Raw genomic sequence first — 72,089 nt, 5'->3', positions numbered from 1 at the left:
TTTTCTCAAAAACTACGAAAAGTTGAAACAAACCAGCAAATCACTCTTAGCTCCTCACTCACACGCCATCACTCACAGAGAGAGAGAGAGAGAGAGAGAGAGAGAGAGAGAGAGAGAGGGAGAGAGAGAGAGAGAGAGAGGGAGAGAGATATTTGTGTTTGTATGTGTTATGAATATAAGGATCAATTTGTTAAATCTAAACATTGTGGTCTTCATTATTTCATAAAACTGTGTCACATGTGAACCTTTAGGAACAGACTTTTTGGGGCAGTATTAAAGAGGTAAAATTAATAATATGAGAAAAAAAAGTCCTAGGTCAATAAAGCAAAAAAAAAAAAACCCAAACAAACACAAAAGTGATAATGTTATGAGAAAAACGCCATATTATGACAATTAAGAGCGAACATTTCCAGAATAGTCAGTTTGCAGAATTATTTCACTCCTGGAGTAATAGGGCCAGGTTGGAATATTTTAAATATTTTTATTCTTTAGGAGAATAAATTCAGGAGAATGAAGCTAAAGGGATACGAAAATAAACTTGTAATATTACAAAAACAAAAATACTACGAATACAAAGTATATTGAGAGATTAAAGTCCCTCTGATACTGTTTAAGTGACTGAGTAACTGCAGATTTGCCACATTTAAGACGGCGGACGCCCTGACGCATCGCAGCATAGGCAGAACCCGACCAATGACGCGTCTACTCTTTTACATTATGTCTATGGAGAAAACCGTTAGCAACTGGTAGGCATGGTTCTAGGTCGTCATGGTAACGGTTCCTTAGTAGTCGTTAAATTCAAAGTAGAGAATGCGAAGCCCCTCTGGCGGGCGGTTACGGTACAAAAACTTTTCCAGGCGATATTAAGTCACTTCGAGCTCCACTAAACTTCAGCGCATTAAAACAGCGTCGAAACAAACCTGACGCCTCGTTGTAGTATACGTTGATCCGGTCCAGCTGCAGGTCACTGTCTCCATGGTATGTCCCGGTTGGGTCAATGCCGTGTTCGTCACTGATCACCTCCCAGAACTAAAAACGCAGAAAGAAAGAAAAAAAGCCGATTAGAATAATAATTTGAGCTGCCAGACTTACCAAATGTAACATAAACCAACGGCTATCGTTAACTCTTTAGTTAACGGCTACATTAGCTTTTTCTGTTTAGCTAGCTAACGGTAGTTTAACAGCCCGCACAAACTAAATATAACTTTTCACACGGCGTCCCAACGAATTTAACCTTCACTTTTACACATAAGTATTTTCAAACCTTCGCTCCAATCTGGTTGCCGCATTGGCCAGCCTGCAGGTGAACTATTTCTCTCATTTTTATCCAAGTAAAGGGTCGTTCCACGAACTGTCGATGTTGCGCTTTCTCTGCTACCAGGTCTCCCGCAAACGGACAGGGCGGGGACGTTGACCAACGGTTGACATATGGTACTCGCAACGCGATTGGATAAACAGGATTTCAGTCAACCCAGAAACGGCTTCTGATTGGTCAGTGTAACTTGGCTTCAAAACATTGATTGGAACGCGGGCTAAGGGGGAGGGGGGGGGGGGGGGGGGAGGATTACCCGGTCACCTTGGTAACCAAAATTATACATTTACCAACCTCCGTGTTTTTTCTTGAGTAGTTTCCAGCAAAACGTGTTTAAAAACCAATTTCAATGGTGATTATTTGTTTGTTTTTTTTAAAAATGTGATATAGTGCTTGAATATTTAAAAAATCTGTAAACAATTTCTGTGTATTTGCATGTTTTTGATTCTTTGTTATTCCCATAATACGTTCATATATTATTTTATCCATCCATCCATCCATCAATTTTCCAAACCGCTTTATCCCTCATGGGGTCGCGGGGGTTGCTGGTGCCTATCTCCAGCGTTCACTGGGCGAGAGGCGGGGTACATCCTGGACAGGTCGCCAGTCTGTCGCAGGGCAACACAAAGACAAACAGGACAAACAACCATTCTCGCACACACTCACACCTAAGGACAATTTGGAGAAGCCAATTAACCTAACAGTCATGTTTTTGGTCTGAAGCCGGAGTACCCGGAGAGAACCCACGCATGCACAGGGAGAACATGCAAACTCCATGCAGAAAGACCCAGGGCAGGGGCACTCGAACCCAGGACCTTCTTGCTGCAAGTCAACAGCTCATTTGCGCATGCGTGAACATAACAACTTTCGAGAAGGCAATATTTCGTCTTTCTGACGTTTGTATTCTTTGGGGGGGTTTTCGGGGCGGGGTTTCTTTTTGTATATCTTTGTATTTTCGTAAATATTGCATATTCTAAAAGTGAAAAAACAGAAATACGTAAAAAAAATAGCAATGATATTTCTTTTCTTTATTTAATGGCAAAAGTGTTTCCCAGTTGTGGTTAGGCAAATAAATAACTAACACATTTTTTTAAGTACATAGAAAAAAACAGCTATAAACACATGTAGGAGTATAGAAATGTATTTGATTTCGAATATTCTTCAGTTTTTCAATCATTTATTTGATTTGCATATGTATTTGTGTATTTTGCACTTAATAAATGTATTGTAATAGTATATGCCTTGCCTTTGTTATGTGGTCTGTGTTCTATTCCTGTTTGTTTTTCTGTTACCCTCATCTTCTGATTCCTGTACATTTTCCACAGTCAACTTAAAGTTCCTGATAGCCGTCAGCTTGGGTGGCTTTCTTTGAGGGGTGTCCGCGAGGTCTCCGCCTGCTCCCCTCCCTCGAGCCTTTCCCTTACTTCTGCCCGAGGTTTCAACATTGTGCCCCCTGCTGTTGGGGCCGCAGCAATCGCAGGCCTTAGGCGTCCTTTTCCTGCCTGACCGACGGCCGTTGAGTTGGTCCTGAGTGGAGGTTGGTGCCGGTGTGTGGGGCCTGCTGGGTGCGGAGCTCGATTTAGCGCCGGATCCTTTTGCAACATGGCGAGGGGCGTCAGCAGGAGTCTGAGAAGGAGTCTGCGTGGACTCGGAATGGGAAGTCGGGTCTGCGGAGGTCCGGTTTAGGTCCTGTTCCGCAGCACCTCTGGGACACGACACCAAAAGAGGTGCTTTAGAACAAACAGTCCGGTGAAGCGAGGTAGATGGTGTTGTCATTGGGGAGTTAGAGTTGCTGTGAACCATGACGTCCGCCTTTGGCTCTTTAACCCCATCCCCAATGCCCCCGCTCTCTCTCAGCACTGCTGTCCTCGCCTCCCTTTGCCGCTTGCTGGTTTACAGATAGTTGGCTTCTCCTTTTACATCTTACGCTGTCCTCCGCGTGTCATCCGTCAAAATAATTTAGATAGGAGAGAGGCGCGGGGCAGGAGGAAACGGCTGCTCGGGTTCACAGCATGACCGAGGTGTCCTAGGCAGAGAGAAAAAGCAGAAGAGAACTCATTAAGCAAATTTACACAGTTTGCAGTTTAACTCTCCATTTGGCAGATAAACACAGATAAATAATGACTGTATACATTTAAGATGGCATTGTGCTCAAACTGATCAGAGCTTCGTATCAGATTAATTTAAATACAACTTTTATCCTTTATAACATCTTAGTGATCCTGAAAAAAAAAGAACCAAAATCCACCATCTTTCCAAAAGGGGGTTTATACAATTAGCTTTTATCATTATTATATTTCCACTTGTACAGCACGTTATAAAGATGATTTAAAAAGTACGGGTTTATTACATTCTTTCACTCTTTTGTGCTTTAGTATGAATAACAAAAAAAACTCTCCAACCATCAGCTATGCTACAAGTTATAGCTCTATGCCATAATTTGTAGCCATAGTTTTCCATAAACTATTAAATTATGGCTCTTTATCACGTGAATGCTACAAAGCTCTCCCCATTTGGCTAAACAATCTTTATCACAGTACCTTATAGAATGTATGTATTGAAAATGTTTTTTTTTTTTTTGGGGGGGGGGGGGGGGTTCTCTATTTGTCATGTGCAATATACTAGCTTCATGAAAAACTTAATTTGGGGATTTTATTAGCTGTGAAGAAATAATGATCTGTTTTTTTTTTAAACAAGTTTGAAGCATGTCTCATTATGCTTACTGAACGACGTCAAGTTTCACTGTTTGAACTGAATCACTGAACTAAATGAACTGTTGGGTTAATTTCTAATTCACAGAGATTCACGTGTGTCTCTAGTTGCTATGGTGACGTTTTGTCAAAAAAATAAAAAAATTAAAATATAAACACGATGGAAATGACAACTGACCGACAAAACGATCAATAAAAACAACACATTAGCAAAACGCTGGCAACATAGCAGCGAAACGTTACCATCCGAGGATGATGTTGTTGTTGTCGGTTTCCTCTCAAGCCCACTCGCTAGTGCCTAGCATCCCAATCAGTGACGGCAGAAACTAACAATTGCTGTAAAGACAGTAATTAACACTACCACCGTAATCAAGATTAGCACACACGGCGCGTCGGACGAACGAAGCAGGTCCGCGTCTATTGCGCCCTAGAAATCACGGGCGAACTAATACTTGAACTGTGGTGTCACATTTCACAAAGTTTTGCACAAGTTTCCCCCGTTTCCCTGCAGCTAGCCGAGTGGGCTAGCCGCAGACAAAACACAAAGCGCCAATTTCCGACATTTTCAGAGGGAAGTAAGAGAGCGTATGGACGAGAAGGGGCCGCGACTCCGGATTCAGGGAAACAAACGTTTGCAACAAGCGCGAAAAAGCAGAGCACGAGTTCAAAATAGACGTCGTTAAACGCCACCTTGCCTGTAAAAAAAATATCAACCTGGGTTCCGTCTGGCCACGATTTGAAGAAACAATCCGAGCACTCGTCGCCCCTTCATTGCGTCATGACGTTGCCGTCTTCTTCTTCTCAACTCCCGCGACGATAGAAAGAGTAGACCCCGCATAACCGCTTTCGCCTATGTGCGCTGACGAGATTTGGGGGCGCCATCTTGGGGCGGCCGACAGCTCTACTCAGTGTAAAGTGTTGACAAGGCGCAGAATCAATTTTAATCAAATATAAATCGCTAAATATTTAACTAATTTTCAGTTGTTTTTTTTTTTTTTTTTTTTTTTTGCTGAAAACTTTAAAACTTTAGCTATTATAACAAATTGTTAGGTGCATAATTATATTCTTAGTGGGGTTAAAAGTAATATTCCGATAGGATGTATGCTTTGGGAACCCCTGAGTTAGAACATAGTTTGTGGAGTTAGAATTGTCCCTGCATAAAAATAAAAAAATAAAATACTTGTCTTGTGCCTCTAGGTAAATGTATCAAGACTTGAGCTTTCATCTTTTTTTGAAGGGATGTTTGTAAGAAATAGTCTGTAATAATAAGTAGTTTGTAATAAGTGGTTGTGTTGAATTTGCTGTCCATGTAAAGAACACTATCAGGCTTTGCTGGAAATAATTTACTTTTAATTAAATCTAGGTCTTGTAACCCAACTCAAAATGTCTAACATTTTCTCAGATTGAATTTTCTAAAACTACCATGATATAAGACCTCACTATAAATGTTAAAATCTAGAGGAACATGGATGGATACATGGCTGCAAACAAATCTGTTCAGTCTGAGCCAAGTTCCTTTTCCTATAAAGTTAATTTGGAGTATCTGGATAAATTACCTTCAAATGCTTCCAGAGGAATGCCCTGACAAACTAGCAGGTCCCTCATCTAAAAAAGGAGCCTTTAAGCCAATCAGAAACTGATCTTATTATCTTGTCACAGACTGGACATCATGTTATTAAATTTAAGTATTGGGTCAATAAAAAGTAGATGGCGTTAGAACCCTTGAGATTGAATTGTAACAACAAACCTGTGACTGGCGGGAACAATAATCCAGCATAGCAGCAAGTTAGAAATCTTTATTTAATACTTATAAACAAACCAGAAAAAGCAGTAACTGTTAAAAAGGGTTAGCACTTTACTGCTAGTCAGTGTAACCCATAAAACCATCTGGACTGTCTGAGACAGAAACTTACAAGATGGACCAACTTGTCACAGTAAAAGAAAAAAGTGACCACGGTAGTAGCTTTAAAGGAAGAGAACGGTCAATGTAAGCCCGACTGGAGTTACAACTTTTAGAACTTTTTTTTTTAAATCTTCTTTTTCCCAGTCCCACTAAAAAATTAAGAAACTATAATAATATAAACACAAAAGGACTTGAACAAAGCAATGACTTGTGGAAGCAGCCTCAACTACAAGGATCATTTTAAAATGATGTAGGAACCAAAGAAAAACCTCGCAGGTAAAAACTCCTATAAAGCAAAACATTCAAGCTGCTCCAAGTGCCAGTTTTAATATTTAACATGTTTTCAACAAAGCCTGAGAAAAACCTTTCAAAACCAGTAGAACTGTCGCTATCCATTACACTTGTCAGTGTTTTGAAACTTGGATTAAAGCAAGAAAAGCCGACATCTGCTTATTGGCTACGCCTAAACAAAGACGCTGCTTAGGCCATGTCTTCGTCACCCTCTTCTTCAAACTCTCCCTCTTCTTCTGCGGTGGCCTCCTGATACTGCTGGTACTCGGACACCAGGTCGTTCATGTTGCTCTCAGCCTCGGTGAACTCCATCTCGTCCATGCCCTCGCCGGTGTACCTGTGACAACACAACTTTAGGATCTACACAACGCCCCGGCACACCAACGTGGCTCGCTGTGCTCTACTCACCAGTGGAGAAAAGCTTTGCGGCGGAACATGGCGGTGAACTGCTCAGAGATGCGCTTGAACAGCTCCTGAATGGCTGTGCTGTTTCCAATGAAAGTGGCAGCCATCTTGAGGCCACGCGGTGGGATGTCACAGACTGCTGTCTTCACGTTGTTTGGGATCCACTCGACGAAGTAGCTGCTGTTCTTGTTCTGCACGTTCAGCATCTGCTCATCCACTTCTTTCATTGACATCCGGCCTCGGAAGATAGCAGCTACTGTGAGGTAGCGCCCGTGGCGTGGATCACAAGCTGCCATCATGTTTTTGGCATCAAACATCTGCATGGTGAGTTCAGGAACTGTCAGAGCCCTTGAAAAGACAGACATTCAGATGAAATTAGGATTTTTTTCAGCACGTGTTAACAAGATCAAAAAGGTGGATTTGAGAGCCGCCTCTACCTGTACTGCTGGCTGCCTCGGCTCGTCAGCGGGGCAAAGCCTGGCATGAAGAAGTGCAATCTGGGGAACGGCACCATGTTGACGGCCAGTTTCCTCAGATCGGCGTTGAGCTGACCAGGGAAGCGCAAACAGGTGGTTACGCCGCTCATGGTGGCTGAGACCAGGTGGTTTAGATCACCGTAGGTGGGTGTGGTCAGCTTTAATGTACGGAAGCAGATGTCGTACAGAGCCTCGTTGTCAATGCAGAAGGTCTCGTCAGTGTTCTCGACCAGCTGGTGGACAGACAGGGTGGCATTATAGGGCTCCACCACAGTGTCCGACACCTGTTAGGGGGAAACAAAGGAAAACAAAGGAAACCATGACTATGGAACCTACTTTAACATTAGGAGGAAGCAGCTATTAGGCCCAGCATTATATCTGAACATATTTGAATGCATGATATAAACCTTAGGTGAAGGCACGACGCTAAAAGTGTTCATGATGCGGTCTGGGTACTCCTCTCGGATCTTGCTGATTAGGAGCGTGCCCATGCCGGAGCCTGTGCCTCCTCCGAGGGAATGGGTGAGCTGGAATCCCTGCAGACAGTCGCAGCTCTCAGCCTCCTTTCTCACCACATCCAGAACCGAGTCCACTAGCTCAGCTCCTTCGGTGTAGTGGCCTTTAGCCCAGTTGTTACCAGCACCACTCTGGCCTGTTACACAAAATACCAAAAAGAAAAGTCAGCTTACTTTACAACAAATCAGAAAGAGTTCATTGAGAAGACGGTTTAAAGGGCTTCCATGAATAGTAGTTTTAGTTAATCACATCTATTACAGATTTGCATCAGTTTTCCACATTTCGTAATTTGGGATATATTCTTTCAAACAAATGTAATGGTTATAGTAGCCCTTAGTTGCGGTCTACTGGTGGGTTTTATGTGTAAATCAACAGCATGTCTTCGCGTTAATGTAAAGGTTTTATCCAGCATGGCCTATCAGCCTAACTGGTTGAAACTTTTTTATGTAGGAAAAGTTGAGGAATTCATAGTTGCATTAATGTTTCAGTTTTGTGTAGCCACCCTATATTGTGATTCAAAATAAAATGCTTACAGTAATATACTCACCAAAAACAAAATTGTCAGGTCTAAACACCTGCCCAAACGGACCAGACCTCACAGAGTCCATAGTGCCTGGCTCCAAGTCCACCAGCACAGCACGGGGGACATACTTTCCACCTAGGATTAGTGGAGGAGTACACAACATAAAAATGGCCTTGTCTTTTTGACAAGAGAGTTGGACAGGAGTGTTTATTTTAAAAAATAAAAAAGTCTAGAAAGTTTCTGGGGGTACAAAGAAAAATATGAAATTAAAATCTATGCAGATATTAATTCTAAATGGTTTGCGGGACAAGAATCACGTACCATTTTCCCCATCAACTGTAATTGCAAAAAAGCCAACCAAGTCAACATTGAGGAGAAAACCAGACATATATACGTAGACGCGTCATAAGGCGCAGGTTCCCACGTCAACGTCACCGCCATATTGTATGTGGCAGAAAAAAGTTGAGTTCTGTTATTGTGAACGTGAATCAGAGAAGATGCCTAAATCCTATGCTGCATGGAAATGTATTCTGGCTGATTTCACTACTTGTATCTGCCTTCCATAAACTAAGGCTGCACCATTCTGCAAAACAGGACACACTAAAGCTGCAGCGTGGTAACACAGGCTATATATATATATATATATATATATATATATATATATATATATATATATATATATATATATATAGAGAGAGAGAGAGAGAGAGAGAGAGAGAGAGAGAGAGAGAGAGAGAGAGAGAGAGAGAGAGAGAGAGAGGGAGAGAGATATTTGTGTTTGTATGTGTTATGAATATAAGGATCAATTTGTTAAATCTAAACATTGTGGTCTTCATTATTTCATAAAACTGTGTCACATGTGAACCTTTAGGAACAGACTTTTTGGGGGAGTATTAAAGAGGTAAAATTAATAATATGAGAAAAAAAAGTCCTAGGTCAATAAAGCAAAAAAAAAAAAAAACCCAAACAAACACAAAAGTGATAATGTTATGAGAAAAACGCCATATTATGACAATTAAGAGCGAACATTTCCAGAATAGTCAGTTTGCAGAATTATTTCACTCCTGGAGTAATAGGGCCAGGTTGGAATATTTTAAATATTTTTATTCTTTAGGAGAATAAATTCAGGAGAATGAAGCTAAAGGGATACGAAAATAAACTTGTAATATTACAAAAACAAAAATACTACGAATACAAAGTATATTGAGAGATTAAAGTCCCTCTGATACTGTTTAAGTGACTGAGTAACTGCAGATTTGCCACATTTAAGACGGCGGACGCCTGACGCATCGCAGCATAGGCAGAACCCGACCAATGACGCGTCTACTCTTTTACATTATGTCTATGGAGAAAACCGTTAGCAACTGGTAGGCATGGTTCTAGGTCGTCATGGTAACGGTTCCTTAGTAGTCGTTAAATTCAAAGTAGAGAATGCGAAGCCCCTCTGGCGGGCGGTTACGGTACAAAAACTTTTCCAGGCGATATTAAGTCACTTCGAGCTCCACTAAACTTCAGCGCATTAAAACAGCGTCGAAACAAACCTGACGCCTCGTTGTAGTATACGTTGATCCGGTCCAGCTGCAGGTCACTGTCTCCATGGTATGTCCCGGTTGGGTCAATGCCGTGTTCGTCACTGATCACCTCCCAGAACTAAAAACGCAGAAAGAAAGAAAAAAGCCGATTAGAATAATAATTTGAGCTGCCAGACTTACCAAATGTAACATAAACCAACGGCTATCGTTAACTCTTTAGTTAACGGCTACATTAGCTTTTTCTGTTTAGCTAGCTAACGGTAGTTTAACAGCCCGCACAAACTAAATATAACTTTTCACACGGCGTCCCAACGAATTTAACCTTCACTTTTACACATAAGTATTTTCAAACCTTCGCTCCAATCTGGTTGCCGCATTGGCCAGCCTGCAGGTGAACTATTTCTCTCATTTTTATCCAAGTAAAGGGTCGTTCCACGAACTGTCGATGTTGCGCTTTCTCTGCTACCAGGTCTCCCGCAAACGGACAGGGCGGGGACGTTGACCAACGGTTGACATATGGTACTCGCAACGCGATTGGATAAACAGGATTTCAGTCAACCCAGAAACGGCTTCTGATTGGTCAGTGTAACTTGGCTTCAAAACATTGATTGGAACGCGGGCTAAGGGGGAGGGGGGGGGGGGGGGAGTGGGACGATTACCCGGTCACCTTGGTAACCAAAATTATACATTTACCAACCTCCTTCGTGTTTTTTCTTGAGTAGTTTCCAGCAAAACGTGTTTAAAAACCAATTTCAATGGTGATTATTTGTTTTTTTTTTGAAAAAATGTGATATAGTGCTTGAATATTTAAAAAATCTGTAAACAATTTCTGTGTATTTGCATGTTTTTGATTCTTTGTTATTCCCATAATACGTTCATATATTATTTTATCCATCCATCCATCCATCAATTTTCCAAACCGCTTTATCCCTCATGGGGTCGCGGGGGTTGCTGGTGCCTATCTCCAGCGTTCACTGGGCGAGAGGCGGGGTACATCCTGGACAGGTCGCCAGTCTGTCGCAGGGCAACACAAAGACAAACAGGACAAACAACCATTCTCGCACACACTCACACCTAAGGACAATTTGGAGAAGCCAATTAACCTAACAGTCATGTTTTTGGTCTGAAGCCGGAGTACCCGGAGAGAACCCACGCATGCACAGGGAGAACATGCAAACTCCATGCAGAAAGACCCAGGACAGGGGCACTCGAACCCAGGACCTTCTTGCTGCAAGTCAACAGCTCATTTGCGCATGCGTGAACATAACAACTTTCGAGAAGGCAATATTTCGTCTTTCTGACGTTTGTATTCTTTGGGGGGGGGTTTTCGGGGCGGGGTTTCTTTTTGTATATCTTTGTATTTTCGTAAATATTGCATATTCTAAAAGTGAAAAAACAGAAATACGTAAGAAAAAATAGCAATGATATTTCTTTTCTTTATTTAATGGCAAAAGTGTTTCCCAGTTGTGGTTAGGCAAATAAATAACTAACACATTTTTTTAAGTACATAGAAAAAACAGCTATAAACACATGTAGGAGTATAGAAATGTATTTGATTTCGAATATTCTTCAGTTTTTCAATCATTTATTTGATTTGCATATGTATTTGTGTATTTTGCACTTAATAAATGTATTGTAATAGTATATGCCTTGCCTTTGTTATGTGGTCTGTGTTCTATTCCTGTTTGCTTTTCTGTAAAAAAAAAAAAACAATGTGGCTACTATAATGACGAGGTATTCTCTTGGTTATGATTTGTCCACCAGAAGGCGCTAAAATCTAAATTGATAATCTTAATCTAATAAAACAAATTTTTAGCACAAGATTATTTGTGTTCAAGTTAACTATATAATTATATAGTAATATATATATATATATATATAGTAATATATATATATATATATATATAGTAATATATATATATATATATATATATATATATATATATAGTAATATATATATATATATTATTTGAACAAATAACAAAACTGATGGAGTGCATTCAGACACTACAGTTAAATGTTATGCAATAATATATTCCCGGACTGCTCTAAGCATGTCCAATGAGGACATCAAGCAATACAATAGAGAGAATGTAAAACACATCCATTTCTTACAGAAAAGTCTTCAGTATTTTCTATACGATGTAGTTTAGCATTCCTTAATGATTTAAGGATAGAAATAAGTATTTTCAGTACCGTATTTACATTATTTGTTATTCCGTTAGCACATGCGCAAATGAGCTGATAGAACTGTTCGTGCTACCTGTACAAATCGGGTAGTGACACAGGTGTTGTGTAGACACAAAGCCCCCTTCCTCATAACCTGAACTGCAGCCTCGTTTCATGAGATTTGGTGGTTCTATGGAGCAGTTACAGGGGTTGGACAAAAAAACTGAAACACCTGGTTTTAGACCACAATAATTTATTAGTATGGTGTAGGGCCTCCTTCTGCGGCCAATACAGCGTCAATTCGTCTTGGGAATGACATATACAAGTCCTGCACAGTGGTCAAAGGAATTTTAAGCCATTCTTCTTGCAGGATAGTGGCCAGGTCACAACGTGATGCTGGTGGAGGAAAATGTTTCCTGACTCGCTCCTCCAAAACACCCCAAAGTGGCTCAAGAATATTTAGATCTGGTGACTGTGCAGGCCATGGGAGATGTTCAACTTCACTTTCATGTTCATCAAACCAATCTTTCACCAGTCTTGCTGTGTGTATTGGTGCATTGTCATCCTGATACACGGCACCTCCTTCAGGATATAATGTTTGAACCTTTGGATGCACATGGTCCTCCAGAATGGTTCTGTAGTCCTTGGCAGTGACGCGCCCATCTAGCACAAGTACGAGGCCAAGGGAATGCCATGATATGGCAGCCCAAACCATCACTGATCCACCCCCACGCTTCACCCTGGGCATGCAACAGTCTGGGTGGTACGCTTCTTTGGGGCTTCTCCACACCGTAACTCTCCCGGATATGGGGAAAACAGTAAAGGTGGACTCATCAGAGAACAATACATGTTTCAAATTGTCCACAGCCCAAGATTTGCTCTCCTTGCACCATTGAAACCGACGTTTGGCATTGGCACGAGTGACCAAAGGTTTGGCTATAGCAGCCCGGCCGTGGATATTGACCTTGTGGAGCTCCCGACGGACAGTTTTGGTGGTAACAGGAGAGTTGAGGTGCACATTTAATTCTGCCGTGATTTGAGGAGCCATGGTTTTATGTTTTTTGAATACAATCCGGGTTAGCTCCCGAACATCCCTTTCAGACAGCTTCCTCTTGCGTCCACACTTAATCCTGTTGGATGTGGTTCTTCCTTCTTGGTGGTATGCTGACATTACCCTGGACACCGTGGCTCTTGATACATCACAAAGACTTGCTGTCGTTGTCACAGATGCGCCAGCAAGACGTGCACCAACGATTTGTCCTCTTTTGAACTCTGTTATGTCACCCATAATGTTGTGTGCATTGCAATATTTTGAGCAAAACTGTGCTCTTACCCTGCTAATTGGACCTTCACACTCTGCTCTTGTTGGTTCAATGTGCATGTAACAAACAGCCGTTTGTTACATCTAAGAATGAACACTTAACCTTGTATTTAAGCACTTTATTTAGCACTTTAGATGGCATACAGCACTTTAAAGATGCATATTTGCACATTTAAGAAATAATTGCACACAGTTACTTGTGTAAGTGTTTATTGAATGCATTTCCTTTTTCCTGGTTTTAGATCCAGTGGCACTGCAGCACTTTATAGTAGAGTGGTTGGGCCCTGGAGAAGAAGGGTGACAAAATTAGAATGTCAACATGTGTGCAACATCTATTTTATCCTTAGTGTTTTATGTGTAAGTGAAATCTTTGGTTTGTACTCACCTTGTCCTTGTGTCCAGGTCCGCCCCCTAAAAGAGGCCGGGGCTGAAACGACTGCCTTAAGAAGGTTCCGGGCTGGACCAAGGCAGGGAAATGTATAGGGGAGCCAAGTTTAGCTTTGTATATGGTTATGAGGTTTCTATTTATCTTTGGTGTTTGGTTTAGGATTTTATGTAGATAGCTTGGGGTTTTACATGGTTTATGGTTGTTGTTATGGTTTATAGAGGGTTTTAGATAGTTTTAGGAAGTCATCTTTAAATGTACACCCTGGGAGAGTTTTATGGTTTTAACCAGTTAGTCAGACAGTATTCAAAGGCGCCTGTTTCATCACTTACTGTGCTGCTGCTGGAGAAGACACATTGCTCCCTCAACCTCCTTTGCACTTTGTAAATAGGTATTAGAAAAAACAAAAAATTAAAAAATTGTGGACCACGACATCTCTGCATCAATCCTTCCACACCCCATGTACTCCAACCGCTTAAGGCCAGCCACGTGACAGTGCAATTAATGAAGATTGGCCACCAGGCTGGTTCAATTTAGCCATGAAACCTCCCACTAGTGATGGTGAGATGAAGCCTCATGAGGCATTGAACCACTTGAACCAACTGGTTCGAGAAAGGGTTCATTTCTTGATGCTTCATGCGCACACGAAACCACCTACTGGCCAGGTGTATAATCACAGCCAGCTGGATCTTAACACGTGTGATGCATTGAATTTTTGTCTATTATGACTCTTGGGAATGACTTCACAAAAGGTATAGGACGAAATAATTTGTCTACATAAATTTTGTATACACATGTGTATAATAAAACATTGTTTGAATGTATTGTCTGTGTGTAATTATTCCCAAAATAGTAGTGACATGATATGGCATGTTGTGTAATAATGTTTTTCTGTGACTCTAGAAAAATGGCATGGGCTTAATCAGGCAGAGGACAATGAAATTGTTGTGGAACTAGGCAGGGGGTAGTGAATAGGCTAATGCTTGTGTAACTTGGATGATTTCATGCATTTTTATTAAGAAACAACAATTTCTCCACAGTTTTTGGTTTCAAATGATATCTCTTTTTTGATACTACTTCTCCAACCTTTGAAAAGACACGCTCACATGGCACAGATGATGCCGGGGTGCATAAATAAATAACTGCAAGTATGTACAGATTGGGGTACTGTGACCGATGATTAGCCCAGTACTATACGGTCCCACAGTTTCCCATCAGCAGCAACACTGAAGCACACAGAGGTTCCCGCTGCGTCTTTACGCACGATCCAGCTGCTGATGTCTCCTCTCTTTTCAGCTCAATGCAATTCTAGACAGTAACAGTTTATAACCTATATCACCTTTCACAGCAACAGGTTTCTCATCTCAGTCGACCAGACAAATCTCTATTGCTCTCCTCAGTGCGCTCTGGGCGGTGAGGTGGGAGGATTTTACCCGATGGTGCGCTGCGTGCGAGGGATAAACGGGGGAAATGCATAAATAAAAACTGTAAATGGCTCCTATACAGTGATCATAGGAGCTGACCGGTCTGAGATCAGCCTCCTGATGTTACAAGTTCTTTAAAATGAAAGCGCGCACCCAAATTACAAGTAACGTAATTTTGCGCACCTGAAAAAAGCGCACGGCAGCAGCGCACCGAAGCGCTGAGGCAGAGAAATACGGTGCATGTAGTTAAAAAATGCAGAATTAATGAAAACAACTTATAACCAGACGTAGCGTTTTAAACTGCATCTGGTGAGCAGAACTGTTTTATGATCCAGAGTGCAGCCATCACTGGTTCTGAATGAAGGCAATATCTGGCAGCACCTCTCCCCCCGCCCCCTCCCCTCCTCCTGCGTACGTAGTACAGGACCGTACCGGCTTACTTTCACCACTGTTAAGACTAAAATTATTCATAACTCTGATCGCTCCTCCTGCTGCTCTGTTAACATGAACTGCAGCAGGAATGATGGCCACAAGCCGTCAAAGAAGCTGAAACATCTCAGCAGAAGGCGGAGTTTTTATCGTCCGCTGCCCAGATGGGCGTTGGGATTTTTATGCGTGAAAAATGCCATGTTTGCGTGTGACCGTGTGAAGTCAGTGACGGTCAATGCGTGATAGTTGAGAGCACTGATCTATCTATCTATCTATCTATCTATCTATCTATCTATCTATCTATCTATCTATCTATCTATCTATCTATCTATCTATCTATCTATCTATCTATCTATCTATCTATCTATCTATCTATCTATCTATCTATCTATCTATCTATCTATCTATCTCTCTCCTAAACTCTCCAAACACCAAACTAACTGTCTCAAACTAAATAACCACTATCCAAACTCTGCTATCCAAACTATCAAAACTCTATCCACTCTCTCAACTGACCGCAACTCGCCTACAACAACCCACATTTTGAATGGAGCCTGTCGGGTTTCTAAAAGCTGTCGAAGCCGCGCCAACATCTGAACCACTTCCCGAAGCAGTCACGTGGTACAGCCGGCCAGCGAGGCTTCGGACGTCATCGTTTTCGGCTCCTCCCCTAAATGAAGCAAGCCTCGATACGCGCTTCACGGAAACGCCCCCTCCATTACTCGACACACGCCTCGAAGCCTCGGCACATAACGTAACATCACTACCTCCCACACTAAAATGAGAGGTGTTTCAGTTTCATTGTCCAACCCCTGTATAATATACACACTAAAATAATACATGCTTGATCTGAATGCATGAAATACTCTTATTAAATACTTTGTTCTTTACATAGCTGAATGTGCTGACAACAAAAATTATCAATGGAAATCACATTTGTTAACCCATGGAGTTGTGAATTTTGAGCCACACTCAAAATTAAAATGGAAAAACACTACAGGCGGATCCACCTTTAATGTAATGTACTTAAAACAAGTCAAGATGAGGCTCGGGAGCGTGTGTGGCCTCCACCTGCCTGTATGACCTCCCTACAACAGCTGGGCATGCTCCTGATGAGGTGCTGGATGGTCTCCTGAGGGATCTCCTCCCAGACCTGGACTAACACATCCGCCAGCTCCTGGACGGTCTGTGGTGCAACGTGGCATTGGTGGATGGAGCGAGACATGATGGTCCAGATGTGCTCAGCTGGATTCAGGTCTGGGGAACGGGCGGGCCGGTCTATAGCATCAATGCCTTCGTCTTGCAGGAACTGCTGACACACTCCAGACACATGAGGTCTAGCATTAGGACGAACCCAGGGCCAACCGCACCAGCATATGGTCTCACTATGGGTCTGAGGATCTCATCTCTGTACCCAATGGCAGTCAGACCACCTCTGGCGAGCACATGGAGGGCTGTGCGGCCCCCCCCAAAGAAATGCCACCCCACACCATTACTGACCCACTGGCAAAGCGGTCATGCTGGAGGATGTTGCAGGCAGCAGAACGTTCTCCACGGGGTCTCCGGTCTCTCTCACGTCTGTCACATGTGCTCAGTGTGAACCTCCTTTCATCTGTGGCCAATTTGCCAATCTTGGTGTTCTCTGGCAAATGCCAAACGTGCTGCACGGTGTTGGGCTGTAAGCATAACCCCCACCTGTGGAGATCAGGCCCTCATACCATGGGGTATGGACCTGGTTCTGCTTTCCTGCCTCACTTACCACGACTCACCCCCTTATAATAAACATTTTAAATTGTAACCCTGTGTTTGGCTCAATATCGGGCTCATCAGTGTCATCCATTACACCCCCAATAGGTAACTGTGTAAAATAGTTCTTACATTATTTTTAATTATGACCTCATCTTAAAAAACTGCGATAGTCCTACAATCGGAATCCTTAGATGAAATAAAATCGACTGCCACCTCCTTAAACATTCAGTTTTTTTAAGCTTGAGTTTCCTTTTGCCAGGGTGATTTATTTATTTTTTTAACCTTATTGTTCCATACTATATTCCTTTACCAACAACACATGGTTGACCAGAGTGCTGCACCACAAGTCAAACAAAAGACGGGTAAAAATAACAATTAAAAACTCTAGCACAGCACATTAAAATCAGACATTCGATGTCAGACTCAAAATGAGTTAAAAACCAAAGTGTGTTTTCAAGTGCGATTCAAAGATATCAACTCAGGGAGCTTGTCTTATGTGCAGAGGCGGGTTGTTCCGGAGCTTTGGGGCTGCAACAGAAAACACTTGAGCACCTCCCCATTTCCTGTGCGAGGAACCACCGCGGCATCTGGTTAATGGACCTAAGGGAACGAGATGGGGCATAGGGGTGCAGCAGGCTGGACTAACACATTGGTGAAAGGTCATTAAGAGAATTTAATAATAAACAAAAAAATCTAAACAAATCCTGAAAAATCTATAGTGGCCTTTATTCTTGTTTATATGCAATATGATTTTTAGTCACCACAACAGATAGTGTGTGTTAATAAACTTTAATTACAAAAACAAACTGGATAAGAAAGCAATAAATTAGCCTCAGTCAAAAAGTAAAGGAATCACAAGAAAATCCAGAATAGTTGAAAGTTACCTAGGACAAAATATTAACAAAGTAATTAAAGGTTGAATGACACTGGATGTTCCTGCCCTTTCAAACAAATATAACTTTTACAGCAAAAATTTATAAAAGAAACAAAGTAAAAAAAGTCAAATATTTCAGCTTTCATTGAAATATTTTTAAAACAAAAAGACATTTCTGTTGCTGTACATTGCTATTTTTACATAAGGTCAGTGCTATACTTTTCTTTACAAGTGGGATCAAAAAACATTTGCAAACAAAGTCTATTTAACTGTTTTTGACTCAAATTATGTAAGGTTGTCAGAGCTGTCAGAGTTTCCAGTCTCATATAAACACCAAACAAATGCAAATATCTTACCAGGCTTCATTCCCCACATAGCCTATGGTCACTACTGATGTGAGGATTCAATTAAAAAGGCTGCATTAATAAGAAAATATATAGAAATGTTATGCTGCAAAATACAACCCATAGGTACTGTAAAAATTGGAACCACAGAGGTACAGTCAGTTTTTTTTTTTGTCAAAACCCCCCCAAAAAATCCACTAAAAGATTATGGAGTTACTTTGGATAAATTAAGGTCCAACTCTTAGCATTGATTGGGTTTGGCATTTGATTAAAGTGAAAGTGACAGCTGAAGGCAGAGAATAATTTCCATGTGAAATATTCATTTTATTTATATTAAAGTCTTTGTGCATGCTTTCTGCAGCCAAGATGGTACGATGTAAGAAGGTGGAGGAGTGGTTGTTGGAAAAGATGGCCATGGTGCAGCACAGGTTAGCCGTTCTAGGGGTTTTGACCTTTGAAGAGATGAGATTATAACGTATTTTTAAAAAGTTACACATTCTTGACACATTAAGTATAATAAACTAGCACAGAGGGTCATCAGAAAAATTTAAAATATGACCAAATCTAGTAATCGCCAAGTTAGGATCCATTCGTAAAGGACGCCCTACCTAAAGCAGTGACATGAAAATACAATTGGAAATCACACAAAAAGTGTGATTGCAAAAGACCCATAGTCACTTATAATGCGGATAATAAAAACGGGACACCGGAATATAAAACACATGCATGGATACATTTAGATCAAGGGAAAAAAGGCCATTACCTATCAAAGTGTGGTGTTAGTTGCTGGAGTGTGTATGGTCTTTGAGATGGCAGCTCCAGTCCTGCCACCTGCAGTCAGCACCTGGAGCTGGACCCGGTACATGCTGTCAGCCTGAAGACCATCAACGGTGACCGAACGTTCAGACTGCATGAGATAAAACAAAAAAATTCATAAAAGACACCAGAGTTAAATGCATTAAAACACTTAAAATGTTAAAGACAAATGTTGGATATAGAGATATGACGTAATAAGATATGATGAATCATCAGGCCAAGATTCTGCAGTTTACACTCATCTGCAGGCCAGTGGTCACTCTTTTAGGGATGAAGATGTTTGCATGCTGGACAGAGAGGAACGCTGGTTTGAAAGGGTACTAAAGAGGGACAATTTTGTGAAAAGAAATTGTCTGTTGTCAAACAGGGGTGGAGGCCTCTGGTTTCAATTTCCCCCCTCTTACAATGCTGTTATTGCGAGTATCACAGAGCACTAACGATCGGTTACTAGCCTGATGTTTCTCCTTTGCATGTGAGCACAAGTTTTGATTGTAGCAATTCACTCTTTGAGGCACTATGCAAAGATGCTGCTTAAAAGGTTTAATCGGTAACACCTCAGACTGAAGAAGTCTCTTGGAGAAGAGACAAAGCGTTTCAACAAAGAAGAAGCCGTCCAGAGGACTTACTAAATTTTTTTTTTTTTTTTGTCCCTTGCCTTACCAGTGCGATTGTTTGGGTCTGGGAGATAAGAGCATCTTCATTTCTCCCTTTTGCAGCACTGAGCTCAGATTGTAGACTCCAGGTGAACTGGAAGCCTTGAACGGCAGCTGAGTCCATTGCATGATGGGCCATCCTCCAGCGAAACGTCGTAAGCAAGGTACCATTGACTTGTTCAAAGTCTGCAGTCAGTTGTTCTGGACGCAGTACCACCTTTCTCCCTGACAGAGGGCGCTCTAATACAAAAAAATTATCAGACAATAATGGTCTAAATTAGTTCCCACCAATATAAGAATCCTCATCACTAACAATACAAAAATATCTACGACTTTGTATTATATTCATGTTCAACTTCTGTTTATTTAGTTAGAAATAAAAGGTCAGTGGTCACTGCCTGTGCATCTGTGCTCAGCTCTCTTACCCTCTTTGTTGCAGGGCAACGCTTTGTCTCCTCTGACCCTGATGGAGGAGCAAGTTGGCGTTGTAACCCAAGCAACAGCCTCTACCCCCGGATCAGCCACCATTGCCACTGAGACCCTGTACTTGCAGGCAAATTGCAGGCCTTTGATGGTGTGATGGGTGCCCTGCAAAAAAAGAGATGGAAACTCAGCAGAGATGCAGCTTAATGTCTTTGACAATGCATCATTGTTTTGAATAAATGTGCATCAACGACTTTTTTTTTAAAACCCATTTCCTGTGGATGTTTAAATCATACTTATAGTCTCTTCTCTCCTCATTGTCTCAGCACCTGTCTTTTGCAAGCACTTGTTCGCTCCAATATAAAATAAACTGTTTCGACATACTCTGGCAGCCTCACATGGCAACAAATGCTGTAGCTGTTTCAAAAAAGCCTGGAATTTTGTTCTGTAAACTCAGCAAATTGCGCACAGCAGTTTTATATGACATGTCTTGGATGAAATGTTACGGCTCTGGCTCAACATCAGCTCAAAAGAGGGAGTTTAGTTTTGAGCAAAAAAAAAAAAAAAGAACAGCCCATGTACTTTATAGCAGCTTATACAAATCAGTTAAGTTTAGCCTTTAGAGTGCCTTGCAGAAGGATTCATACTGAACTTTTCCACATTTTGTCATTCCTCAACCGCAAACCTTAAAGCATTTTATTGGAATTTTATGTGATAGAGCAACACAAAGCAATATAGCTGTGAAGTGGAACGAAAACGATACATAATTGTCTAAATGTTTCACAAATCAAAATCTTGCGAAACACATTGAACAGATTAAGGCTAAAAATGTTCAGACGTTTAAGGCTTTATAACAAATCTTTGAACATCTTACAGAGCACTTTCCCCTCATCTGAAAGTAGAAAGTACAACATAGCTTCAGACTTAGAAAGACATGGCTGTCCACTTAGACAGACAGGCTGAGAAAGGAGAGCAATTCATCTGAAAAGGAGCCCAAACACCCAGGGTAACTCTAGAAATGCTGCAGAGATGTATAACATAGGTTGGCGGGTCGGCTGTTCATCACATACTCCAGTCTTTTGGAAGAGTGGCAATAAGGCAGCTATTGTTGACAGAGCCTTAATAAATCCCATTTTTGCAGTTTGGAATAAGATGGTCTTGTTAGATAAGACCAAAATTATTATTTTTTTTAAAAAATGTGTGGTGGAAAAATAACAGCACATCTCTTTAAACACACCATTCCCACAGTGACCATGGTGGCAGCATCATGGTGTGGAGATGCTTTGCTTTAGAAGGTACAGGGAAGCTAGTCAGAGCTGATGTTAAGATGGATCGAGCCAAAAACAAGGCAAGCCTGGAAGACTGGGGAAGAAATCACAGTCCAGCAGGATGCTAAACATAAAAGCACGAGCTGAAATTAAAGTCCAGACCTACATTCAATTGAGAATCTGTGACAAACATCATGGTCACAGAAGAAACATGTAGAATTTTCCTTCTATTTCACAGTTATGTGCTACCTAGTGTTGGTCTATCATTTACAAATATAACAAAATACAGTTTGTGGTTTGTGGGTATAACGTGGCAGAATGTGGGGGAAGCTTAAGTGGTTCGAGTCGTTCTGCAAGGCGCTGTAGCGCCTGCAGCTTAAATAATTCTGCACACATCTTTTTTTCAGCCAGTTGTATTGCATACACAAGTGTAGGCACAGTAAAGCCTTACCACAGCTTTTTTGTTTTGTTACATTAAAATCACACTGCTTTCCGACGCGACATCAAGCCGAAACAAATGATAGAGGAAGATACAATTTGCAGGAAATTTACCAGCAGGAAAGAGAGGTGCAAAAACAACAAAACATCAACATTGTACACCACTTCTTGCAGAGAGACGATGTGTACCTCCACTGTTGTGGTTCTGTCTGCGCCCGTGATATTTGTACTGCAGGTGTGGGGGTGCCACCTCAGAATGTAAGGACCTCTGTGTCTCCGCCTGGCTGTAATGCAGGAAAAAAGTGTATTAAAGTATGGCTTTCCTATTCAAACCAAGGCAGCGTATGTTCAGCGGTTTTGGTGCTTCACATCGACCCACCGAGATGAGACCACTTCCAGAACACCTTCACCTGCAGCTGATTGTTGTGAAAATGAGGGGCAGCAACCTCCAGCCGCAGATTCTCAGAGGGATTGGAAGGCAAGTCCCCATGAGCCTGATGGGAAGACTCAGGAAGCTTATGGGAGGAAGGTGAGGAGGAAGTTTCAAAGGGAGACGAGGGAAGGGATAAGGATGACGAGGAAGAAGGCAGCTCGTTGGAGAAGTCTTCGCCTTTGGTGAGAAGAGTGGAAACAGTTTTTACATTTTCAGTTTTACTGTACTGAACTTAACTCAATATAAATGTGTACACAGATAAAAACAGAAATTTACATGTATTGTTGGAAATTAAATCCGACTAAAATGTCTATGTAAATTAGGATTACAAAATTACTTTTATTTGTTAAATGGCAGAATAATTGAATAATTAGAGATAAAATTTTGACTTACTTTCTTCAAAGAAATTGCCGAAAGTATGTACAAAGAAATACAGGATACTATAAAGTAATAAAGTACCCTGAAAGCAGACACCCCGTCTACTTTTAAGACTAGGTTTAAAACTTTCCTTTTTAACAAAGCTTATAGTTAGAGTGGTTCATGTTACCCTGAGCTACCTCTGTAGTTCTGCTGCTATAGGTTTAGGCTGCTGGAGGACATCAGGGTCTATTTCTCTGCTGAGTTCTCCTACTGTTCTCCAATTTGCATTATTTGTTATTTCAATTTTTAACTTCATGTTCTCTCTGTCTTTTTTCTCTTCACAGTAGGTACACCTGGTCTGGTGATCTGTTAGCTGTGACATCATCCAGGGGAGGCAGATTATCCTCTATTACCATATAACTTATAAAATATTTCTGGATCAATGTGTGCTTCTGTGCTTTTTATGTCTCTGCTCTATCTTCTCTAACTTCCAGTCAGTCGAGGCAGATGACCGTTCACACTGAGCCTAGTTCTGGTTCTCCTGGAGGTTTTCCTCCCTGTTAAAGGGGAGTTTTCCTCTCCACTGTCACTTCATGCTTGCTCAGTATAAGGGATTGCTGCAAAGCCATCAACAATGCAGACGACTGTCCACTGTGGCTCTACGCTCTTTCAGGAGGAGTGAATGCTGCTTGTCAAGACTTGATGCAATCTGCTGGGTTTCCTTAGAGAGGAAATGTTTTGACCAATCTGTCTGTTTGATTTGATTGAATTTTACTTTTCAAAGTGCCTTGAGATAAAACGTGTTGTGAATTGGCGCTATACAAATAGAATTTCATTGAATTGAATCAAAGTTATGAATAAGTATTTTAAGCATATGAAACCTGCACACTGAATTCATAATACATTTATTTTAGAAACGTTATAAAATCACGTCTTCTTTTGCCAATCTAAACACACGGATTGGCTTTATTTATTCTAAATGACCCTCATTAGTACTGAATACCAGGTTGCTCCATGGAGTGTATAAGTTATAAATACTACTGGAATATAAATGGTTGTAAATTCCATGTAAAAATGTTGGTATGTGGTTTGGTAATTAAGTTGCAGCTGGCTGTAACTCTCCGTTGGGCTGACCAATAGGTCAACTATGATCACCGCTGTTGCTTGGACTATCATTAAGTTTGGCTTATTTTCGCTGTTCTCCGTGTTTCTGTGCATTTCAACACTGCAGCTGCATTTTCAAAGAACGTGCTGACAGTCAGCAAAATGCAACAGTTCTGAAACAACAGGAACATCATTAATTCAATAATGTTTGCCTTGGCGAACAACTGAGTTTAGGGGATTGTCTTATTTCAAGAACATACATTTATGTCATGACAGGTTAAACACATGTTCCAAAATAAGGATGTGACAATTATAATTTGGGTTAGATGTCTTTGGGTTTGAGTGATATCCTTAATGATAAAGGCGATGTGAAAACAATTTAGTCTAAACATTTTCATTAGCTACTTTCCACAGCTGCACGTTAGAGCAGAAGATTTATTGAAAGTGTCTTAAAAAGTTATTCTTAACACAGGCTTTGATCTAAACCATTCAATCTACCTGTTTAGGCTCATTATCCTGCTAGAATGTAAACCTCTAGCGTGTTTCTTCCAAACTGTCCTGCGTTATCTTCATCCATCTTCCTATCATCTCAGTTTGACTGTCCTCGCTGAAGAAACGTATCCCAGAGTGCAATGCTGTCCCTGCTGTTTCACTCTCAGAATGGTGTGTTCAGGGTGATAGGCAGAGTAAGTTTTACATATAGCATCGTGCATTTGGGTCTGAAAGTTTCCTTCTTGTCTCATCTGACCAGAGAACCGTTTTTGACCCCTTTATTGTGTCCTCAACATAATGGGGTACCGCGCACGTGACGTCACCGTCTCAAGAGCAACGCCCCTTTTGCCGCTTAGGTAGGGCATACAGGAGAAAAAGCACGGATAACCCAGCTATTACAAGCGCAACAGAAACAGCGATATGAACGACTTTACAGCCGTTAAACTTTCCCAAGACGATGTCCCAGGCACACGGTTTACTGGTCGCACTGTCGAAGAACACACCAACCTTCAGCTCAAACGATGGCTTGAGGTTTGAGGGCTTAAAAAGACTGGAAAACTGGCCGAGTTGATGAACGGTAAGCTTTGTTTTTTTTTCCTGCGCGGCGATCATGGCAGCGTCGGCCGTTTTTTTTTTTTTGTTGTTGTTTGCAATCACCGTCCAGGAATGGGTATATGTTTAATGTTTGTCTCATTTGAAATGTTTTTGAGTAAGCTATCCTGGTAGCAGGCTATCATGTTAGCGCCTGCTACCATGACAGCCTATATGCTATCATGGTAGCAGGCGCTACTTTATTAACATGTCGGCCACCAAAATACTCTTACCTTGACTTGATGTCGCTGGAATTGGGTCAGGATGTTCTTCGGTTGTGCCCTTTCCTCCGACAAAATGCTTGCTACATATGTACTTGAATTTGGTAACTTTTTCCGGGTTGAACTGTTGTGTAGGCCGACCGCCCCGGTGTACCAAGCGCACACATTTCTCCTTGGCAGTCTTGAGGAAAACATCCTTCATATGCGGCCGATCAGCGTACCTCGAGTCGCTGTTGCCCGTTCCATAGCAACAATGTTTAAAAACCATGGTCTTAGATTTGGAAAAAGCAGTCGTTTACCGAGTAAAACCTAGGGTAACGCACGTCTCTTTTACAGCGAAACAGCGGCGGGTTTCCGGAGTTTGCCCCACTGCGTACCACGTGATGTGACGTCATTGTGACGTTGTGTTTCTAAAAATAGCTCGCGCGCGGTACCCCATTGTGGTAAACTAAAGTAACATTAATTTTTTTTTTTAATTGCTACCCTTTCAATAAAGGGCACATCTGTGGATCTGTGCAGCTCCTCTAGAGTGACCGTGGGCCCATTGCTTCTCTTTTTAATTCCCTCCTTATTCAAGCTGTTAATTTTACTTAACTTTGTAGGTTTTCAGTTGTTTAATACCCTGTTTCTAAATAACTCACCAGTGGACTCTTATCACTACTAAGGTGACTTCTTTGGCTGACCTGAATTTAATTTATCACTGTTAGAGTAAAAAGATTTTTTAAAAATGCAAGCCACGCTTTTCAGGTTTTTATTTGTTAAATAAACTATTAAAACCTTCATCCTTTTTTTCTTCAACTTCATAATAACGTACTAGTTTGTGTTGGTCTATTAGATAATATTCTAATAAAAAACATTGAGGTTTGCGGTTGTAATGGAACAAATTGTTTAAAAGTTCTCAGGATATGAGTAGAAATTCAGTTCTTGTCTACTAAACTTTGCTTTGAGAGCAAGCTGGTTGTTTTTTCTTTACCTTCATGAGTGATAGTTGTGAAAAACAGCTGAGCTCTGTGACTCTTCAGCCTCTTCTGTCCCCAGTAGGCCACCGCTTGGACAGACACGACATACGGAGTGGCAGGCAGCAGGCCCTGCAGCAACAGCTCGGTCTGCGTCTGTAACATAGAGACTTGTCTGGCTTACTTGTAAACAACAGGCCAAATCTGTTCCACGTTAGCTTGTTGTTTAACTTAGAACTAATTAATATGCCCTTAGTCCACATCTCTATCTATTTCATCTGATCTAGTCAAAACAAAGAGATGCTGAAGGATGAGTTTAGGTGTGTGTAAACGTAAGACAAAAAAAAAAGCCCAAAAAAGAAAAAAAGGAGAAACATTTTCACAACCAGCAAGTCAGACAAAGCCCTATACCCTGCACAGCTGCAAATGTGAATAAGCATGAATTGTAGATTTCAGGGATTTCTGTTTCACTACATAATCTCAATGGACATTTTAAAAATGTTATATGTTAAAAACAATCCGACTTTTTTTTCTTTGTCAAACATAACTATCACGTGTGAAGCCCCCCCTTAATATCACATTTCATATCAAATTTCCTCAGTTCTGCAAAAATGACAGATTGACAGGACAGTATATTTTGTTTTACTGTATAGAACAAAAGTAATAAATATATCAAAAGTTTTTGCAACCTATTTTGCACCAGGAAGCTGTGGTTTTTCTTGTTTGATACCTGTTGTGATGCTCCAGTTTGTGTGTCTACACACTGTTGCGAGAAGGAAATACTAGTTAGGGGGGCTCATTTAAATTCCAGACTTCCCAGCCATGCAGAACAGAGCACCAGACTGCAGATAAATGGCTCCACCAGGCAGAGTCTGGGATCCCCATCACTACTTGGGAAATCTGGTTCCATATGAGTGTGTCTGTATGCAGCCTCAATATTTTAGTTGGAAATTCACAAAGCAGTGGAAGGAAGTGCTTGAATTTTTTTTTAAGCTGTTTTGCTCCCACTGCTCGCTTTATCTCTGCACTGGATTCATATTATAGATCGCATTAAATACAAACAGGAACAATCCCACCCATCAAGTCCTGCCAGTGAAAGCCATTTACGACGTATGTCTGTCGGGTCACAGCTGTCTTCTCTGCAGCCATATTCACAGCAGATGCAATGAAATTATCAAAACGTGAGAGAAAATTTTAACTTGATTAAGTCTAGGTTGTGTTGTGTTTTGTTTTATCATTAATATTATTACTACAACAGAGAACTACAGGTTCTTAACGAAAACCACTTTTCAAAACTGTAAGAAGAACATCTGTTTGGACAAATTATGCCAGAAGGGAGTTTTCGTATTAAACAATTGATACTGCAGATTAGAAAATATGGAGAAATTATTGATCGCTTTGACTGATTCACATGGTGATGAAAAGAATTTAACTTGAAAAACAGCTTTATGTGATTACATTTTACAAATCTGTGAGTAAGTGTACCTCATTTGTAATACACATCTGAGTTACTCAAATGTTTATAATCTCTGCATGTGAGGCATCTGTCAAAACGTTCCACAATCTTGAATTGTGAATTCTGTATTAAAAATTATTTATATAATTTAACGACAATTTTGGGAGTCTGGAGACAGACTTGATGCAAGGATTAGGATGATCATTAAAAAATAAAACTGAAATTAACAAAAACCAGTGGCAACAGAGAAACAGGGACAAGGAGAGAAGACAATGGGATGAAAAAGCAGAGACCGATTACCTAACTGCATTACTCTTGCATCACAGTCACACCTATAATCAGGATAGCATATCCCTACCTTTTAAATGCAGCTGATTTGTATATACATTTACAAAGCTACGTAAAAAACTTAAAAAAAAGGTTAATGTCAAATACTGATCTGAGTTTACATCAAATTCTTATTCCTGTTATAACAGGAGATTGGTGTTTAGAGGTTGGTGCTTTACTGCAGCTTTTACCACAGTCTCTTCCGTGGCTCAAATCTTGCATTTTAAAACCACAGTAACTGATACCACCAACACAGATGCCCTCACCCTGACCCGGCGGTACACTGTCAGAACATTTCCAGATGCTCTTGAGTTAAATTCGTAACCAAAATGCAGGAAGGTCACCTTTCTCTGTTGTCAGAAGTTGTCAGTCGTTATTACAGTGGAGTCCTGTTAGACGTGGATGTTGTCAGAGCCTTTAACAAAGTCATGCCCCATGAAGTTCATGGTATATTAAGGTTTTTTTTTTCTTTCAAACCCACAAAAAAAATGTAATCTACCTAACTGTAAGGTTGTTACTTTGAAAGGTGCACCTGCACAGAACTGTGGTGCATGTGAGGTGTTTAAAGAAACTATTCTGCATGGCAGCAGCCTATAAAATCAGTATGTAGAGGCATTTCTGTGTGAACATAGGTTTAAAGATGCAGTATAAACTGTAGAGGTCGGGTTTTTGGCAAAGCAGAGTGAAAGTGTGATTAAAAAAAACGTATTCCTTCGCTTTCTGGGCTGTAACAAACAGCATCACAAAGTAGAGGTGCAGCTGAAGAAATTATCCCCACAAATTTAACGGCACATAAATCTTGCAATTGTAAATATTGTAATGACGATATCTGTTATGATATTTATCCATTCAATTCCTTCCTCTATTTCTCATATGTGCCTCCATCGCTCTGTGGCCTTTAGCAGTCTGGGTCATGGCACGTGTCCGGTGTAAGCATCTGCTGCCCTGAGCCTCTGCCCAACTGATTAAATATCATATTGCATGTAAAATGAAAGTTCATAACCCTTAGAATAAATTTGACAATTGTACTCCAAACAATCCTTTGCAATAAGAATATTGCCCATATGACAATATATTTGGACATCAGGTATTTAAAAAATATTTTGGTTCTGGGTCAGGCATTTTTATGCTTGTGGTATAGAACATTTTATAACAGTCTCATGGCTGCTTGAACTTCCCTTTATTAAGCCTTATCATGGTCTTGAGTTTATTGGTTATGCTATGTTTTTCATTTATTTTTATCAATGACATGTTTCCTCTGTTCCCAGCCTTAAGGTACTTGGCTAGACAGCTCCTGTAACAGAACAGACAAATAACTGTCGGTTCTCAAAAAAACTTGACTTTCCCACTAAAATGTTCTCACTGTCGGTTTCGTAAATGTTTATTTTTTTTCTCCTTTACTTGGTTTAAAAGCATTTTTTACAGACTGTGTGAACGAGAGCAACATTCAAAAACTGTGCTTTCATGTCATGCATGGTCTTTAATAACCCTGACTAACTCTTCACCATCATTAGTGCTTGAATAGTTTCACTTTTCCACAATAAATTGCAACTTATAAAACTCTTCAAAACAAAATAATGAAAATTGAGGGCAAGCTCCACAAAGTATTTTATTTAATCTGAAATGTACCTTGAAATGAAGCTGCTTTATAATAGGTAATTCCATTTTTTGTTATCACTGAAAATCCACTTGATCCTATTATCTAGTACCAATCTACCCTGAACAAGAACTCATTTTAAATCAGGTCTCTTCAACTCCAGTCCTCGAGATCCGGCGTCCTGCACTTTTTATGTGTCTCTGCTTCAACAGACCTGAGTCAAATAATCAGGTCATTAGCAGGGCTCTGGAGCACTTGACTGAATACTGAGGGGGAAATTTAGCCATTTGATTCAGGTGTGTAGGACCGGGGGCACACCTGTGGGTTCCAGGACACCGGACTCCAAAGACTGGAGTTGAAGACCCCTGTTCTACACAATGAACATGTTCAGGCAAAACCCTGAGAGTAGGGTTATCACCATACTAAAATGTTAAACATCATACCAACGTTAAGAAAAAATACTTGATACTCAATATACTATTTGATACTAATTAAGGCAAACCCATAACGTAGTAGGTGACTCAGCATCCATTTAGAATTAAAAAGCTTAAAGGTGCCACTTCCCTGTATAGAAAAGAGGAGCATTTTCTGTAGAAACAGTGGTATTGTCAGAATACTTGCTTACAATACCTTTTTTTATTGACATGAAAAACTTATTGTGGCATTAAAATAACACCTTAACACTTAAAGGGGAAACCAGTAACACTATTATTTTTTAACATAATGTTATTAAATAAATGCTCTTACCCCATGAGTCAGGACAGTGTTGCTCTCCTTTTTACCCTGGTCTTGTGTCTGGAAGTGAGCTGATAGCGAATGCTTGTTGATGTGCTCTGTGTGGGGTTGTGCTTGGACCGAGTGTTTATGAGTTTTGCGTGCGTGTCGAGACATCCAGGTTATTCTGTAGTTGTGAACAGGCAGGTCCCCCTCTCTGGGGAGCTCCCAGTGTAACAACACAGCCACTGTGGCTCTACTTCCCGCTAACCTGAGGAGGGAAGGCTACAAGTCAAACAACATCATAGGAAAAATGTAAACAAATTCATGATAGATAGAGCAGCAGGAATTCCCTGGGAGTGGGACGCAGATGTAGATGTGGGAGTAACACAGCTTTCAGGGTTGGGTTTGCCAACCCCATTTACTTGTTGCATGTATGCTAAAGGCGCCACACTTTACATCATGTTGTGTAGAAGCTACAATTTAAGTCGTCACCTCTGTTATTAAATGCTGATCTAATATGGCGCCTGAACTTGATGTGACCTTGTTTCATAGCATTAAAATGGAAATGACATCGGAGTGTGTAATTGAACAAAGATAAACTATAATTTGCTGTCAGACACAAGAACTATTAATCCACTTAACAACAGCTTAAGAGTGATTGACCAATCTGCAACGCTCAAAGGGTGCTATTTTGATCTATTCAGTCATTGCAGATCTTTTGAGATTTTCACATACCTTTCTGTGAACTCAGGCGCTACTTGTGAATCCGCCCGTTCTAGACTTTGGTTAATCACTTTGATGTTTGTCGGAGGCTCAGGAGGGGATGGGTCTACAAAGATAGTGAGAATTAGACAGACAGAAACCTTGCAGAAACATGAAATCATCTTCACTGATGTCAGTCATCAAGAATTTTCTTATCTTAAAAAAGGCCACATGAAGAAATTATTTTGACAAAAATCACCAACAATTATTTATTGACAAAATAAATATAAATCAAGCCGTTTTCAAATGTATTCTTTTCTTTATATAAATATGTTAGGTAAAACAGACCTATTTTTCTTAGCCACTATTTAAAATGGAGAAGACAAGAGAAATACCATTCAGGTAAGGCAGATATACAAGTATGCTCAAGTCAGAAAATGGCTACAACAAAATTGCAACTATCATCAAATCAAGAATTAATAAGTTAAGACAACTGTGACCTGTGGTACTTGGGTGTAAGGTCAGTAGGGTGACTCAAAAATCATTGTGTGTGTGTGTGTGTGTTGGGTTGGGGTGGGGGGGTGGTGGTGAGTAAAGATGGGAGTATTTTGTGATGAGAGCAGACCCAACCAAACAAACTTGTTTGAATTATTTAGGTGATTCAGTATGTAGTAGGATAACTTCCTATTATAGGTGGTCCAGTTGGCCCAGTCTTTCAGAGCTGAACTCTCCTACACATTGGCTATCGGCTAAGCTTTCACTGCAACTAACTGTCTGTACCCATTTACATCCACTTGACTTCCTTACCTGTGTTTCTTTTCTAGACGCAGCCACCTATGGAACTAGTCTGCCACCACTCTCTCCAACATAGACAGTACTCCTGAATCAGTGTTTCTGTGGTTTTTTTGTGTATCTATCCTTTATCTTCTCTAACCTTAGCCAGCCGTGACAGATGGCCATTCACACAGAGCCTGGTTCTCCCAGAGACGTCCTCCTGTTACAGGGGAGTTTTCCTCTTCACTGCATGCATGCTTGGTGTGAGGTATTACTGCAAAGTCAATGACATAATGCAATCTGCTGGGTAGATTAAATATCTTCTATCTATCTTTAGGTTAAATAGAAAACCTAAAACTGCAGTAGACAACTTTTGTATAAATGTCTTTTTTTACTTATTTGTTAAACCTGTCACTATGTCCTGACAGTAAAACATGAGACAGATAATCTGTGAAAAAAAAAAAAAAAAAAAAAAAATCAAGCTCCTCTGGCTCCTACCAATGGTCCTACTGCAAATTGCAGGAATACATCGCTCCCGGTCAGAAACGACCAATCAGAGCCACGAGGAATGCCTAGCTCTGATTGGTTGTTAGCAATGTTAATCACACTTGTGTAGGTGCTGCTCACAACACCTCCCCTGCACGGTGGTAACATCATTCATGCTCAAGATGGCCAGTAATATGCAGTTGTGTGGAGAAATGGTGGTGAAACAACCTGCTTTACAGGAAAACTGCAAATTTCTTGAGTGGCACCTGTGAAAACCAAGACAGGTAAACATTGGAGCAGAACGGCAGGCTCCAATGTGGGGAAGGAGCTGTGGAAGGACTGTAGTGCAGCAGAGAGCAAAGAGAAGAGACCTGAAAAGTGTGGTTGTTCAAAGTGTGTAACTTATTTGGCTTTTAATTAGCAAAAATCAAGTATTGCTTTTAAATAATTATTCTGGCAAAGTCTAATAACCTCACATCAAAAATGAAAGTGTTCTCATGACTTAGTAGTTTATAAATACACAGGTGCCGGAGCACCCACTGGGAGGCGCCATGTTGTGTCACTGTTTTTGATTTCAGAAGGTGACAAACTTGTTAGCTATAAGTGTTGTCAGTGGAGGAGGAGTAGAAAACAAGCAAAGACGACCGTAGATCATTCTATTTGCCGATTTCTGTTGAAATGGGGGACCATCCATACTCTTTGCCCAGCGAGAGGGAAGAGAACGTAAACGAGAAAAGAAAAAGAAGTAATAACCGGAAGAAAACAAGAGTCTATATCGGGTATTATTACCAGGTGGAGATAATTCATGAGGAGGTTGCAGGCTTTCTGCTGGACAGCAGGTAAGTTAATTCAATATAACAGTTAAGTTTATTTTGCCGTTGTTAGAAATAGGACAACTACTCTGTCCTCCCGGTAGAAATGGCTCGTTTGATAGCCTCTCTCTCCTCTAGGGAGTGTCTGCACTTCTGTTACTTGTGTTTATAGTCACTTATACTAGACCCAAATAAGCGACTGCACGTTCAGAAATTAGGCCAAAAAAATGCAACTTTAGAAAGAAAGAAAAAACAAGCGGACTTGGGAATAGTGCAAAAATTCATTTCACATGAAGACCTTAGCTATTAGCTACTGCTAATAACCAAGGAGGACATGTTTATATTGTCACATTTATGACACTCTGCGGTGTCATAAATGGTTGTTTTCGTGGGAACAGGCCCAATGATGGAGGACTTCAGGCAGGCAGGGACCATGGAGAGCTGTATGGAGAGGTTGAAGATGTCCACAAAGACCCCTGGTAGTTGGTCAGCAGATGACTTTAGCGTCCAACCTGACACCATCTCTGGACCTGCAGTCTTGCTGATGTTGACTTTCTTTAAGGAGAAGGTCACTTGGTGCAGCTGGTGCTGCACCTCTAGCTGAGGAAGATATTCAAAGTCCTGGCTGCTTGGAGAGTTGAAGTGTGAGAAGAAGCTGTAGGTGTCAACGAGAGCTGGATAGTTGCTGAGCTGCTGGTAGCTATGTTTTGCTTTCTGGATGTCTTACAGATCAGTACATGATGCAATAAACTTGGTGCTGCATTACATCCTCCAACATCACAGCAGTCTAGATACATATCCAAGGATCCTGTTCATTCTTCAGCTCGGAATTTCAAAAACACCATCATCCTGGACATCATCAGCACCAAACTTGCTGTGCCAGCCTCCACTTGTCAGTGGATCAAAAACTCAATGACTAACAGGATTCAGATGGTTAGGCTGGGGTACTTCACCAGCAGCACCAGCACTAGTGGAACTGGCACACTCCAGGGATGTGAGCTCTCCCCTACTGCTCTTAAAGTTTGCTGACGACACAACTGTCATTGGCCTCATCCAGCGTGATGAGTCGGCCTACAGATGAGAGCTGGCTCTCTGGTGCAGCCAGAACATCCAGAACAACCTGGAGCTTAACACACTCAAAACTGTGGAGATGATTGTGGACTTCAGAAGGAATCCACCCACTCTGCATTCCATCACTATACTGAACAGCTTTGTCTCTGCTGTGGAAATCTTCATGTTTCTGGGATTCACAATATACTAGGCCCTAAAGTGAGAGGTCAACACTGTAACCATCAACAAGACGGACCAGATGTACTTCCTGTGCCAGCTCAGGAAGCTCAACTCGCTTAAGAAAATGCTGATCCACTTATACGCAGCCATCCTCTAGTCTGTCTTCTGCTCCTCCATTACTGTCTGGTTTGGATCTGCCATAAAAAAGGACAGGGCCAGACAACAACAGACAGTCAGGACTTCAGAAACGATCATCGGTGCTAACTTGCCCTCTATTCAGGACTTGTACATATCCAAAGGCGGTAAACAGGCAGGAAACATCACTGTAGATCCATCTCATCCCTTGCCACAGCATGTTCCAACTTCTCCCCTCTGGTAGGCGCGACAGACTACTGCACGCCAAAACCAACAGACTCAGGAACAGTTTCTTCCCACAAGCCATCACTCTAACGAACAGCTGATTCTGACAGTGTCAAGAAGAAGAAGAAAAAAAGAAAAGTACCGTTCATATTGTCATAGTGTATACTAAATCTACTTACCTCACATACATAACACTGCAAATAATACTAATTTATTCCAGTATTCTCTGCACTCACACTGTGAACATGTATGTTTCTCTATATGTGCAACTTTACATCACTTCCACTTCCGCCATGTACGTAATAATAACAGTAATGGTTAAATGAATTTACGCCTGCATCCTTTGGACTCTGCTCATTGCACCATTGCAATATCGTCTCAATATGTTCGCCTTTTTTTATACTGTGTTCATCTGTTTTTTACACTGCAGACTGTTTACATTTTTATTCCTATTGCATTGTTGTATAAGCACATCGTGAGCATTGCACAATCCAGAGTCAAATTCCTCTTATGTGTACACAAACCTGGCAAATAAAGCTGATTCTGATATGTTATTAGCGGCCCAACCTGAGTACCACTGTGGATCTGAGAGAGCCTGTGGAACTAAAGATAATATTGGTGGGAAAAACCTTTCAAAAAGGAGTGGAGACATGTAAAAAAAAGGTTTTACAGCAGTTCTAAAGTTTTGATTGCTGTAAATAAATATGTTTCCAATGATTAATGAGAAAAGGTATACAACATTTTGAAAAAGTCATTTTTGGAATGGAAATAACAGAAGAAATAGGTTGGGATTTTTTGTTTTTGTTTTAATGACCCTTGTTCACTGTCTTATTATTTTTGCAAGACGCCTGTGTGTCGCAAAAGATAAGACATTGTGCAAGAATAGATTGATGGATTAAAAAAAGTTTGCATCTAAGTCTGCCAGTAGAATAATTACGTTTGCCATTAACTGTATACCTTTTTTCTCTTCTGACTTAAAGTACTGAAATCAAAGATTTGTTCTTTCTAAATATTTCAGTCTACGATAACACAACTGCAATAGGACTTACCTATTACTAAGATTAAAGGCTTCCAATGTGTTCTATATTATTGCTTATTTAAAAAAATACTTTATCACCTAAAAGAGCAGATGACCCATTTATCTGGTTACTAATCTTTTTCCAACACAGCACGGCGACCAAAAGATCTTCTTAAAAAGTTCTCAAGGGATAAAAGGCTATTTCTTCTAAGTCTTATCTGACTGCACAATTTAATTTATATCATCAAAGGGTAGAGATACTGGAGAAGCCTAAAGCGATTTTCAGTGGCTTCAAAGACAAACAAAACAACTGCCACTGGACACTGTTGCCTGCAATATGCAATCCTGAGGCAAACGGTGTTTTAATGCTGACTCTGTATCTCATTAGGTCCTGAACCCCCAAATGCTGTATTTGATTAAAACTACAAAATGTATCTGATTAGGATTAGATCCATCGCAGGCCTCCCACAGGCCCGGGGCCGTGCTCGCCTGACCCAAATGCAGAGATCAAAGTATGGCAACATAGTGGGAGCTGACAGATCTGGACCCTGTGTGTGTGTGTGTGTGTGTGTGTGTGTGTGTGTGTGTGTGTGTGTGTGTGTGTGTGTGTGTGTGTGTGTGTGTGTGTGTGTGTGTTTGTGTGGCGCTTTTTGTTTTAAAGTGAGTGCCAGAATTTTCAGATCTGTACAGAAATACATCCAGAATTTCCTAATTTCTCAACAAATTAAATTTTCCTTTGTTTTAATAAATTAAAGCATCAGAAAACATTTTCTGTTCCAGACATTCTGTTTTAATTACAGCTGACAGATTATGCTAATCTACAATAGCAACATGAACTCCGAGATGGTTTTTAAATTCAGACTCCTCCATTTGGATAACGTCAGGTCACAGCGGACAGACCACAACAACCTTGATTTCTGCCAGATTCCTGATTTGTGACCAGATTGTGTCAGATTGTATTTTGTTTGATTGTGTCTTTAACTCTTTAACAATACCCCTTAAAGTAGTTTTGAAAACATTCAGGTACACAAATGCAACAGCAGCTACATTTGAGCTTTGCAAATAAATAATTTATGACTGTGCCTCAGTGGGTAGAGTAGCCGTCTTGCAATCGGAAGAGTGTGGGTTGATTCCAGCCTCCCCTCGTCACTTTTTGATGTAGCCCTTGGCAAGGCACTTAACACAGAGTTAACCCAAACTGACCTGTGACCTGTTTTTCCCCAATCAGTGTAAACAACAAACCTAAGTGTCAGCAGCTTTGTCTAATAACAAATCTGCCCGGTAGACACTGTTACTGAGTAAAGATGAGTAAACGTCAGACATTTTTTGCATCAGTGAGGTGTTTATAATAAAGTCAAATAAAGTATAGATTTGTGGGAAGTTATTTGAAAGGAAATTATATTTTCAGTCACATGACACATCTTTAGTTTTTTTCAAGCTGCAAAAGTGCAAGACAGAGTGAGAAATATAGCTGTATGGACGAACATTGTACGGATATGTTGCTTTGTTTTGTCCTTTAGATGTTTCAACCTGTTAGTTAAAAACTTGCTGGATTTTAAAATGATGGAAATCTAGATTCAATACATAATGAGTTATGTACATTCTCTATTGAGCAGCAGTGACTTACTGTGCTAATCATAAAAGATGATGAAAACAGTTTAAAATGTCAGCTTCCTCTCAATTTTTGTCCCGCAGGGCAAGATAATGCCTCACCTTGTGATAAAAATAAGACCACTTGCACTAAGAAGGTTTAAAACAATGTGCTGTTTTTATATTATAGTTTTTAAAGAGAAATCAAAATCAACTAAAATCTGAACAGGCAGATTGTACCTTTACAAAAACTGGAGATAAGAATGTGGCAACAACAACAATCTGATCAGAGCATCTTTGCATCTTACCAAAATAATAAATACTACATGTTTACCTCTGATGAAACGCAGGTGGGAGTGATCATTTAAAAACATATGCAAATCATTTTTTGAAAAAGTTAAGAAATAAGATGTTAATGCAGCATGTTTCCATTAAAATGATGCTGATTGTTCTCCATTACCCTGACATTTGTTATTTAGCCTGAAGTTTACTTTAAATCCACGTTCATTCAAATGAAAATCAAATGTACAAGTTCTATCAGACGTTTTGTGCAAAAAAGGGTAAAATATATTTGAAATGGAGCTATTAAGAATATGGCAGTCTGGGGCACAGCCTGGCCTGAGCTGGTGAGTCAATGGACTGATATCCACAATGAAATGAGTCCTGAACTAATGGGCTGGAAGACCACTCAATAGCTATGTTTACATGCACAAATTTTCATGATCGGATTAAAATGTATTTGGATTAAATAATGGGATTGTACCTTTTATACGGGCACACAATCAATGAATCCAATCATAATGCGCATGTGTATGCACCTGGCTTTATTCAGACTATTATACAGTCCTCAGGTATATATATCAAATATCAAATTCCCCTAAAAAAAAACAACAACAAAAAAACAGATGTAGTATTACTGTCTTTGCTAAACTACAAAAATAGTAAACAAAGCAGTATTATACATGCTTGTTTGTCTTGTTCTAATTGAGTAAGCAGCAATTTTGAGCTCTTTTATTTTTTCGAACAGAAAGGTTGTATAAGGAGATAAAAAATAAATAAAAGTCGTAATCTCACATTTAAAATGGACAACTGAGTTTAGTTTTATTCAATACAGTTAGAATCTGGATTGGGTTCTTTGTCGTCATGGACATAATGCGCTTTCTGAAAATATCAGATACATACTGTATGTGCCAACTGCAAGTCAAAAACTGTATTTAGCAAGTCCCAAGATAAAAAAAATAAATAATCAGAACACACAAATTTCATGTGATCATAACAAACAAGGGAACTTACACATTTAATCTAATGTGGAAAATCTTAAAAATATAAATGGGCAGCAGGTACTTTGATAGAGCAAATAGTTTAAAATCAAACACAAAATGGAGGAATTACATCGTTATCCCCACTGTGTACAGCATAATAAAGCATGTGCTCAAAACCATTCTCAGATTTAATCAGTGTGGAAACTATTAGGTGTCATGCACTTAATGAAAACCAAAAAAGAAATCTGATTTTCAGCATCTCAGCTGCAAATTACTAATCAGTTGATTAAGAAAAAAATTGCCCAATTCGGATCTCTTGCCACCTGATTGGTCTATCTCTATCACTTTGGAAAAATTCTGATTCAAAGAGGAGCAAGAATAAAATAGACCTTTCTTCACCAACAGATAACTATTTTCCTCATGGAAGTATTTGGCCCATTGATTGTGATTGATGAAGTTCCCAGACTTAATATCAAAGTATAACTTAACAGTGTGAGAATATTGAAAATTAATCTAGGAGATCAATCTTGAGCTAGGCGTATTTGCCTTTTTTCCTCCAATCTTGTGCTAATTCTGTATTTTTTTTTTTTTTTATGGTGAGCTCAGCTTAGCACAAACTCAAGTTGAAAACAACGACTTTCTGAGTGGGACAAATGTGACAGTGAATTTATAACAGCTACTAGCCAGCCTTTTCTGTAAAATTAAACAAACTCTCCCTAGATATAATTGGTTCAATATAATTGTGTAATAGATCTGTTTGTTTGTTTTTAAAGATAAAATCGACATTCCCAGTAGCAAGAAAACATAAGGGAACATATCTGAGCTCTTTCAAAACACATCTTCAAGTTTTTTTATTGGTGCAGTCTCACCTTTAAGGAGATTCTTTTTAAACCAATTTTCTCATTCCAAGTTATATCTTTTATTTTGTACAACTTCCAACTGGCAAGCAGACAGACATTCAATAAGCCCAATCCTCCCAGTTTGCCCCAGCATGCTTTCACCTGTAACGTCGCTACCAATACAGTCAACACCAGCCAATAACTACTAGAAAGAAAAGTCTGCTGTTGTTCTGTTAAGCTTTTGTAGGAGTTCTAACTGCATGCAGTGCAAGCACAACCATGTTAGAAATGTATATAAACATTTAAAGTAATGCAAGCAGGATACAGAAATTTCTCGTATTGGGAGTGGCGAATATCCATAAATATGCATGTTCATAAAAAGATGGAGCAAAAAACTGTAACATATAATATAGATTTGGATCAGCTGAAGTTCCGAAGACAATCAATGTCATTATCAGAGTCAAACTCTGGGTTGCAAGAAGTTCATACTTTCATGTTCGAACCTAGATGCAACTTGAATGCTTCAGAATCTACATCAAAGTCTGTCAAAAGAAACTTGTCCACCATAACTTTGAATAAAGGAATGTACTATTGCAGTGACAAATAAAGGTTTCTTCTTCTTTTTCTTCTTCTTCCTAAATGTCCATTGTCATTAAATGATCATTCAGATGGCGTGATTGCTGCAAAGTCAGTCACTTGATGCAATCGGCTGGGTTTTCTTAGATAGAAAACATTTTACATATAGGCATAACACACCTAATTCTCTATATAATTAGATTTAACTGACTGTTTGCTCCTTGTAATGTAATTGACCCAAAGAGACACAAACAACAATCTGCCTTTTTGTCATTCAGTCCACCTTTTCAAAACTTTGTATATTCCAAAATCCTGCAGCATAAAATCCACAGCTCATTATCCAGCTGTGTTTTTATTGCCTGTCTATACTTCCCATTGAAAAAAAAACACACACTACTGCGTAGTACCTTTAAAGTCTGTAAGGCTTTAAGACATCTCTGTCCGTGACTCTGTCAGACATTCATTTCCTGCAAAGGTAAGTAACCCTTTGAAAATCTTCCATACCAAAAGTCTCAAGCATAAAATTATATTAAAAACAAATGCGGAGCCTAGCGACTTTGCCATTGGTGTTAAATGATATTATACATTGAGAACACCTAGGTAAAAAAAAAAATTAAATCTTACTACTCACAGAGGAGATGACCTCACACATCTAAGCAATGTCCATTACAGCCCCCTATGTAAAGCAAGCTGACTGGTATCCTTTTGGGAAGTTTCTCTTTTTTTTTTTTTGAGGAGCAAAGTTTAGGCTTAAGTTAAAGTGGAAATTTGTCCTCAGGTTTTTCAAACGCCTCTACATAATTTCTGATTAGATTTTAACTGATAAAGCTGCTGAGCTTTTTCCAACTTGTATCCATTATTCTCTTTTGAACATGCTCTACTTAGTCCTGGCAGGGGATGCAAAACAAGAGCCAATCCTGGCCTGACACCAGTATGATTTAAGACTGCTGAGCATTAGATGAATGACCTCCTACAATGTGTAAGTGTTCAGCTCATTTCTTCAACCCAAACCAGAGGTTTCCCTCTGGCAGTGAACCAACTGAAGGAGGATATAAGTGTGTGACTTTTCTGCATCTGTAAACACCTAAATATGAAGATGTGTGTATATTCAGCTTCCTGTCTGTGGTTTATGGACTGCCTGATTCTGTATTCTACAGAGTGCAACTTACCCATTAGTTGTGAGTGAAAATGAGGAAAAAGAGCAGAAAAGGAGAGGAGGGGGAGGTGTTACTGAGTTTCTTACAGCTCCAAAGGGACGTGTAATCTCTCTCATGAAGTGACACAAATTGAGCACAAGTGTCTGCATTCTGCATCTCGTGACAGGATATCGAAATTTACTGGCCGGAGGAGGAGGACATGCAGGATTCATCGCTCTGAGTGACATTCACAATAGCCCCCCAAAGAGAACAACTATGTGTTTCGTTTGTTTTATTACCTTTACTGGAGATGTAGTGTTTGCTGGGTGTGGTGAAGCCTCTGCTGCCGTGGCTGTTGATGGCTGCAACCCTGAACTGATACCAGCGTTGAGGCCTCAGATTGGATATCACCACATCTTCAGAGAGCGTCTGAAATCACATCATACAGGGAAAACTGTTTAGAATTAGTGCAGCTCTTTACATTTCTAGATTATTTATCACTAGTGTTATTATTACATAGTAGTAAGCATGGGTTGGGTACCGAGATGAAGGTATGCTAAGATTTTAACACTAGAACCACAAAAGAGTCAATCTGCCTCTGAGCATGTTCAATTATTTTCTCTTCAGTCATCAGGATATTTGTGCCATTAAATATCATTCAAAGGATCATGCAGAGCTAGAGACATCATGACCCCCACAGAATCAATATAAAATGCTCCACTCCAGAACATGAGTGGAATGGGATTTTTGATTTGGGAGAATTACACTGCTTTGCATGGAGGAATCCAAGTGAATAATTTCAGTGATAGACAGCATAAAAATCATACTAAAATAATTAAAATATATGACAAAGAAATATTCCAGTGGTACAGAGAGTGGAAGAGGGCAGTCGGCAGCATAATTACTAGATCTTATCACAGCAAGTACATTACTTTTCTATTAGACTATGATTATAACTTTAAAGGAGCAAAATAATTTTTTGAATATGAGCTCTATAGATAATCGCACCCCGAGTACGTCCTTAGCTCAACACAAAACACCCTGAAAATGCTATAAGGGAATAAAAGAGTAGGGGCTGTGGAGTAAAACATCAAGCACATCAACCACTGTGTGTTTGTTGTATGCACTCCTGTATATTCAACTCTGTAGCGAACAGAGGAGTGTGCAGCTGCACATTTTGTGGGAGTTTATGTCAGCATGTCCCAACTCCTTAGTTCTAACGTTGAATAATGTGTGGTTTTTGGTCTTGGGGATACAATTATAACAGTGGTGTAAAATATTCTAATCAATAAAACAAAAGGATTAACTTTTTTGAGCAATTGTCAGGAATTGCTGACTGCTGTTTCTGCATGTAGATGCAGTTTAAATCATGGAGTAAACAGCTATTTTACAGTGAAAACAACTTTATTCATTTGTTTTTTTGGTTTATTTATTTTTTGATGGTCAACTCTTATACTGCTTACAATATATAAAACCAGACAAAATGAGCAAAAATAATTGTTTTAACTGTCATTTTTTGTCATTGCTTTGGCCCTTCAGACAAGGCGTCAAAATGACTCCCTCTGCTGGTTCTAGGGTTTAAAAAGTGGCAGTTTTGAAAAGACACATTTTCTGAAATACCATTCAGGACAGAGAAAGTGCCACAGCGACAGGGCGGTGTCTTTAGGCTGAACAGAGCATGAAGTTGTAGCATTGACCTTCCTCAATATCTTGCTTTTTAGTGACTTTTAAATGTTTATTTTATTTATTTATTTATTTATTTATTTATAGCAAGAAACACAAAATTTGGTTGTTGGGATATATATTTGTGGTCACAACAAAGCAAACAATTTTTAAAAGTAACATAAACCCCTAATGTTGTGTACACTTCAGGAGAACTGCTCATCTCTTTTGTTAAGACATTGTAATTTTAAACTACAGCTAGGGAGCCTGCTGAACAGATAGCAACACTATTTAACCAACTGAGATTAGCTTGTTAAACTTGTGGTGCTTTATTGTTTCTCTACTGTTTCTACTTAAAGAACAGAAAAGGATAACAGTGTATTATTCTGCACAAGAAATACTTCAAAACTACTCCTAATTTCAGCATGTGGTTATATTTTCTTTGTGTAAAACTCAAAATAACACTAAACATTCTAAGTAACATCATTATAACTGGTCATGGTTTAGTAAGAGATTCTTACAGTATTAGAACAAGAGATGCACCGATCCACTTTTTTCCGATGCCGATACCTGGGCTAAGCATATCAGCCGATACCGATTCCATACTACTGTTGAATGAATGAACCGTGTACCTAGTGCCATGTGAGTGAAGTCATCAGGCTTGAAATAAACATTGTTAAAAAAGTTCTGCATGTTCTTTAGCATGGTGGTTTTGGAGGTGCTTATTTAAGTTTGTGGTTTGAATTTACCAACCTTATCACTTATGCATTGCAGATGCTGCATGTTTCAGTCGGACTTGTTGGCGTATCAAGTTTGAAATGTTTCCAAATAGCCAATTTGGCTCAGTCCGGCACTTGCTCCATGTTACTCTGTGTTTGCTCATCACTAGCTGCATGTTCTGCGGAACCACCTTTGCAAACGTAGAATAGAAGTCACTAGATCGCCGTAACTGTATTGCTGTGTGTGACAGCACCAATCCGATCCGGATATCAGATTGGTGCATCTATAATTAGAACCTTCAATAATAATGCCAGGTTATGATAGCATTTATTTCACAGTCTCTTTATGAAACAAAAAAGCAACAAGTATTCTAGCTCTTGTTATATTAATATACCAGTGATCAGCCCAGTTATAATAATGTTTATAAGATTTCTTTTTGTTATTTTGATACATAAAATTAATACATAGATCGATTCATAGGTTGAATCTTGTAAGCAAGGTAAAGGTGTGTGATTTCTCCAGCCAGCTGTCTGACAGTGTGTAGCAATAAGCGGGGTAAGCGCAACACTCCATTATTTTATGCTCAACACAGCTGGAGAAAGCTCTGGCCACTCCAGCACTTCCACTGGCATGCTTTTAAGTCTAATTAAAAAGACATAAAATCATAGGAAAGGCATTTGCCCTAATAAATTTATTTCAAAAGTAATAACGTGATGCCCTGGTCAACTCATCTCTAACTACATTTTCCCTAAAAGCAGAACATAAATTTCATTGATGAAAGTTTTACTGACAGAGTAAATTAAGTTCTCCTGCACCATCTGATAATTGTTAAAAGTACCAAAGACACATGTTCTGTCTCTCTGACAGTTCGTATCTAATGACAGTTTAAAAGCTGCTCATCTACACTCCGTCGCACACACGCATACTGACACGCGCTGTCATCTATTTAAGTCCATAATGTGCATTCAGTCATTCAGAATCAGCCGGTGGAAAGACTGTGGCTGCCTGTGGTTCCCTTTTAAGTTCTGCTTATTTACCTAACCTCACACAGACACACACACATGGACGCGCAGTTCGCACACACACACACGGTCGTTTACACAAATATACACACCCACACACATGGGTTTACCCTGGCAGAGTGGGAGAGACTGGCTGGGGTGGAGAGGTTTAGACAGTAAGGCAGCAGACTGATGAGGTGGAAACAGAGTCTAGCATCCATCTCCATAGCTGGGATATTTCATCATTTAAGGCAAAGTGAGAGTTATGATGTAAAGACATGTTAAAAAATGCTGTGGTGTGTTGCTCCACAGTTAAAGGCACAGGAACCGTTTTAATGCTCAGACTGAGTGCCTGCAGACACCCTTTTTTCCAGCAGCCAGCTTACTTATATTATTCCCATCCAACGACACTCGTTAATTAGAAACAATTTATTATAGAACAAATATGTATGTCGCTAAACTACGTATTACACTCCATTCCCACCCTCTCGACTATTTCTGATTTCATTTTTCAACACATCAGCTTTGATAGAGATGTAGTAATAGGCTGCTGTGTTCGTTACTCACCATGACAACAGTGGCCCATGGAGAGGCGTGGTCCTCACTGGGGTGAATGCCGATGTTCCAGCGGGACTGAAGCACGTAAATGACAGGCTCCATGCTGACATTGAACTTTGACACCCACGCCACCTTCACATGACCCTCTTGGTCCTCCACAAATCGCATCTCCCTGCGAGGTTTCAAGGGCACACCTGACAGAAAAAAAATGTCAGCAGTTTGCTTAACCTTGTTTTATTTTGGTCAAATCCATTGCGACACCAGGGAGAACAAGTGTTGATGGATTGAAGTTATGGGTTTCAGTGGGTTAAATACATTTTTAAATGAACTGTGAGGAGAATTTAGTAACCTCAAGAGGTGAAGCAGCACACCCAACCAAGAAAATATTTTTTACAAATTACAGACAAAGGGGATTTGGATATAAAAAACAAAACAAGAAATGCAAATAAATCCATTTTGCAACTACATAAACACTATTTCAGAAATACTTTACTACCAATACTTTTTTAAGAACTGCTAAATTAGAAATAGAAAAGTTAGGGTTGATTTTTTTAAGAGATATGTTTTTAAAGATCAATTTTATTTTTTTTTTACAGTTATTTGAGATTGTGTGTTTGAGTTCATGGAACATGTGATGGCCACACCTGCAGCCACACAGTCGGTAACCTCACAAACCACTTTTTCACTTTAAGTTTTCACATACTGAAGTATAAATACATTGATTTGTTTGGTTTTTAGTGTGACAATATTAAAGTGCATTAGTTGCAATTGTAGCGCGCACATTTGGTTAACTTTTGCATATTTAATTTTGTTACATGCTTAACATCTGTTTGTTTTCTTTTTAAACATTTTATAAACCGTTAAAAAAATGGTAAAATAAATGAAAGTTAAAAGTACCATATAAGACCAATCATTGTAAAATTATTGTTAATTCACCTGTAAAGCCTTATTTATGTGGGCTGTAATGAGTCACATGATCAGAGTTTAAAATTAATTTTGAGTTATATCAAACATGGATGCAGAGGAGGAACAAATGTCTTATTCAATGTTACTATGCACGTGGTCGAAAAGGCGCACACGGTAATCGGCCATTGTCTTGTGTTCAATATTGATAACGTGTTTCTTGTTCAATCTAGCAGATTTTGTGAGTTCAGTTCTTAATTTTGTTCCCATAATGCTACTGTGTTTTGTACAGCTTCAGTGACAAATTTAGCATGAGGTTTAAACTTAGTACGTTTAAACCATTAGCTGCATAAGCCAGAAGTAATGACAGATACCTGAAGTCCTTAACAAAAGGTCAATGTAGTGTAATGTTAGTGTGTTTTCCTTGTTTAACAAGCATCAGCAACTGATCAAAACATATCACGTGTAAGACGAAAAAATCCTAAATTCATGATCTCTAGTATTGTTCAAACTGTGATAGTTTTGTAAACTTATTTTAATGAGATAGAAAGAATGACCCTACTTTTCATTTGGTACAAGGCGTTTAGGTTTTTGCCTGATGGCTCTTTCTAAACTATCCATTGCTACCTTGAAAATTATAAGCACATTTCTCTGTATCTTTATAAATATTTCATCTTATCGGCAACATTAGAGGATACAGGTGAAGAGATTATCTGCATCACGCATGCCATTTAAGGAAATATCTTGACTTGGCACAGCATGTTTTTAAATTGCTCTGAAACTATTATACTATACATAATACCAATGAGCTGTTCTTATCACATGTTCTTCCTTGTCCCTGCTATCACCCTAAAATGAGTGCATAACTTGTGATTGACAGCATTACATATACATTTATCATTGAATCTGCAACCTGAAAGCTCACATCTTGTTTCAGTCTCCCAGCAGCCTGGTTACAGTAAATTCACAGGTGTGCATGCTTCTTATTCTACTGGGAGCACCACTCCATGGGGCTTGCAAGGCGTACCGATCTCCATGTACAATAAATTAGCTTACCTGGAGTGCTGTCAACAGGGTGTGGGCATATATGTTACAGCTTAATCCAATAGGAAACTGGCGCTGAGAAATACTGGCACTATGATTATGATTGTTAACTAGCTAGATTGCTTTGTGCTTTCTTAAAACAATTAAACTCTTGCACTTTATCATGCATATTTGGCAGCATATGCACTAATGAAGATACGTCCAATATATTGCAGAGATCATCCATGTTCTGTATGTTTTTAATGTTTTTATGTGGTCTTAGTCTATAGTGAAGGGAATTTAACAAAGTTAAAAAAATATGTGATCACTGATCATTGTGAATTATCAGTCATAAAATAGGAAGGTTTCTTAAATGATCTTTCAGATAGAAGAGTCTGCTTATGCAGATGGATGCAAACCTAATTCTGTGTATGTTTTAAAAGGAACCCCCGAAGCCAAATATAGCGCAGTTAATTTAATAATTTAAATTAAAAAGAATATGTTGATAGCCTAAGTGCACCTTTATGCGGGTGACTCCATACTTTATTCAGTTAGCTATACTCTAAGGCAGGCTGCTGACAAACTACAAACTGCCTTTCAGCTGCAGCAGGTCTCACTGGCTGCATTTAAATTTTTTTAATTACAGCTCCTATTCCTTGACCTTTCATGAGGTCAACAGCAAGAACTCTATCATGAGGAGGAAAGGAGCTTCGGACTGCTGTGCTGACTTCAGACAGCCTTTAATTTATACGGCATTAGGCGAAGGAAACACACATGGATGATTCTAGTCAAATTCAGGCCTACAGCCTTCCAAAAAAATAACTACAAAGTGTGCGCTCTCTTCTCTACGGACATTTCCGTTAATTTCAGCTAAGTGAGCTGTGCTTATACATCATGTCACGCAAAGGATTGTGGGATTCCTTATAGCTCCTTAGTGCCTCCTTCCTTACTGATTGCACTATTCGACCAGCACTTATGGCAAACGCTGATGCACTTCCACTTTGGCTTAAGAGTCCTTAGCCAAAAGACGGTTTCGGATGCAGCCACTGTTTTCCAGAAATCAGCCTCTTATCTCAGATGAAGCTAAACTAGGGTAGATCATATTGACAGTCTCATTCTGAAAAATATTTGGGTAGTTGGCTGGAAGATAGCAGTTCTTTTAGAGCGACTAACAATTTGGTAATGTTACATATCAAATAAAGCTAAAGTAAAATAATAATAACACATAAAAAGTAAATATATAACAAGAAATATTAACAATAATAATAAATGTAATTAGAATGAGAATTAGCTGTAAATCTTAAAATAAATGTTAAATTTCCTCCTACGAGGAGAAATTTGGAAGGAATTGTATTTACCTTTATATAAATTGGCTGGTGCTTGACAAGTGTGCCCGCAGCCATTAGAGCAACACTTTCTGGTGGACGGACAGTCTTGGTCTAATGAGCAGCTCTCGACACAGGCTGCAGCGAATCCTGTGGCTCGCTGAGGTGGGGGGCAGTCTCCCTGGCGGGACAACCTCAGAGAGGCCAGAAACTCCCTGCTCGTCACACACTCTGTCTGTTTCTGAAAAAGACAAGCCAGGGGGTACCATGGTTATTATTATTACTAAAGTTAACACACACAGTGGTCAGAATATGCAATATTCAGAATATAAACATACACAGTAATCTCACACGCGAAGTAAATGTTTTTCATGCTGAGAGTCTGAAATCTACTCAGATTTCCTTCTTAAAAGCAAAAATGTGAGAGCATGTATATTTGTGTGTGTTTTCCCCTGTCTGCTCACAAGGCCGCAGTTTAGCCAGATGTAAACAAAAGCTTTACCTAATGGCTCTGAAATTACCCTGTGGTCCTAACCAGCCAGCCAGTCAGTAACACGCTTCAGCTATTGTGATGAAAAACTAATCTGTCCGAAAACCACAGCAACTGCCTCTACAAATAATCATTTAGGGCCACACACGCATGCAAAATACAGATGAAACAGTTGCACACTGATCTGCATGCTTAGAGAACCTCTCGAATTTTTTAATTTGTAACACACAGGTTTATATGTCCATGTTTACAATATGAAAACATCTTAAGGATGCCAAGAAATGCAAGTTTGTGCAGTCGAGACAACGCCACCAAGGTTGATGTGACTTTCAGAAACACACTTATTATATTTCCATCTTACCTCACATGACTTTGAAGTGATGACCTTCCTGGGTTCCCACAATTCTTTGCATGGCTGAAGGCACTGTACATTAAAAAAAAAAAATAACATCACTGCAATCTCAGTTTGTACAGTCAACAATGCTTCAGCTATGGTGAATTTAATAGGAGGGAGACAGTGAAAACCAATTTAAGAAACTGCATTATTCTCACTAAATAGATATTTTTAATATCTGCTGAAATTTTAATCAGAGTACATTTGATCTTAAAATACGTTTACCAATGATCAAGGATGTAACAGTACACAAAAATCCAGGTTTCCTACATATTCCAGTTTTAAAGACATGGTTTGGTGCGTTATCGGTTCACACTAATGAAGAAAAATAAAGAGAAATGTAGGTTTTTTCCAAACATCAATCTTATTCTGAAGGTAATTCATTCTGAAGCTGCTCATCAACAGAGATTCCTTCAACTTGCATCTCACACGTTTGGGTTCTTTGGATACTACAGGTAAAGTTGCACCACAGAATATTGCATCTTGTTTTTAGTTCCAGACATAAACATGCTGCATGCGTTCAGGTCTAAAACAAAGCTGTATCTGTACGATACACAGGCATACCATTCCAACGACGCAGTCCCGAATATTTTTGGTATGAATACAGTTACACCCCCTAACAATTATTCATAATCACACTGGAGATAACCATATAACCATATAACGATGGTTTACCGAGGGTAAACCATCGGTCGAGGCAGATGACCGTTCATACTGAGCCCGGTTCTGCCGGAGGTTTTTCCTTCCCGTTAATGGGTGGTTTTTCTTCCCACTGTCGCTTCATGCTTGCTCAGTATGAGGGATTGCAGCAAAGCCATGTACAATGCAGATGACTCTTCCTGTGGCTCTACGGTTCCCCAGGAGTGAGTGCTGCTTGTCGGGACTTTGATGCAATCAACTGGTTTCCTTATATAGGACATTTTTGACCAATCTGTATAATCTGACCCAATCTGTATAATATGATTGAACTTGACTTTGTAAAGTGCCTTGAGATGACATGTTTCATGATTTGGCGCTATATAAATAAAATTGAATTGAATTGAATTGAATAATAATTTCTTGTAGTTAAAAAATAATTAGCTGTTTTCAGAATGAATGTCTTGACTAATTAAAGCTTTAGTAAGTAACTTTTGGAAAAAAAATTTTTCTTGCTATATCCTTACAATATACTATAAGAAAGATAATATGTGGGGGAAAAAAAACTCAAGCTCCACCGGCTCCTCCCAGTGGTCCTACTGCCATTTGCAGAAATACACCGCTCCCAGTCAGAAACAACCAATCAGAGCCAAGAGGAATGTCTTAGTAGTGTCAATCACACATATACGTGCTGCTCACATTCCTCTCCCTGCACACCGCCTACCATTGTTCAACATCAAGGTTGCAGAAATAACCTAATGTTACAGAAAAACTGCCAATTTCTCTAGTGGCACCAGCTCAGAAAACAAAGACAGGTGATAAGAAAACCGATGACAAAAAGCAAGCTAAAAGGAAAGAATTACACTGAATCTGAGATTAAATGAGGGTAAACGCTGGAGCAGTACGGCAGGCTCCACTGTGGGAGGAGGGCAGCAGCAAGCAAAGGGGAGGGATCTGCAGGGTGTGCTTTTTCAAATTTTCATGTCCACGTTTTACTCAGAACTTCTTACTGCAGCTTTAATCCAAATTGTCAAATGGTGATACATGCATTTATTTTTCTGCACAAGAATACAGCCATGTTCAAATGTATTTTCACTACAAAATAAAGATTGTTACTTTTCGGCTGCACTTATTTCATGAACCTCAAATTTTGTGCAGTTATTACATTTAACATTTAATAGAGTTTGACAGAAAAGTGCCTTGAAAGCCAAGAGGTTAGTAAAACAAAATTCTAACAACACTGACTCGAATCATTTTCTGCATAAGGAAACACAAGATGAGTCTAACTATTCATGTCCTTAGTCAACGGCAGTCCTGCCTGGTATGCTCTGTGTTGAGGTCATTTAGGAGTCATTTCTAGATGCACCTCCTCAGCAATATAATTGGTTTTGACAACTAGGTAAAGGGGTATGGATTTAAATTTTTCCATGTGGTTGATTTTAATTTATTGTTGGCATGGTTTAACTTTCACTATGTTCATGTCGGGAAAATGTAAAAAAAGTATTAAATGAAACTGATTTCGATTTTAACAATGCCATAAATAGACAGTGATCATTTTTAAGGTGACTCTTACTTTCCCATCCTACAGAAGTAGTATTCATTCTGATCTGAAACTAAAAACTTGTGTACTCTTGTTTGTAAACTAGATTAATTTCAAAATCGATTGGTCGCACTTGATTTTAATTAAGGCTAGATTTCAGGGGGTTAAACAAACACCCACTGAAAACTGCTCTGATTTCTATTTGTAAAATCCTAGTAAAACACATTTAAGTATGTGGTTGTTACGAAATAAAATCTAAAAAAGTTCAAAGGGTATGAACACTTCTGCAAGGCACAACAGAGATGAATTCCAGCTGACTGATCAAACTGGCACAAATAACAAAATCTGTAAATCAACAATTGTCCAGTTCTGTTCTGGAAAATGAACATGAGCATTTCCCAGAACAATTTCCCCAAACAGCTTAAGATTAAAGAAATAAAGAGGAGAAAGGGTCTAATGATGAGAATGAATAAAGTGTCATGCTGTTAGAAGATTTCAGGCAGCGGATCTCATAGCATAAGCCAGCAGAACACACACTTCCAAAGCACACTCATCTGGTTTGCCACCTCAGTGAACTGGTGAGTGATGTCTCTCACCAAATTAAAACCAGACAGCATATAAAAACTGTGGTTTCACCCTGAACCTTCTCTCCCCCACCTCCTTTCTCTCCATGCCTGTCTGTCTCCCTCAGCTTCCTGCTGCGCCTGGCTTCAATCATCTCTCCAGTCCGTTCCCTCCCACCGGTTCCAGAAGAAGAAACATGATTTAACAAATGATAGAAAAACTTCCTCTTTGCTCCGCTATGTGGGCTAACTCTTTGATAAAACTTAAGAGTCAACAAGCTCCATTGAGGTAGGATTGTTTAAAATAGTCTTATTCAGAGCCTTGCAGTGGTAGATATTCAGAATAAAATGTGTGGATCAAAGGTTCTCACACGATCTTCGAAGAAAAGTCATTGAAGACATATGTGCTTGGTCTTTACAGTTTTGAAAAATTAGGATACCGCTTCAACACCTCATCGCAGTCGGGTCCAGTGATTGTTACACAGAAGGTTCTGCGCATGCAGAAACTACAGTATTTGGAGGAAATGCCTGCAAAAGTCTTGTTGTGAAGGCTGGAGTAATACGTACTTCATTGTTCATCTTAAAACAAATATTATTATGTTTCACCCAGATGCAACGATCTCACTATTACATTTCAGTACAAGTGCAAGCAGGTTTATAGAAGCATGGTCAATTTATATTTGCTTTTTAAGAGGTTTAAAGCTTCATTACAGTTGGTACCTTGTGTTGTCATGCTGAGGGTGCCTCACTTAAGCCTTTTTGTATTTATCCTATTGTGCTTCTGCTCAACCGGAGACAAATGTACAAGCTTACTTTGTCACAAAGACGCAAAACAATCTGCTACTGGGAAACTACATATCACTAGTGTAATCCCAAAAGACTTCGTGGGTGCATTATTTGGTATGACACAATATCCCAGGTGATGTATTCTTGCTTTAAAATAGCTATGATGCAGTATCTTTGGTCAGATGAATGTACTTTAAGTGTTCTTAACACGCAGAGCAGGAGTATTTGTTTAGTGACTGGGATGCTAAAGCTCATGGAGATGGGTGGGGACATTGTGTAATGGTAAAGGAAAGTAGGAAAAAAATGATGGTTAATCATAGTCAATATTGTTATTGCAATTTTCAGCAACATTCTTGGTAGTAAACATTTTCCTGAAATTTGACACACTTACAAACAGACTAAACTAAACTAAAAATAAGTTTAAATGTTCTTGAAATGAGTGTATTTGTCCTTGATTTGAGTAGGTAAATTAGATAATCTGTCAATGGAATAAGATTTTGCACTTAAAACAGGAAGAACTCATCTCCATCAACTTATTTCAAGTGCATTATATCTAATTATCTTATTTTAGGGGTAAAATTACTCCTTCCATTGGCAGATAATCTTATTTACCTACTCAAATCAAGGACAAATACACTCATTTCAAGAAAGTTTTACATATTTTTAGATTGTTTTTGCAGTGCAGCTCTATATTATACCATGCTTTCCAAAACCTTTTCCCATGTTACAGCCACAAGGGTAGATGGTTTTTGACCTTTTTACTGGGAATAAACTGAGAAGTGTGGTATGAATCTGTATTCAGCCCCCCACCACTCAACTAATAATTCACTGCAACCACACCCGAGCACTGTCTTAACCAGCTCTGTAAATCTACTGACAGACGTTTTCCTTCATATTTCTTTATAAAATACTTCAAGCTCAGTTTCAGGATTGAGCTTTTCTGCTTTAGAAAAGCAATCATACACCATGATGCTGCCACCACCATGTGTGACTTTAGGGGCAGTGTATTCAGCGTCATGTGGAGTTTGCTTTTTGCCATTTTGTCAAAACATTTATCTTCCCAGACCAACATATCTTCTCGATAATTGCTGTGTCACCTGCATGGCTTGTGTCAAACTTTAAATGTGACTTGTTATGGCTTTCATTGATTGCCACTCTTTCATAAAAGTCAGTGGTAGAGTGGCAATAACAACAGGTTCATCCACCTGAGCCGTTTACTGCTCCAGCTCCTCCAGAATTACCAAAGACCTCTTGGCTTCTTCTGTAATTGATGTTCTCCTTGCCCAGCCTTGTTAGTTTAGGTAGACGTCAATGTCTTGGTATGTTTGCTGCTGTGCCGTACTCTTTCCATTTTTGGATGTTGGATGCTCTGTTTTGGATTAACTGTGCACTGTGAGATGTTCTAAGCAATAAAGATATATTATTTTATAATCTAGAAAGTCCATAACGTGTCTGACTGTTCCATGATCCTCATGATGCAATTTGTTCTCTGAACAATTTTTAATGTCTTGAGAAAAACACTGTATGAACCAAACACAAGGTTTTTTTTTATTTACTAACTAGGGGGTTTCAGAAAACAACTGGCTGCTGTGGATTAATTAAGGCATACAATTAAAAAGGGACCCAAACAAAATCTCATACCACACTCCAGATTTAATTTGTTAAGGTTTTGAAAAACATTTTCTGATGTGCTTCTTTATGCTGTTTTATTGCAAAGAAATCCAAATAAAATACATAAACCTTGGGGATCTCTTACAAACCTATAATATTTTTTAAGGAATTCTATGCAAAAGATAATGTGTAAAATATATTATTATTCATTTAATTTATTGAATGCTTCTCTAAAATGATCCGGTAATTCGAATGAAATTACAACCTGACTCCATTCACAAATTTAATTTAAATGACTTTAATATACTTAAAATGCGTAATAGTCCCAGCAAGCCTCACAGACTTTAAATCAGTTGCCTTTAACTCAACATATAGAGCTTTTTCTACCGACTGCTTTGGCCTACCTTAAATTACAGGTTAAGCTTGCTCCTGACCCTCTACAGTTTGCTTGCCATCCCCCTTGTGGGGGTAGATGTTTCACACAAGTATTCTGCTGCATTGTTTTCAGTCTCACCTGGATAACAGATGTGGTAATGTTAGGACCGTGTCCTTTCATATTTTTTTTTTCAGTTCCTTCAACACCACCCAACCTCGTCTGCTGTATGAGAGGTTGTCCAGGAGTTGTGTCAGCAGGTCTGATGTCTCTTGGGTAGCTGACTATCTCATCTCCTCTACGATATTCTACAGACAGCAAAGCTGTCACACCGAGCAGTCGAGGAAATCAATCAGTCCATTTTACTCTCCTCTGCGCCACAGATGAAGTCACTGCAGGAGGTGGTGCTCGATAGCAGTGAACATTTACATGCTTTGTGGCACTGTGTAAAAAAAACGTCTACAGCATAAAAGCAGTGTATTTAACAGGTAAAAATTCAGCAAAGACTTCAGTGAATTAGCACTCTTAAAGCAAATTCCACATTATCACTAGTTTTCAGATAATACTTAAGGAATCATTTCAGTGGTGCTAAAATATTTTTTCTGCCAGTAGAAACACTGATGTGTTTGGAATTTGTAGGGTTACTAACAACAGTATTCAAAGATCCTACTTTATACTGCCCTTTGCCAAGTTGCCTGTTATATTTTGACACAATGGTCCATCTGTTGATTACAGGAACATTTAACCATAGACACAAGATATACAGGAACAAGAAATGGATGTTTGCAGTATAAAGAATATTAAGACTTCCTACTATCAAGCACTAAGCATTATAAACAGGAAGAAAAATAAGGGACAGGAGGTAGAATCTTTATTTTTCTATAATTGTATATTTTGTATTTTTGTGACTTTATTTATTTTTAAATTGCACATTTTATCCCAGAAATTGTATAAATCGTAACTGGTGGTGTCGTTTTATAGTTATTTCCTGCACAAACATTGAGTACCTAAGTTACCCAAGTTACGTATTCTTCTTTGAAACAGAATTTTTTATATATTTGTCATTCTCAGTGAGAAAATGGGCACCTGTTGTCCTGCAACCACCTGATCAGGATATCTATGCTCCTCTTGTATTTACACAAACTAAACTTTGAACTGGTTAACATGTCACGTTACAATTACCAACTTTAAAGTATTTTTTCAGCGTATTTAAGTATACACTAATGTGGGTTCCTTGGTCTTCACCTTGCGTTTTGTTAAACAGACACACCTCTGAGGTCCATACAGAACAGTTGTGTTTACACTGACATGGATTTATGTTTTTCTTTTCTTTTCCCCTGATTGATGGTGTTCCTGAAAGGTGACAGAACACCTACGCCTGTGGTTACAATCTGATAATGTATTTTCTTCTTGAAGTTCCCATGAGCCTCTTCATTTTACCAAAAGGTTGTTCAAAACTTCCCAAAACCACTTCATCAACATGTTTGAAAAAACATCAATATTTTAATTTTACAAACTTTCTACTGTGGCCTTATCTTGGTGGTGCTTTACTAACAGAGCCAAGCAAAGAAAATGCCAAAAATGCACAACCCTCAACAAAAGCGCTGAAGAGTTAATAATCAATGGTGCACTAACAATAAAATGACTCAGTATCCATCATGTGCTGTTTTTTTTTTTTTTCTTTTTTTTTTTTTTTTTTGCTCTGAGCTGTCTGAACCAAGCAATCTGATACACTTTATTGCTCCCTTGGGGAAAGTTGTTTCAGATTTTGTTGCCTTCACAAAAGATCAAAACTGCATTTCACAATAGAAACACAGTCCACCAGTATCATACATTGCATAATTCTCATATTTCCAGAAAGAGAAAAAGTATTGATGCATTTGTTCTACCAATACCGCATGATGTATGATATCAGTTCAAGATTAAGGAAGACAAAGATGTCTTTAAACATTTTAAACCTATTTGCAGATTTATTCAACTAAAATAATCTTTGTTATTTGGTTGTTAGCATGTGACTCCAAACATGGAGAGATGTGACCTGGTGGAGCCCAAAGTTGTGCATATTAAGTAACAAAAAAAGTCTGTAACACACTGAGCATGTTTTAATGTAGCAGAGGGGATAAATGCAAATGACTTCTGTTTTTATTTTTACACAACAAAAACATTGGGGATTATATAGTTTTTATTACATTTTTTAAATTTCTGTTTCAGTTGATCCGGCTTTGAGAGCTAAGTATTCGCTAATTAAATTTACTCAGTTACATTTTGTTGAGTAATGATTTGAAAAAAATACTTACTTGAGCACAATCTCTGGATACCTTACCCAACTCGAGTTACATCAGAAAAAAAGAAAAGAAAAAGCATGTTTTAACCACCAAAGACAGACGCATGCCTATACAATTTAGGTTACTGGGACACCTCTTATATGTCTACATACTTTTCTTTACAGTTACTATTTTAACTTTCAGGATCACTACTTTTTGCTTCTACTTGAGAGAAAATATGCTAAAGTAATGCTACTCTTACATGGGAAACGTTTTTGGCTACTCTACCCACCTCGGCAGGTTTTATAAATATAATAAACACTGATCAGGAATCTATCCGTGTTAAAATTCTGTGTTAAAATTATTTTTTAATGCAAATGGCTTGTGTTATCATTTATTTCTTCATTTTCCCTCAAAAAAACAAACAAACAGATTTCTTTGTATTCCATATAAAGTGTCCTTAAAGCTGTTTAAAACTTTCCCTGGACTTCAGCTCCGTTTTCTGTCATTTTCAGCCAGGTACCTGAACATTTAGTGAGCAATGTTTTCTGATCATTAAGACACATAACTGTATCCTAGGAATCAGTAAAGGGGCCTAGTCAGGTACCAACCAATTCACAGAACAAACCAGATCTAATGGTGTTATCTTTCACAGTTTAGAATGATCATTTATTTATGATTGTATTTATTCATTATAACATTACATGTATGTCTGTGGGCTACATTGCCTCTGCTTGTTTACCCACTGAGTGCATTCAGAGAAACTGTGGATGTGATGTAAAAAAGGCGCAATCAGATTTCCGCTGTCAACATTTCACAATATAATTCAACATGGTGAGCCGCGGTCGAGCGAAGACTACGGTGAATTATTCCTTTAAAACAGAAGAACGCGCACTAGCAAACGAACGCTCGGTAGCTTTGGTCGTTATCAGGAAAGAGGACTCTATGGGAGCAGGTCCAGACTCAGTTCACTGTAAAGCAAAGCGAAAGCGAAACTAAGTCTGGCTGGCCAGGCTACACCGGACCCAGTGCAAGTGGTGGGAGACAAAACAACTGTGAGAATAAAACACTGATGGACAAAATGGAAAACACCCCAACCCTTGGTCGGAGCTACGTAGACACAGCTGGACAGAACGACTAGCCACTCTGCTCGGCCCCATTCACTTGAATCAGATCTAATTGCTATGAAGCGATTTTCCATCGGATCAGACGGTTTGTGGTATCTTGGCCTCTGCATCAATTGTTGCCATCTTGCTTTCTGATAGTTCCTTGGTACTGCCGGCAGATGACACAACAACGTTTATGTCTGCTGATTGTGTCTGGTGCAAACGGTATTTTTTTAGGCTCAAAAAGGGTTAAGAAAACACTATAAGAACAAACAATTGCTGTACGTTGTTTTATTTGAAGATGAATATATTGGGTTTTGTGTTTTCTATTTATGCCTGACTAGGCCCTTTCTGGTCTTGATTTTGCTTCTATTTTTTTTTAGACACTGACAAAACCAAGCAAAATGTTTAAAATGGAAGAGGTGAGGAGTCGAAGGTGATGTGACCTGAAAATATTTGCGGTTTGAAGGAGGTGCAAACCTAATACGCTCAAGAATCACTTGCATGCAATAAATCAATGGAAATCAAACACACTGCATTGGGCGAAGAGGTGCTGAGAGACAAGCAGTCACAGTTGAACCTGAAGGAGACACAATGAGTTATGTATGTGAAAGAGAGCTCGGTAGACAAGGCTAAGGTGAAAGTTCGACAATGTTACCGTTTAACACAGTAACAACAGGGCCTAGATTAATGACCATCTGAGCCGCTATGTGTGTACAATTTGCACAGGAGCTCCTTGCATATCTCTATTATAATTAATCACAGCATGGCTCTCAGCCCTCCCCTCGTGTCTCCTGCTGTTTTATGGCTTTACCTGCCACAATAGAGGGATGACAGCAACAATCTTAAACAGGGGCGAAAGGAAATGGGAGTGGGGGGGGGGGGTTCAGAGTAGATGGGGAAGGGAGTGTCTGTTGAAAAGGAGAGGGGAGATAAAAGCAAACGGTGAAGCAGGTTCATGGAAAATGGAGGGAAAAGGGGAGTAAAAGAAAGAGCCTCCAGATGTGTTCGGTCCCTAAAAATGGTCACAAGCTAAGGTTATGCAGTCTGCAAAAACATCTGTTAATGTGAGTAGCTAGAGTTTATATTCTTTTCATTCTGTGCAGATCTCCTGAATTCACCTTTATTCAAAGTGTCATGGTTGAGTTTTGCTTTGGCTTTGTTTTTCTGTTATTTTCATTTTTTCATCTCTTTTGGGTTAGGTTTGACTTTATTTATTGTTAGTTTTCTGTCATCAGTTATTTTCTGTCATTTTTCACTTCACCTCCTCAGCAGTCAGTCACACCTGTTATCATTTACCAGTCAATTAGCCAGACCCTGTTTTCACCTGTGAAGTGTTCTATTTAAACCTGCCTCTGCCTTCAGTTCAGCACTGGGCCGTCATCATCCCACACCTCTCCATGCCAGTCCCCGGTTTGCCTTGGAAGCTTTGTTTTGTTCCTTTTGTTAAGGTTAGTCCTGTCAGTCACTCTAAAGACTGTTTGTTCCTGGAGAGGTTCTGCTCTGTGCCCTGGTGTCTCTCAAGTTCTGCTAACTTGACTAGCCGCCCTGGTGAAGCTCAGCTCTGAGCCCTGGTGTCTCTCAAGTTCTGCTAACCTGACTAGCCGCCCTGGTGAAGCTCAGCTCTGAGCCCTGGTGTCTCTCAAGTTCTGCTAACCTGACTAGCCGCCCTGGTGAAGCTCAGCTCTGAGCCCTGGTGTCTCTCAAGTTCTGCTAACCTGACTAGCCGCCCTGGTGAAGCTCAGCTCTGTGTCCTGGTGTCTCTCAAGTTCTGCTAACCTGACTAGCCGCCCTGGTGAAGCTCAGCTCTGTGCCCTGGTGTCTCCAAATGAACTGCTAACCTGAGTGCTATGAGGCCTGCTAGCCGAGCAGCACCTAGCAAGTGTGGACTCTCTGTCTCCGGGCCGTCAGCTCCTGCCATCACCTTCACTCAGTTTCGGTGCAACCAGCTCCTCATCAGACCTCCACCCATCAACCTCGCAATAAAGACTCTCAAACTTTTAGTCCTGTGTGTGTGTCCTGAAGTTCATCGGTAAACAAAATCATGACACAAAGGCTGTGTTGTTTATTTACAGCTGTATTTTGAGAATGTAAAAGCTGCTTTTAAGGTCAAGAATATGGGAGGACAGACCCAAACCAGCCTGCAGATTTAAAATGTCTCAATACGGCTAGAAAAAGAAGTGGCCAATATAGAAACCACTGGAGATTTGTGTGTTTTTTTTCTATTAAAGGATAAGTGTGTATAGTCCACAGTTAATACCATGTTTTGTTGCTTGGGATTTCTTTTTTTTTTTCGAGACTGTCCTCACTTTGGAGTTGCTTTGATACATAGATAAAACAGTGTGAGAGATGTACCTGAATGCATCATAAAATAAATCTCTTCATCAGGGTGACTGCTGCAACAACTTACAGGTGTGTAACATATCACACGCTGTGCAGCATTTGGAGCTGGTTGAATGCTAAAGTCAGCTTGATTTGGACTTCCAGTGATTTTTAAATTGATGTCAGTTAAGGTGAGTAATGAAGTTAAGGGTAGAGCGAGCTACAAACCTCATTGCTGTTGAGAGACACTGACAACGTTTTGGTTTAATACACCTTCCTTTCTCAGTTGTCACAGTAGCTGAATGAGAAACCTTAAAGGGACATATCATGCTGTTTAATGCCATCCGTTTTACATTTAAATCATTCAGTTGCAGTGTATATGAAGTGTAACTGCAATGCCTTGGTCTGAATTCCTCACTATTATTGCCCCACAGCCCTTCTTTTGCACCTCTTCTGAGAGCAACTCATTTTGGTGCTGTCTCTTTAAATGCAAAAGAAACTCAAAGCTGACCGTTTTAGTTTGGATATTACTGACCACATCTGGCTGCTTCCAGTTTCCCACCTGAGAGCTTCTTCACAGCTTTTTCACAGCATTAAATAAAGATATCTAAGCAGCACCTGGAGAAGCCACATTCAATTTTTCGACTCTCCTAGAGTATCCACGTGTACAACAAAATTTATTTAAAGGCTAAAATAGTGGATTAATGTTCCCAAATAGCTGACTGTAGTGATAGCTAGGAGTCTTCCCCTTCTTCTACAGCACTTTGAATCTTCTTGTTACTGAAAAGTGCTATATAGATAAATTTGCCTTTCCTTCTTGTGAATACCATTTTGTCTCTAGTTAATCACAGGGTAACAAAGAGGAAAATAGGATAATTAAACTATGCATGCACTCAATCCCAGGGACAATTTATGGAAAGCAATTAACACCTAATTTAGATATTTATAGACTTGGGATGAAGCCAGAGTAACTGGAATAAACCCACACATTCAAGGGAGAACAGAAAAACTTCTTGCAGGCCTTGAGTTCAAACGTAAGACCTTATTGCTGCAAGGCAGCAATGCCAGCAACTGCTTCACCATGCAAGTTGGGAAGGTCATGGAGCAAAGGGCGTTGACCCGGAGACTCAAAACAAGTGTAAGGAGGTATTTCTTTACTTTTGAATGGAGTGCCACCTCAACTAATTGAGTTACATGGCAATATCCGAGCTAAACGAATACAACATTAATACAAACGTATCATATCCCATATTACCATAACTTTTAAACATTTCTGAACCAGGTTTTTTTTACCAGAAAAAAATATTCACATGTAGAACTTTATCTGAATAACGGCATCATTATGTATCGAACTGTGCTTCCCTTTTACATAATAAACACAAAGAGGTACCCTTATACTGATTTAAAATGAAGCAAATTTCTTAAGATCAGTGTTTGAGGAGTGATTGCTAAAGAGAGGATGACATGAAAGAGATGCTCAGTGACTTAATACATCTGCTCAGTATGTCTTGGACATCTTGCTGTCTTACACACCTGGTATAAATTACTAATTCCACTCTGGGTGTGCGTGTGATCAGTAAAGTGTATGAAAAGGAGAAAGAGATAAAAGACAGGGGAGATGGATGGATGGAGAACTGAAGCAGATCTGCAGTTTCATTTTTTGTGAGCTCACATGTGTTTTCCCCTGAGAGCGAGAGAGAGAAAGAGAGAAGCAGCGCAATGATGATCTGACACAAACCAGATGTGTTAGTGCAACATCTGTTCGGTTTCTGCGTCTACAATACAGAGAAACCAACCACTGATGAAACAAAGGGACAAATTAATATAAAGCTTCACACTCATGTTGATCTGTCATCTCATTTCTTAATTGCTTCTTTATAATTCTCTGTTTTCACTTTACCCTGATGCCGCTTTCTTTAGAGAAATAAATGACTTGGCTAAGGTTTTTAGCTCTAAAAGTTGGAAATGGAGGCATATTTGGTTTGTAACACCTTCCAAAATGCTAAACATTTAGTGTATTATTACAGTTAAAACATATACTGTATACCATTGGTATACAGTAAACGGTATTAATTTTTACTTTTCATACCTGTTTTAATTTCATTCTGCAGCAATCAAACATAGCAAGTATTAGGCTTCCTAAAGAAACAGACAGCACTTAGAAAATTAAATTTATTTCAACTTCAGTCAAAATGAATATCCTGGGTACACTCAATATGTTTTACATGTAATCAAACTCTCTGAGAAAAAAAAAAACTCTTTCAGCCCAGCTCCAAGTTTTCATAAGGACCCAAAAGGAGCCGAGGGGAAACTATCAATACCACTCCAAACATTATTCTGTGAAAATCTCAAATGTGAAACACTTAAGCACTGCATATGGCCAAAAGAGTTTATGAGACACTGCAGTGGGACTCAGCCTCAAACAAAAGTTGTATTTTGTCAAGTCTGGCTTGCTGTAAGCAGCAGAGATGTGCTTTATAAATAAACTACTGTTTTAAACTACTCCTATCTCTTCCATTGAGTTGGACTGATACAGTCCAGACCAGGACCTAAAACTTAATTAACCTGATTTTTTCCCTTTTTGCAGGCTTTTGAAATTTACAAGCTGTGTTAGTGTCCAATAGGGAAGGACAATTATTGTACATGTTTTATTGCAAGCTTAACTTGCTGGTCATTTTGCAAGCTAAAATTTACTCAGTCCCTTTAAGTCTAACCCTCCAAGCTCAAAAACAAATACAGAGACAGGCAGAAAGCACAGCTAAGACATAATAAAGGGATTTAGTTTAAATGTATATGACCAACGGTCCGTCCTAAGAAAAACATGACAGATCAGAATTGGAACTTTTTAACTGTTCACTATAATGAGATGCTATAATAAACTTCAGAATATTCCATACAACAGCAAACACTGTTGCTCATCAGTCAACATAACACTTTTGTCTTTCATCAGTTTCATACAGTCATGGTAAAAAAAAAACTTTTCTTTGGTTTAACATTTTTGCTACAAATTATGTTGTAGAAATCTTTTGGGAAATAAGTTGTCTAAGAAATACCACATGGGGAATGCATGGTGTTTAGCCTAAAATACTTGAATTCAGTGCTCTGCAAAATAATTCATGCTCTTTGAAATGTCTTACATTTTGTCACATTACAGCAAGAAACTGCCTGGACTGTAATAAATGTTAGCAAATGTATTAAGTCCCATGCATCAAGGCTCTCCATACCTCCATTAGATTTGGTTACAGTTGTTGCTTAATACAGCATAAAAATTTTTAAAGCATAAAGTAGCAGTAAGGTAGTCACCTCATTAGGAAACTACAACCAACTGGTTTCAGTGTCACGTGTTTTGATGATAAAATGCAGCTGTAGCCATAAACCCAAAAAATATTTCAACGGCTTTTATGTTAGACACTGTCACAAAACAGTGCATTGTTGTGTATTTGAATAAAGGTGACCCAAGTCAGTATCTGAAAACTTTACCATGCACATGTTACAGCCCATTTAATCTGATGCCCCTAAACCCAGGGCAATCCATTCCTTCAGAAAAGCCAACTACAGTAAGAGTCCATCTGTGTTTAATTTAATGTCACTTCAAATCCAGATGTTCTGTGAACGCTTTAGAAGTGTATTAGAGAACATCGGCGAACAAACAGCATCATGAGGACAAAGGAACATGACAAACAAGTAAGGGATAAAGTTTTTAAGACATTTAAGGCAAGGTTGGGTTAGAAAGTAACATACCATTTTTGAACATTTCACAGTCTGTTCAGTCTTTTTAATAATAAAAAGAGTAATAAAACTGCATACAGAGCTAGTTAAACTGATAGTTTAGGAAAGGAGAACATAAATCAGACGAGCAGCTCATGGTAACTCTGGAGGGGCTCCACCGATCTGTCTCTCAGGTGAGAAAGTCTGGCAACAGAAAAAAAAAAGTGCAGTTCCACAAATTTGGTATTTCACTGGTCTATGGATGAGTGGAAAGAGGAAAGCCATTGTTGAATGAAAACTTTAGAAAATCCCATTTTGTTTGCCAACAGCCAAGTAGGAGACAGCATATATGTGGTAGAAGGTGCTCTGATTAAATAAGACCAAAGCTAATTCTTTTTGGGCTACTTGCAAAACACGTGGGGGGTGTCATCATGGCACAGGGATTCTTTTTTTCAACGGGGACTAGGATGCAGCTCGTCTGAAATGATGGGTAGACGGAGCTAAATTCAGGAAAATTGTGGAAGAAAGCCTTTCAGAGGATGCAAAAAACAAAACTTGAGACTGAGGCAGAGTTTCCCCTTTCAGCAGGGAGACAATCTTAAACATATAACCATTTGGCTGAGTGTATGTTTTGAAAACAGTTGTAACAAGTAAGAGGAATCTTGAAATCTTGATATAACACTAAACTAATTTTCATAAAAAATGGTGCATATTCTTCCACACAACTGGGTTTTACCTATCATGTAGAAAAACTAACAACACTGCCATTAAGAATATATTTTTTTTAATTAGCACAGTTGTAACATGATAATTTCTAATTTTTTCAATAAGTTTAAACTTGATTCAGTAGTGAATGATGTGAAATGATGCTTTGCTGTGGTTTTTTTGTCTATGCTGTCTTTAACTTTAAAAGAAAAAGTAAGTAAACAGATTTCTTTAGGCTCTTTAGGCTGATAAGAAACAAAGTGGGAACATATTCAGGGGTTATGTTTAACAAGGCATTGCATAAGTTAAAAACCTAAAATTGACAGTGGGTGTACGTTCTTTTTACCTTGACCGTAAATTCTCTTCTGGACTTGTAGCTTAACAACTGATAAATACAATAAAGCTCAACTGAATCCAATTTTTTCAATGAAAAAGGATCCCAAAAAGCATAATTAATAATAATAAACAGCATTCTCCAAGCTTCTTCAACACTCCCAATTTGACAAATACACACACTGAGAGCATTCAGCACAGTTGGGCACCCTCTGTTGTACTTTTCATTGTTTTGATTAATCAAAGCAATTATGGTTGAGGACTTGGATATATGCTTTTCTGTTATAATTTATTTTTGTTGGCCTACGAGGATGACTTTTACAAATTGGTCTGTATCCACTTTCAACACACTGTTAAACAGTAAAAATGAACGACAGGGGAAAGTACACATGTCCGAGCTCATGATCTCTGGTTTCACAAAGTGCTGTGGACTCTGACCTGAGCATAGTTTGGCAAATGTATTCATACACATGATCAACAGCAGAAACAAAGCCATGGTTAAAAATCTTAAAGTTTTAAACTTGTAAATAATGTTGTACTATTGACGTTTAAGTCCGAACAGTAAGATTTGAATCCAAAAGAACAAGAAAATGAGGCATGTTAGTTTAAGCTCAGAGAGACTGTGCAGATTTGTCTTTTTGTTTGAGGCAGCAGGGGGTAGGTTGAGTTAAAAGTAGAAGGCTGATGTTTTGATCAGTGTGGTATCCCCTGCAGCGGTCTGTTGGAGGTTTCCAGGGGGGTGCTCTTGGCTGCCGTCGACGTTAACCCCCGCTGACCCGAACATAAATACATATACTACTGAAATACATGCACATCAGCTTTGGCACTATGCATGCCTCCACATTTCCCTTCTTTCAACTGTCATGTGAATTTGTAGCAAAGCTTCAACATGTTTTAAGAAGTAAAATACGACTCAGGTGTTTCTATTTGGGTAAAAGCTTTTAGATTATGCCTGAACCTCAGCAAGGAGTTCAAAAAGCACCTTAGCAAGAAGCTAGACACAATATTTAAAAATGTAATGTATAGCACATTCATAGACAACGGGTCATTTTGAGCAGACAATTTTTACAGTTACAGATGAAACAATCATTATTTTTCAATGATTAATGTCTTCATTCTCATCTTTGACTTTAACTTCTTGAACATAGGTTATAAAGTCAAACCAATACTAAGGAGCAACAACACACTTTACAGATTTTAACTGTACACTTAAGTAAGCTTTTGCATTTTAAGGCGCAAACTGTTAAAAATAAATAAACCCTGCAAAGGTTTTTAACACTAAAGTATACTGGGCTAAATTCTGCAATACAAAGCAGCTTTTACGTGAACCACAAAATTACTCACTTCAATAATTTATGGAAAACCAGAGACTTTTCTACACCTACTAAAACCTTTTATTTTGTCAAAAAAATTTTAACTATTTTTACTAATAGTATGTGAAATTTCTCAGCTCTTTTGGGAAGCATTATTGTGCCCTGGTTTAAAGGGGTTTTAAATGGGCTTTATAAAGTTTCACTGCAACCCTTCTCTCTGCTCTTAAGACACTCTGTTATAGTTTTGAAGGTGTTTTTATAACTGGTTAAAGAAAATAGCAACCAAAGTTTATTTACCTCAGCACAGCGTCTGTGGATTTCACACCAAGCCAGAACCTGGTTATTCTGGAAGAGACAGAGAGGGAAAAAAGTTTGAAGGAAAACATTCACAGAGACAAATCCTTTGACATAAACTCCAAACATTGAACCTGTTCATAAGAAAATTCCTGCTTGTATATAAATTCCATTTATATACAAGCAGACAAAAAAAATGCTGTACTGTACCTAAAATGACAACCAGAAAATTACACAAACACAGGAAAACCTGCAATAGTCACCTTTTAGTTATTTACCCAATTATCCTTTGGGGGGAAGAAATGGTCCAACACACTTTGTGGTTGCTGAAGCAGAAAGATGTGTTTTTATGTGAGACACGTTTTTATGTGCATGTGAAAGTGGATGAGGGTTTATGTGCAAAAAGACAAGTGGGAAGTGACTCAAGAGCACCAGTAAATATGACTGCTTTAACCACTGTGACTGAGATGTCATTTAAAGACCACATGGACAAAAATATAGATTACACATCCCACCAAGCCAACAGAGTCCTAAATTATCCTTACTTTAATAACTCTATACAAACAAATGAATACAAAATATATGGTATTTCTGATTAACTGAGTGATTCATTCCTTAAGGTCATAAAAATAAAGCAGATGCCTCTATGCACAATTAGTACATGTGATGAACAACCTATACTTGTTAAATATAATGTAAAATGAACATATCCATGTATTACACTCAGAGCATATAATGACAAATGTTATTTTAATTAGTTTTAAGTTAGTTTTATCCCACAAAATGATCACATACACAATTTTCATTTTAAATACTCAAGAGTGAGTACACACTCTTGAGTATTTAAAATACATATGCACATATGCATATATATATATATATATATATATATATATATATATATATATATATATATATATATATATATATATATACACACACACATATATACACACACATATATACATACACATACACTTCCGATTGGTAAAATTACCAGACAGCATGAGATTAATTTTCACTGTTATGCTGATGACATGCTGACAAGACAGAAGTTGTCATCTTTGAAGTTTGTCATCTCTTAATCAATCACTTAATCTGGATGGCATTAAATTGGCCTCTGGTAATAAAGTTAAAAATCTTGGTGTTGTTTTCGACCAAGACATGTCATTTAAATCCCATATTAAACAGGTTTCCAGAGTTTCCTTTTTTCACCTGCGGAATATCGCCAAAATTAGAAACATTCTGTCCAGGAGTGATGATGAAAAACTAGTCCATGCATTTGTTACTTCAAGTCTGGACTATTGTAATTCTTTACTATCAGGAAGTCGACAAAATGCAGTTCAAAGCCTTCAGCTGATCCAAAATGCTGCTGCAAGAGTTCTGATTAAAATCAACAAGCGGGATCATATTTCTCCTATTTTAGCTTCCCTTCATTAGCTTCCTGTTTAAATCAAGAATAGAATAAAAAATTCTCCTTCTCATGTATGAAGCCCTTAATAATCAAGCTCCATCATATATCAGAGCTCTGATTACCCCGTATGTTCCTAACAGAGCACTTCGCTCTCAGACTGCAGGTCTGCTGGTGGTTCCTAGAGTCTCTAAAAGTAGAATGGGAGGCAGATCCTTTAGCTATCAGGCTCCTCTCCTGTGGAACCAACTCCCAGTTTTGGTCCGTGAAGCAGACACCCTGTCTACTTTAAGAGTAATCTTAAAACCTTCCTTTTTGACAAATCAATAAAGGAACGCTGGAACAAAACTCACCGTGGCTCGTTAATGATCTGGCGGAGAACTGAAGACCGAGGCAGAACTATATAGTGGAGTACACAGGTGAAATGGAGTGAAAACTAATTACAAGTGACAGGTGGAAACTGAACTGATTGGCTAGTGACTGGAGGTTGACAGGTGAGCAGATCTGATTGGCTGGTAACTGGTGTTTGGGGAGTGACAGATAAACAGATTGAGTGAGCTGGCAGATTGCTGGGAAGAGACAGAACTGAACTGGAAACATAAATAAAATCAAACTACAATAAAATCTAACCTAATCCATAAACCAAAACTAATACAGAACCTAAACCTAAGACTAAACACAACACACACAAGCTATAATAGAAACCAAACAAGAAAGAGCCCAAAACCAAAACTGATTTTAAAGACCGGAGAGTTAACTAATAAATCAAAATTAACAAACAGCTGAAACAAAACCCAAATCCTGACAGACAAAGCTTATAGCTAGATTGGCTCATGTTACCCTGAGCGATTCTATAGTTATGCTGCTATAGGCTTAGGCTGCTGGATGAAATCAGGGTCTATTTCTCTCACTCTGCTGAGTTCTCCTACTGTTTTCCAGTTTGCATTGCTTGTTGTTATTTCAACTTTGAACTTCATGTTCTCTCTGTCTTTTTTCTCTTCACAGTAGGCACACCTGGTCTGGCTTTCTGTTAGCTGTGACATCATTCAGGGGGGCAGATCATCTGCTATTACCATATAACATAGAAAGTACTCCTGGATCAATGTGAGCTTCTGTGCTTTCTGTGTCCCTGCTCTGTCTTCTCTAAGCCCCAGTGGGTCGAGGCAGATGATCGTTCACACTGAGTCTGGTTCTGGTTCTGCTGGAGGTTTTTTCTTCCTGTTAAAAGGGGAGTTTTCCTCTCCACTGTCGCTTCATGCATGCTCAGTATGAGGGATTGCTGCAAAGCCATCAACAATGCAGACGACTGTCCACTGTGGCTCTACGCTCTTTCAGGAGGAGTGAATGCTGCTTGGAGAGACTTGATGCAACCTGCTGGGTTTCCTTAGATTGGAAACTTTTTGACCAATCTGTCTGTATGATTTGAATGAATTTGACTTTGTAAAGTGCCTTGAGATGACGTGTGCTGTGAATTGGCGCTATATAAATAAAATTAATTTGATTTGAAAGCAGACACCTGTACCACTGACTCCACAGTCTGATATTGAGTACATTTTAATATTACTTTAAGCATAGGGCCTATCAGAGCACGCACACCACACTTTTATTTTTTGCTGTTCTTAATACCTATATCACATAAGGTCTATTCCTTATACAATACACAAACCTCACCTGGAGCTTTTCCTTTGTTAAAGAAAATGCTCTAATATCCATCTCTAACCGCTGGCTTGATGCTATCTGCCTACAAACAACAATACACAATAAAATATGACTTTATGCTTTTCAGTGGGATATAATTTTAATTACTTACATAATAATCATTACATGGATTAATAGTTTGTGGTAATGTTGTGTCCTAATTCTGACATGCTTAAGGTCAGATCTGTATTTGCTATTTGATGTATGACAGAAAGAGTTAATAATGGAACACATATTGAAGAAGCAGCAGGAGAACTAGTCAATATTATCTGTAGGTTGATGGGAGGTCTAACGTTGAAAACTAATCATTCTTCCATCTGACCACGTACACTGCTCACTAATGTAGGAAAATATAATATTTAGCTTTAGTTACCTGAGTAGAATATTACTAGGACTGTTCAGAATGTTGGTGAATATAGTAAATACTTTGTGAACGATACAGTTGCCTGGATTATTGTCACTTGACATTGCGGCTGTGCTGGGTTTTGCCTGCTCACGTGTCAGTCTTTCACGGAAGCAGCACGCATTTTGACCACACACACATGCGAGAGCTGAAGCAGGTATATGTGTGGACGGAGAGAGAGGTGAATGCAGCATGCACTTCATGGATTAAACCATTTACTAAAGATGGAGGGAAGATCTAATTATTATATTTAGCATTAAGTTTGCATTAGGTTGTTTAGAAAATAAAAGTATTAAACACAATAATTTTAGCCCCAATATTTTGAAGGGTGCCTGAGCACCCTCAGTGGTACAACTATTTCTAGCTTGTACCATTCAACCTCACAGAACAGCTCTAACTCCTTACCCACCAGTGAGGTGACATCCCACATTCCTAAAGCCAATTCATGCCACCAGGGATTAGCAAGCCTAGGTCTCCACCCTTGACTGCCACCCAGCTCAGTTTAAACCCAATCCGGATGTTTCCATCAGCAAGTTGTGGACTCACATAGATTCTTCAGGCTGAATCCAGCCGAGCCTCAATCACAAAATAATACACGGTAGTAAAAGTATATTGATAAAAAGATATATTAGTAGGTGTGCTAATAAATAACTACTACAAAATCTAAACGAATGCACATCTTTTATAGCAAGCTTTAAAATAACGAATGAAGTGCTTGGCAACTATTTTTGACTTCCTTTGTTAAAACACCCAGCAACGTTAAAAGGGCTGCTGTTATCTCTGAATTGCTTTGTCTTTATCAGCAAAATTCACTTTGCAATTATGCAACAACAAAACATCTATTAGAGTAGGTGTGTATACCTGGCTGCTGTTATGTCTGTGCACCTTGAGATTTGTGAGTCCCCAGTAATTGTGTGCATGCGTGGGATAAGCTGCCTTAACGACTCTTAAACCCTCTCCCGGGTGAGCTGTATTTAGACTGAACCAATCTTTTACTTCACACAAAGATACACCCTGCTCAGAGCCTTTCCTCTTTAACTGGCCATTGTGTCCACTGTATGATGAAGGTTATTAGGTTGTCAGAGCCAGCAGAACAGCACTAAGGTCAAAAGATAGGAAATAGGGGTTAAAGGTTTTTAACAGTATATATCATGGTAAAGAGTTTAACCGTCAGTATTCAACACATGTACATATCTGGAGAAATGGTATCACATGTGGCGTATTATACTGATAAGTCGTACATTATTAGGTTTAAATTATCTTCACAAAAAATATAAAAAGGGAATTATTTCTGCAGTTTCAGCTTTTGCCTGAAACAGTTCCAACACAGCAAAATTAAAGGCCTGCTGGATCATGCAAACTGTCCATTATTTTAGTGGAAAATGGTCATTACTCCAAGTCAGTGTTCTAATTCCTTGTCACAATGACTCCTAACTTTATAATGATGCAGCTGCTAACGGTAGATATAACTGGGTCAAGGTAATAAGACCTACTGATTTTGATGAGGCCATTACAGAACTGCTCAAAAGGCTCCTAAAACATATTTAAAAAATTAAGATTACTGGCTATGTTAATAGCTATATTATTGGGAGGAAATACAAAGGGCGAGACAACCCTTTTGCTTTAAGATTACCTCAATGTTGATGGTACATCTGTGCTAGTCCTTGAAAGGGACACTACTCAGACTCTAGCTACCCAGGCCCCTATAAGAAATGAGATGAAATGAGAGAGCTGAAGTAGTTTTGCCCCTGATTAATTGATTACTGGCAAGTTTATGGGGAAGGATGATTGAAAATGAGTAGTGAAGAGGAAATACTTTACATTTTTCTTGTACAACAGAGAGCGATTCAGCACCTTCGATTACCAGTTATATGACATATGTGTCTTATAATAAAAGCAAAAAGTAGAGCCTGGCAAAATTATTCATTGCTCTTGAACTTTTTATA

The 72,089-nt window shown here is 39.1% G+C and overlaps 3 protein-coding genes across 3 annotated transcripts in view; all 3 read right to left on the bottom strand.

Moving 5' to 3' along the window:
• LOC118560703 (tubulin beta-4B chain-like) overlaps window positions 1-1,443 on the bottom strand; it is a 12,572-nt gene extending 11,129 nt beyond the window's left edge. The window contains exons 1-2 of the mRNA XM_036131986.1: window positions 1,265-1,443; window positions 921-1,029 (exon numbers count right to left, since the gene is read on the bottom strand). Of these exons, the coding sequence (XP_035987879.1) occupies window positions 921-1,029; window positions 1,265-1,321 (166 nt within the window). The 5' untranslated portion in view covers window positions 1,322-1,443. The remainder of the gene's footprint in view (window positions 1-920; window positions 1,030-1,264) is intronic.
• Window positions 1,444-5,803: 4,360 nt separating this feature from the next.
• LOC118560704 (tubulin beta-4B chain-like) lies at window positions 5,804-10,227 on the bottom strand. The gene is made up of 7 exons (XM_036131987.1): window positions 10,022-10,227; window positions 9,679-9,787; window positions 8,162-8,272; window positions 7,506-7,750; window positions 7,060-7,382; window positions 6,626-6,970; window positions 5,804-6,554 (listed from the first exon to the last, which is right to left on the bottom strand). The coding sequence occupies exons 1-7, from the start codon at window positions 10,076-10,078 to the stop codon at window positions 6,407-6,409; spliced, it is 1,338 nt and encodes a 445-aa protein (XP_035987880.1). The 5' UTR covers window positions 10,079-10,227; the 3' UTR covers window positions 5,804-6,406.
• A 7,689-nt stretch (window positions 10,228-17,916) lies between these two features.
• On the bottom strand, window positions 17,917-66,760 carry anos1b (anosmin 1b). The gene is made up of 14 exons (XM_036131988.1): window positions 66,635-66,760; window positions 49,045-49,107; window positions 48,227-48,434; window positions 44,952-45,136; window positions 41,301-41,430; window positions 30,952-31,045; window positions 30,247-30,484; window positions 26,137-26,275; window positions 22,342-22,572; window positions 22,152-22,246; window positions 20,259-20,421; window positions 19,841-20,073; window positions 19,128-19,271; window positions 17,917-18,816 (listed from the first exon to the last, which is right to left on the bottom strand). Exons 1-13 carry the CDS (start codon window positions 66,758-66,760, stop codon window positions 19,131-19,133), a joined length of 2,046 nt encoding a protein of 681 aa, XP_035987881.1. The 3' UTR covers window positions 17,917-18,816; window positions 19,128-19,130.
• Between the last annotated feature and the right edge of the window lie 5,329 nt (window positions 66,761-72,089).

Source organism: Fundulus heteroclitus, unplaced genomic scaffold, assembly GCF_011125445.2.
Source record: "Fundulus heteroclitus isolate FHET01 unplaced genomic scaffold, MU-UCD_Fhet_4.1 scaffold_460, whole genome shotgun sequence".
NCBI classification, from domain to species: Eukaryota; Metazoa; Chordata; class Actinopteri; order Cyprinodontiformes; family Fundulidae; genus Fundulus; species Fundulus heteroclitus.
The sequence above is the reverse complement of the archived record's forward strand: the minus strand, read 5'-3'. Positions and strand labels throughout refer to the sequence as shown.

Coding starts and splice junctions, on each gene's coding strand:
- LOC118560704 (XM_036131987.1), bottom strand. CDS start 10,078: ATGAGAGAAATAGTTCACCTGCAGGCTGGCCAATGCGGCAACCAGATT. Junction 8,273..9,678: donor ATACTACAACGAGGCGTCAG/GTTTGTTTCGAC, acceptor CACTAATCCTAG/GTGGAAAGTATGTCCCCCGT. Junction 6,971..7,059: donor CGAGGCAGCCAGCAGTACAG/GTAGAGGCGGCT, acceptor TGTCTTTTCAAG/GGCTCTGACAGTTCCTGAAC.
- anos1b (XM_036131988.1), bottom strand. CDS start 66,760: ATGTTTGGAGTTTATGTCAAAGGATTTGTCTCTGTGAATGTTTTCCTT. Junction 31,046..41,300: donor ACACTACATCTCCAGTAAAG/GTAATAAAACAA, acceptor CTATCTTTGTAG/ACCCATCCCCTCCTGAGCCT. Junction 30,485..30,951: donor GCGCCTGAGTTCACAGAAAG/GTATGTGAAAAT, acceptor TTCCCTCCTCAG/GTTAGCGGGAAGTAGAGCCA.